Source organism: Acartia tonsa, chromosome 5 (assembly GCF_053477335.1).
Source record: "Acartia tonsa isolate MP-2025a chromosome 5, ASM5347733v1, whole genome shotgun sequence".
NCBI lineage: Eukaryota > Metazoa > Arthropoda > Copepoda > Calanoida > Acartiidae > Acartia > Acartia tonsa.
This window is the reverse complement of record NC_137264.1, coordinates 53,430,484-53,490,559: the sequence shown is the minus strand read 5'-3', so window position 1 is coordinate 53,490,559 and position 60,076 is coordinate 53,430,484. Positions and strand designations below refer to the sequence as shown.

At 34.6% G+C, this 60,076-nt stretch overlaps 2 protein-coding genes and 3 long non-coding RNA genes across 5 annotated transcripts; all 5 read left to right on the top strand.

Moving 5' to 3' along the window:
• Positions 1-11,463: 11,463 nt before the first annotated feature.
• LOC145320387 (uncharacterized) lies at positions 11,464-15,682 on the top strand. Its single transcript, XR_013880181.1, has 3 exons — positions 11,464-11,721; positions 13,809-13,960; positions 14,304-15,682. It is a non-coding gene; the product is annotated as an uncharacterized LOC145320387 (long non-coding RNA).
• A 6,661-nt stretch (positions 15,683-22,343) lies between these two features.
• Ras64B (ras-like protein 2) lies at positions 22,344-29,787 on the top strand. The gene is made up of 8 exons (XM_080162229.1): positions 22,344-22,493; positions 24,150-24,237; positions 24,441-24,500; positions 25,071-25,144; positions 26,655-26,729; positions 27,574-27,647; positions 28,022-28,069; positions 29,529-29,787. The coding sequence occupies exons 1-8, from the start codon at positions 22,407-22,409 to the stop codon at positions 29,614-29,616; spliced, it is 594 nt and encodes a 197-aa protein (XP_080018355.1). The 5' UTR covers positions 22,344-22,406; the 3' UTR covers positions 29,617-29,787.
• A 400-nt stretch (positions 29,788-30,187) lies between these two features.
• LOC145319843 (uncharacterized) lies at positions 30,188-30,985 on the top strand. Its single transcript, XR_013880046.1, has 3 exons — positions 30,188-30,328; positions 30,456-30,486; positions 30,844-30,985. It is a non-coding gene; the product is annotated as an uncharacterized LOC145319843 (long non-coding RNA).
• Positions 30,986-31,734: 749 nt separating this feature from the next.
• LOC145320204 (uncharacterized) lies at positions 31,735-43,555 on the top strand. The gene is made up of 11 exons (XM_080162643.1): positions 31,735-31,828; positions 32,718-32,786; positions 33,732-33,797; positions 34,029-34,295; positions 35,369-35,511; positions 36,697-36,812; positions 37,787-37,879; positions 41,416-41,497; positions 42,423-42,531; positions 43,214-43,326; positions 43,536-43,555. Exons 1-11 carry the CDS (start codon positions 31,818-31,820, stop codon positions 43,553-43,555), a joined length of 1,089 nt encoding a protein of 362 aa, XP_080018769.1. The 5' UTR covers positions 31,735-31,817.
• A 361-nt stretch (positions 43,556-43,916) lies between these two features.
• On the top strand, positions 43,917-59,204 carry LOC145319841 (uncharacterized). The gene is made up of 2 exons (XR_013880045.1): positions 43,917-44,039; positions 59,060-59,204. It is a non-coding gene; the product is annotated as an uncharacterized LOC145319841 (long non-coding RNA).
• Positions 59,205-60,076: the final 872 nt, after the last annotated feature.

Below are 60,076 nucleotides of genomic sequence, written 5' to 3'. Positions count from 1 at the left end.
AGCACATTTACTATATCTCATATGTATGTTTAAATAAATGCTAGTATGGATTAATTTACAATCTATATAACACGAGTATTCGCATATGTATCATATAATATCTATTTTATTAAAAGAATTAGCTTCATAAAAGTTTTCAAAATCAATTAAAATACCTAAAAAAATATGGTGAAACATAAATTTTCTCGTCAATACATTAATGATATATGGTGACCTATTATATTCTGAAAGAAAATACTTAGGATCAATGCTGGAAGGTACTTAGTATCATGTGCTCTCGTTCGTGGATAGTCCCCTTTTGCATGAGTAATCCTTGGTAGGTCTATTTTCCCTAAATTGAAAAAAAGTTGAAAAGTAACGGCTAACGGCTCAGCCGTTTAGCCGTTTTTTGGCTATTTATAGGGCAAATCTGTCATAAATTACGTAGAAATCAACTTTTTGAAACATATTTTTGCTTTAAATCATGTAAAATGATACAAAAAAAAACATTTTTTAGATTTCTAGTACCAGCAACTACCGGCTAGAACCGTTTGAAAACGTTTTGGATTGGAAAAGAGCATTATGCGGAGAGAGGTTTCGTGATGGATTTCGCTTGAAAATACCCAACAAATGGCTAAACGGATGAGCCGCCAGCCGTTAGCCGCTACTTTTCCAACTTTTTGTTTGATTTAGGGAAAATAGACCTACCAAGGATTACTCATGCAAAATTTCAGATCAAAATTCGAATTCTAAGTGCCATTTATACATTGATTACGAGATGGTTTCATTAAAAAATCCCCCCTTAAATAAATAAAACTTGCATTAGGTATCACAAATTAAATTAAACTGTTTCAATATCTTAAAAGCTTATATATGATATCAAATATTTTGTAAATGAATGACTGGTTATTTTCGAGTAAATGACTAATCTTTTTATTGGGATATTATCAGCGGGGGAAGAGTCAATGAAAAAAAATCTACAACCTTTTCTGTTCTTAGAAAAAATACATCAGGACAATTTAGTCCATAAGAAACGTAGCAATAACAAGCTAATAAAAAAGCAAGGTATTTTTTTATTCAAAATGACCAAAAAATGGACCAATATAAGGATTTTTCTAGGGGCGATTAATATTGTGAGGGTGGTGGTACTTGTAGCCTCCCACAAAATAGTTATAAACCTTCCTGGGACATATGAGAAGCTACCATGTAAAGGAGAACCATATGGGTTCAGCAGTTTGCGAGATCCATCAGTATAGTACAGACAGAAAAACATACACACATCCTGTTACTTTATTATATTTATAAGGATAGTATGTACATTAGCCTGTCCCGGATTTGAAAAATTTTGTTAAAATTTTTGCCCCCAGCCATAATATAGTTGATTTATGCAAAATATTGACCCATACAAAATATTTTTTCTGTAATGCAAAAATTGCGATGGTACAAGCACTGCAAAGTTTTTAAAATTTGCAAAAAAGACCTGTTTTTAAAGCTCTTGTACCATCTCAATTTTAAAGATTTTTACAAAATTTCAATTCTAGTGTGTCTATATAAACCTGAAATTTACCAAAAAAAATGGGGGCAGTCTCAATTCTAACATATAATGGAAAAAGGTGTAGCAAGTAATTTTCCAAAGTAAAAATTGCCAGATTTCATACATAAATAATGGGGTTGGGCTGGAATCGATAGATACAGATATCCGGCTGATTCATAATTCTGGATATCAAGTATTTAGGGTTATATTGACACACTAGAATTGAAATTTCGTAAAAATCTTTAAAATTGAGATGGTACAAACTTTTTAAAATCTGCAAAAAGACCGTTTTTAAAGCTTTTGTTTCATCTCAATTTTAAAGATTTTTATGAAATTTCAATTCTAGTGTGTCAATATAAACCTAAATACTTGATATCCAGAATTATAGATCAGCCGGATATCTGTATCCATCCAATCCGGCCTAACCCTATTATTTGTGTATGAAATCTGGCAATTTTTACTTTGAAAGATTACTTGCTACACCTTTGTCCTTCATATGTTAGAATTGAGACTGCCCCCATTTTTTTTGGTAAATTTCAGGTTTATTTTGACACACTAGAATTGAAATTTTTTAAAAATCTTTAAAATTGAGATGGTACAAGAGCTTTAAAGACAGGTCTTTCTGCAAATTTTAAAAATTTTGCAGTGCTTGTACCATCGCAATTTTTGCATTACAGAAAAAATATTTTGCATGGGTCATTATTTTGCATAAATCAACCATATTATGGCTGGGGGCAAAAATTTTAACAAAAATTTTCTAAAACGGGACAGGGTAATGTACATATCATATACCTAACTTAAAAAGTATCCGCACTCCTTCATAACATAATTTTTTATTTAATACTTATATTATCTAAATGGCTTAAAAAGGTCAGACTCCTTTTTGTAAATGAAATAAAGTCAATAAATAGGTATATTTTTTTAAGTTTAAGAGATAAGTCAATTGGACTAGTTGTAGGTCAAGACATTCATCCCAAAAAAATATATTATTCTCACGGATTTGACATTGTAGTAATGAAAACTTTTTTAATGTCTTGTTATACCACGGGTGGTAGTCCATGGTACTTATATTCATGTGCAGACTTTGAATATACAACAGGGATAAGACAATGAAAGATAAATTATTCTTCCCTCAATTTTTTGTGTTAAATTATCCTTTTGGTAGTATATAAATATTTGGAGGATAGAGGTGTGGATTATTTAAACCCTATTGTCACCTCCCTCCCTCCCTGATGCATGCATAGTCCAACTATAAACAACAAGTACAAGGTCAATTATTGAAAATTTATATCAGACATGTATGGTGTAGACTAATTCAAAAACTAGATATACACAGATATAACATTAAGGCTAAAAAAATCAAAAGCTCTTATAAACCTTCAACAACATCAACTCTGTAAGAAATTATCTGAAAAATTTGAGTTAGTTTATGGTATCTATATTTACGCTCTGCTTTAAAAAAAAAAAATTTATTAATACTTTAAACGCAATTTAAAATATTACTTAATAGCCGACTTTAAACTGGTATATTATAATAAACATATACCTTGATAATTTTAGTTTACTACAAGGCATTGCAGACTCAACCGCGCGGCTTTAGGGAAGCAGCTGCAGCTGAAAAAGGTTTTGCTCAGCCGCAGCTCAATAAATGCATGGCTGCCGAACCCTTTGGTCGATACGGAACTAGCTTATTGATGTAATAATGATTTTATACTTTCTAATATTCTGGTCTGGTTATATAATATACACAGATATGAATAAGTATACAACAAAGACAATAATGTCAATAATTAGCGCAGCAATCTTTGGCAACAATAAGTACTTATTCCTAAAAACGAATACAAGAACGGGTTAACAAAAAGATTTAATTTGTAAGTTTTGGTAAATCCATAAAAGCAAACCTAAAATCAAAATGTGAATTAGAGCCTAACAAACATTAAAAATTACAAGCTTTAAATACAGTAGCTAGCAATCTTTAGAAAATCAACTTGTTGAAATAAACACACCCTCATAAAAGATGTCTTTTCCCTAAATTCTGCCTTATCTTGAAAGTAATCATCATACGCTACATTTTCTAAATTATTTTAATAAAATAACTCCCGGAAATGGTATTGTGATTATATAATATCATCGTCATTATGTTATTAAATAATTCACTTAATATTTAACTGCATTAACATCGGCATAGCTAGCGTTAAAGATTCAATCATTCCATTACATAAAGTAAGTATTACCTAATGTTTTTCTGTTGCCTAAGGTTGCGAAATTACTGAACCGATTGAATTCTTCATATATGTCCCAATGTGGTTTTAGGCTATTTTATTTTTAGATTTAAAATTGGTTTTATGCCATTTTTCTGTTCTGTCGCTAGTAAAAAATAATAAGATGGGTCTTTAAAGATGAATGGGCAGTTTGTTATAATATGAAGTTGCTATTGTGTCTCTTTATATAAAACACTATGATGATATGATATTATGCGCAATTGATGGCACACTATGAGTGAATTATGAAGGCAATATATTATTGAGTAAGACTTTAAAAACTAAATTTTTATTGTTTTCCAAATTCTTCATTATATAATTGCGCGACAATACACAAACACACACTCAAAAAAAACCTATGATAGCAACATGATGTCTGTCTGTCAGTAGTAAAGAATCGTTCTAATCCCTGATCATACATGGCTCTCCTTTACAGTGAAGCTTCTCGGGAAGGTTTATAAAAATTGGGGAGGGTACCACCATCATCACAAAAATCGCGACTAGAAAAAAAATATCCTCCCTCAGAAATTTTTACCTTTCATTTTTTTACTAAAATTGAAAATTTTTCTCTGATTGCCCTCAAATAAAAGTTTATAAAGCCATTGATATTTTCTTTAAAAAATAGTTTTTTTATATTAAGCGATTTCGTTGCATACTGTTACAAAAAAGAAGTATATCGTATCTGAAGAAAATTTAATATTAACAAAGTTACCATCAATTTAATTGAAATTGCGGCTATCTTCAATCTCAAAAAGCAGCCAAAATCACATTTTCCTTCATAGCAAAACTGACTGACTGACAGGGGGTTATCTCATAAATGCTCATTGGGAATTAACCAATAAAAAGATTGTTTAATAATAATGGTAGCGAAGAAATCAACTTTTAGGCAAATAATATTAGGGACGAACGGACAGACAAAGTCAGTTATAATTTCTTTAGTTTTGCATTACTTTAATCTCTGAGCAAAATCAGACACATAATTGCAATTAAGAATTGCATAACACGAAAACATTCTACCTAGCTATCAACTAATATAACAAGGAATTATGTTCATAAGTAGCAGGGCAACAATATGATGAGCGAAAAAAAAAGAAATGAAATATAGTTTATTTATATACAACTAGCGGCTACCCCCCCCCCCCCCTAGAAGCCTCTAGGGGCACTAAGGGTAGGAGGGGGAAATGTCGACCTAATCCAATTTTAAATTTGAGTTTCAAGAGTAAAAAAAATATTTCTTTTTTTTGGGGGGGGGGGATAATAGGATAGGATAAGCACAATTATGTTCTTTGGAAGAGTAGCAAACATAATTGAGGTAAAAAAGAGAATTAAAATGTTAAAAATCAAAACGTATCTAGAAAATAAAAAGTTTTTACTTAGGCTTTTTATGAATGATGTCATCCTTGTTATCTCTATTTGAAGGTTTAAGTTGAATGGACTAATAACTTAGTTATATTTATTATAGCGGTAATAAGTATATAATATCTTATTTATTCTGACTAGAACATCAGCTACTATAAAACTAGCTTTCTCTGTCTGTTGGGTTGAAAAGAAGAATTACTCAGCTGCTATAAGAGATAAAAGGCTTAATTTTATTGTTCACTTGGTCCGTTAACTTTAAATATAGATGTCTGGTTATCTAACGTTGTTATTTCCTCAAATGGACGTAAAATATTGTTCAGAGGTGGATTCTTAAAAAAAATTTGCCCCACTAATCACTCAGTTATTTTCCTCGTATTCATTCGAATCCGGTTCTCATCCACACGAAAAAACTATGTCTAGCATCGTAATATATCCAGCTTTGTACGAAAATAGAAATGTACAATTATAAGATAAAAACCAGTTTTTTTATACCCGTGCCTTCGGCACCTCGGGGCTAAAAAAACTGGTTTTAATATAATAATTGTACTTTCTATATCCGCGGAAAGCGGTTTATAATACGATGGAAGAAATAACTATTACAGACTACCTCTCTTAATCTTTCTGTGTTAAAATTGTCTATAAAGTTTATTCACCTATCTAGATATTTATTGTGTTATAAGCTAGCACAGGAAGGGAGAGGACAATGAACAAATAATAAAATACTCCCATTCAACAATAATAAAATTGATTATTACTTTGGTATTTTGAATCATTGATGGTTTTTAAATACAAATAGAAGACATATTTATCTTCTTTTCAATATTTTTACCAAAGACTAATCATATTTGATTTAATTGATGTGAAGATTATCCTTTTTGTTTGTTCATTATCCAATCCTTGTATCCCTGGCCTGGGTTAGCAGCAAAATTTGTATGCACAGACACAGACTAGACAGATCAGAGATGGGGGAAATTAATATTCGTAAACAAGGACAATTAGGTCCATAAATAGTGCAGCAATAAAAGCAACACTTCCCTTTAAAATTAAAAAGGAACAAGCCTTGCTCAATCATACATTTTTAACATATATTTTGTATTAAAACTAATTTTTTGTCAATCATTAACTGTATCACATATACTGTCTTTTTTATCAAGATTTTGCTCATTATGTCATGCTATTATAGAAATAACTTTTCCTTGATATTAAAAACAAAGGTAGATCAATCAAAGGGTTGCTTATCTATGTCTGATACGTAAAAACTTAATTGGTATATACTGCCTAGGGCTTTGAAATAACCTAATCCGACTTCTCTTGAAGACGATTATCTTTGTATTGTGTATCAGAATACTTCTCTTGTCCCCAAACACAAGGAAACTGAAAAGTAAAAGGTTCAGACCTTGTTGTTGAAAGAGACGACGTGGGGAGGGAGAGAAACAAAGATATTTAATGGCAATTCAAATCTGGATTTTGAGACAGGGCGTTTCTTGTATTTCTTATTTCAACCAATATAAATGTTTAAATTTGGAAAATTTATATACTACCTAGTAGGTTTGATAGACTATAGGGGATTTTCATTAAAAAGAATCTTAGCTAAAAATAATTTTTAGGGCCCTCCCCCCTTTTCGTAAACAGCCTAAACCAGGACTAAAACTAAGGTCCACTGATTTTATTAAAAAGCATATCATGTCATTAAATGTAGAACAATTGACCATATTTAATCATAATTACTAGATAGAAATCAACGTAAAAGAAGATTATATTATTATATTGAATTACAATACGTAGGTACTTTATAATTCACTTTTATTTTAACAGTTATAAATCTATCTCAAACTAGGGTTGGGCCGGATATTTTTTTGGCCGGATACCGGATATCCGGCTGATTTCAAATGCCGGATATCCGGAAAATATCCGGTTATCCGGCTAAATTACCGGATATCCGGCCGGATAACCAGCCAAATTACTACATATTAAAGTATAAAAAAAGGATATAGTCCCTTTCGTGGCAACGCACATTAAGGGGCGATTCGTTGTATTTTTAGAATTGCTTTTAATAGGTTATTTAGGTTAGGTTAGGTTATATTTGGTTAGGTGATTGCCCCGCAGGGTTAGGCAATTGGCCTCGCAAGGTTAGAGTCCCCCGCGAGGGGCTAGAAATATGAGGAAAGCTACTGTGAAAATACAAATAATCGCTCCTTAAAGGGCGTTGCCACGAAAGGGACTATACCCGCAAAAAAGTTTATTCATAAACTGGTGTTTTATATTATACTAGCGGCTGCGTCCCTAGTATCTTAAACCTTCCCTTGACATATAAGAAGCTTCACTCTAAAGGAGAAAAATATCGGTTCAGCGGTAAGCGAGATCCTTCGCTACAGACAAAAAAAAGCTTACTTAATAGGATAAAATTAAGGTTAAACTTAAAAATTAGGTTACTATTAAATAATCTTTCTTCTTAGCAAATAAATCTAATTAACTACTACCCTGTAATATCAACCCCTAATGGTTGGAGGATGGGCGGGGAGGTGGCGTTGAATGCCTGCCCCCCTCCCTCTGTTTTTTCTATCCCATTTTCTGTGTATAAAAGGTAGAGGGATATAACTGAGTGACTTTCGAAATATGGGTATGACACATATTTGAGAGTTGAAATTTTTTAATATCTCCTTCCTGGCGGGCACAGGATGCCAGCAAATCTGGTAAGGTCATTCAGGTAAAAAGTAAAAATATTTTTTTACTTAAACATAGCATTTCATGTTATCTAATACTAAAATATCCTATGGTCGTACATCCTCATATGTAATATGGGTGTTCAAGTCGATTTCAGGTTCCAGGTATAATCCTACAAGTCCTGAACCTCCAAGTCTCCAGAAATCTTTAAACGGTTCCTGTGACCGCAAATGTTTACTTGAAGATTTCAAATTTTAAACTTTTTTTATATATCTTCATGACATATTACAATTTCATAAAATCCGTTGCTGTTTACCTGCCAACCGTCGGTTTGTGGCTGGCAGCTGCCAAGTACTGCTGCCACGTCCAAAATTTATGTTTTGATATTTCTAATATAAAATTTACATAAAGATAAACATATTCGGAAAAAATTGTTCTTCTAGCTTCAATAATAAGAAAATTACAGCCATTTAAGATAAAAAAACAGAGATTTTTGTTGAAAAATATAAAAGATTATATTGCCGGATATCCGGCCGGATAGTTTTAATATCCGGTATCCGGCCGGATATTGAAAATGGCCGGATATCCGGCCCAACCCTATCTCAAACATAAATATTCTAGTATAATTCAAAAACGCATTACCAACGTTTTTCTATTTCTCATTAATAATCTAATAAACATCAAAATATAATAGTTAATAATATGGGTAGCTTTGTTTCTTAAAATACTTTTTTTTAGTGTACTGTGATTGACCTACTGACCCTAGTTACAAAGTAGATTACGCTACTTATATTAAGTTTAAATATTATTTACATAAGCATCTTATAAAAGTATGTATTACCTATGCAATGTAAACACAGAAAACGAATATTTTAATCTTAAAGTTAAATTAACTTAATAAAGATTGACTAGGTAGGTTTTGCAAAGATTGAAAATAATTTTCCCGACATTTCAGGCAACACTGAAATTTTGTTAAAATAAATGAATTGAAGATTAAATTGTCTTATGTATTCATATAATACATATATCCTATTTTAATCTTGGAAATTTTTAAAAATAATATATTTAAAAATAAGCTTAAAGGACTAGATCTAAGTATTAGAGGAAATATTAAATATCATAAGTTTATTTTTAAATATTAAAACTAAGTTAAACGTTGGCAATTATCTACTTAATAATTTACCATCAATGTTCGTTATGCTTACTAGAGGCTTCGCCGCTAGTATCCAATCGCTCTGCATTTGAAAATGAATGCAAAGGGCAGAAGACACCAAAACCACCCCTAGCTGGGTAACAGTAAAAAGTTAAAGAGCTTAAAACCATCGACAGAAATAACTGAAGATTTATAAGAACAGAGAACTCAATCGGTTCCTGCGATTGGCGAGATCTTAACTGAAAGAAAAATGCTTGTTAAGATGTTGAACGCGAACACTAAATTTTTTTAGGTAAATCTTTAATAGATAAAAAAAACAAATAGGTATTCTTTTTAGGGACGATTTCTCTTGGGAGAGTAGTGGTACCCTTCCCCAAATTAGTTAAGAAACTGTAAATGAATCTTCACCATAAAGGAGAGCCATAGAAGATCCAAGTGGTTAGTAAGATTTTTCGCTAACGATAGACATCCTTTTATGTTTTAATATATTTGGACTAATGTTCCTTCCCTTGCTACCTAGGTATTTATAATAGAATCATTCATTGAAAATACATCTACATGTTACCTAATTATCCTATTATATAAAGTAGAAAGTTTTTTTGGTCTGCAGCTTAACATTTCAATAACTTCAGAACCAATTTTATTCTCCATTTAAGCGAGGCTTCAGGATGGTTTTAGGCTATTTATTTTTTTTACTTTCTTTGTGGGATGGTTTAAGACTATTTTTCACACATTTCCTTATTTGCTAGTATGAAATATAACCTAATAAATAATTCAAGATGATATATCTAAATATATATATTAACTTTAATAATAAAGGTCAACTACCCAACTATGCCATACAAAGAAATTTTCTACAACTTTAATAATAAAATACCTAAATAACAAAATTATAATAAGTAGATATCAAAATTAATTTAAGCTTGCTATAGTTAACTTTTAATCACAATATTATCGAAATGCTAACAAAAATAACACTTTTTTGATAATAATTTAAGGATTTTTGTTAACAGATGATGTACTAAGATGTTCCAAAGTACAACTAAAGTAATGAAATTCATGTCAATAAGATGTTTAGCCGCAACCTCGTAACCTCCCCCGCACAGCACAGCCCCGCAGAGCCTCCGAGACCTAAACAATTTTTCGGACACATGTATTATACACAAAAATATTTCTATATGACCTCATTTTAACATATCTTTTTTTAACAAAAAAATATAAAAAACATAATATAGATGATATCATATTACAAAAATATGTTAATATAACTTATATATAATAAATTTAAATAATAAATATAAATCACTTCCATCTCACGGACTTTTCAATTCATCACTTTTGTTGTAAACACGGTGGCCAACTGAAACTAAATTTCACAGTGGCCGAATTTGTACTTTTTTACCTTGAAAATTAACGGTGAGGCTGAGATAAATTTAATTTTTTCTAAAACTTAAATAGACTTTATTTTTTGAATTCAGCTTTTTAAAAATAATATTAACATTTTTCCAGTCATTTTTTTTTCTCGAAAATTTCTAATTAAAATTGTCATTTCACAAATAGAATTTTCCGATTTCTGGAGCTTTTATGAATAAAAAATATGTGGCACCAAAATTTTTTTTATTTTTAAATCATCTTCTCATTATAAAATTCAAATTTTTTTTATACCATAAATTCATTTGGCAACCGTATCCAATACAACTTTCCAACTTGGGTGGCCAAAACAAAAAATATAAAAATCCCCATTTTTCAATGGTAACATTTTTTTTATATAAATGATATTATTTTGAAAGATAATCTATTCAATATATTATATATGAAGGCTTCAAATGGGTCTTTCACGAACCCAATGAACCGGTTAAATTCTAAATTTCAGGGAAGTTTCCTTTTGGTTCCATTTCGAACATTTTTTTTTAAATAGGGTGTTTAAACGGTCTAAAGCTATTTTACCAACCTAGATGCTCGGATCAGCCACCAGTTTTTTTTTGAAATAACACAAATAGACAAACATTTCAAAGCCTATTTATTATTTTATGAATTCAAAATGATTTGGGGAAATATTTGAGAATAGACGGCGACCATGTGATCAGCTGTTTGATTTGGGTTTGATAGGTAATATGTGGCCAAGTTAATATTAATGTAAACTTAATTTCAAAAAATAAACATTCTTTAAGCATAAATATTGTTTCAGTCCTTTTAAAAAGCTATATGTAAAATATATAAAGAAATTGCCATTAAATTTCGTATTTAAATTTATTATTTTAAAACAATTGTTTGATTTTTGGCCACATGTTTTACTATAATGTAAACATTAGCTCAAGTTTCAAGAAAAGAAAGGAAGGAAATAATGCCTAAACTATTTGCCTTTTAAGGCTATTAGGCCAAAACAAGGCAATTAAAGCAGTTTAGGCTTTTATTTATTTAATGATTAATTTGTTTGTGTTTGTTAGTTTAAATTGATTTAAATAGATCGATATATAAGTTCGTTAAAAATTAACAGTTGTTTCATTTTTTGGCTGGTTTGGATAAGACCTAAAGTCGTTTCAATCCGAAGGGGGAATACCTGGATTTTACTAGTGATCATCTAACTAATATGTAAATATAGAGTATTGCAATTCTAGGCAAACTATTGATATATATCTATCCATTTCAGACTTTTATTTCTTATTTTATATAAGGAATTTTGAAAGATCGAGTTTTAAGATGTCGGACGAAGGCGACGGCGGTTTTAACTGGCAGATGAACTACGAAAGAAGAGATGACAGCGGTGAAATGTAAGTATTAATAGGACCTTTTAAGACATATATTAAGAATCAGTGGCTTGCCACAAAACTTTTCGGCTGTTAGCCGCCAACATGAACTTAATATTTGTCAACTCATGTCAGATAGGATCAACATATAAATATAGTCGGGGATGTGGATAAAGACATTACGGGATAAAGGAAATACCCCTTTTAAGAGGCCGAGATTAAATTAACTTAAAATTAAAAGCACTGTTTACATTTGAGACTATTCTTAACTGTTAAGAACAATCTGGGTTGAGAAATACTGAGTCAGATCATGGTCTTTGAAATATTGAAACAATGGTCTTGAACAATTTGGTTGTAGTATTTGTTTATATGACATGAGTTGACAGACTTCATACATAGCTTTTAACTGAGGATACCCTGAGGGTGCAGTTATACTTGAACTACATATGTATGAAGTAATGTTATTGGTTCTATAGACCGTAACTATGGATGTCTTTAAGGACACAGTTATATATGGGACTGTAAACCAGTATGAACATCCACTTTGGATTTTATAGCTGTAACCGAAATTATCCTTTGGGATTAGGTTATATTTAGGCTATAAATCTGGATGAACATCCACTTTGGATTTATAGCTGTAACCTAAATTATCCTTTGGGGTTAGGTTATCTTTAGGCTATAAATCTGGATGAACATCCACTTTGGATTTTATAGCTGTAACCGAAATTATCCTTTGGGATTAGGTTATATTTAGGCTATAAATCTGGATGAACATCCACTTTGGATTTATAGCTGTAACCGAAATTATCCTTTGGGATTAGGTTATATTTAGGCTATAAATCTGGATGAACATCCACTTTGGATTTTATAGCTGTAACCGAAATTATCCTTTGGGATTAGGTTATATTTAGGCTATAAATCTGGATGAACATCCACTTTGGATTTATAGCTGTAACCGAAATTATCCTTAGGGATTAGGTTATATTTAGGCTATAAATCTGGATGAACATCCACTTTGGATTTATAGCTGTAACCGAAATTATCCTTAGGGATTAGGTTATATTTAGGCTATAAATCTGGATGAACATCCACTTTGGATTTATAGCTGTAACCGAAATTATCCTTTGGGATTAGGTTATATTAACGCTATAAATCTGGATGAATACCTATTATTGATATAATAGTTTTAACTGATGACATCCTTAGCGATACAGTTATATATTGAACTATCAATAAGTATGAACATCCTCTTTGGATTTTATAGCTCTAACCGAAATATCCTTAGGGATTAGATTATATTAATGCTATAAATCTGGATGAATACCTAATATTGATGGTAATTGTTTTAACTGATGATATCCTAAGGGACACAGTTATATATTGAACTATCAATCAGTATGAACATCCACTTTTGATTTTTTAGCTATAACTAAAATTATCCTTAGTAATTAAGTTATATTTTGGCTATAAATCTGGATGAATACCTAATATTGACGGTAATAGTTAAACTGATGATATCCTTGGGGATACAGTTATATATTGAACCATCAATCAGTATAAACATCCACTTTGGATTTTATAGCTCTAACTGAAATTATTTCTCTTATAGTTCCATTGCATAGAAATTTTAACTTGTAACTTCTCAAATTTACCTCAGTATTCTTTGCCTCAAATTCGTCCGACATCTAATTTCTTCTCACCCTGCACACAGTCTGATTTTAAATTTTTAAAGAAAAAAAAAATTTTTTCCTTACTTTCTAGCCCTTTCATCACTAGAGAAAATTTCCGCTATAATCATCAATAATTTTAACAGTTTAACTATTGCATCGTATTATATACAACTTATATCACGGGAAGTAGAAATAAAGGAAGGGGCTAGGGGCCAACCATGGAGAACCATTTCAAAATACAATAAGATAAAGGTAGATGTTGTGTTCTATTAATATAATTGTCTATAATATAATGTTCTATAAGTTTTGGACCTTCTTCAGTATGAATGGTGACTGGATTTAATCCAGCGGATATAAATCAGTTTTGAACCCATACTAAGAAAGTAATAAAATACTTGTCAAATTGTATTCTTTCCATTAACAATGGTATTTTTGTTTCAGTTTCGACAAGATCTGGAGGCTGGCAGACAGCGACTATTCCAAGTATGAAGCTCCTTTTCATCATCCAAATGACTGATTTCTAATCATGAAGATCAATACCACCAACACGGATGGGATGTTTGACATCATCAGAACAAGTGGTACTCAGAAAGGTTCAATTTAGAACAGTAGTCTACTATACTCAAAATTAATAGATTATATTATATTACTAGTGGATGCGCCCCTAGTATCTAGGGGCTATATATTCGAAGGGATATGGAATGGCAGAAAATAACCTGAAACTATACCCAGATTTTTTTTTATAAAAATAAAATAGCCTAAAACCATCTCAGGACCTATATAAAGCTTCTCTGTGAAAGAGAACCATATCGGTTCAGCGGTTAGCGAGATCCTTCGCTGCAGACAAAATAAAAAGCTTGCTTCTTTATATAATAGGATTATATTAAGCTAATTTATTTACATTATTCATAACTAATGTAAATTTTTCTCGTTCAGATTTGACAAGATCTGGAGGATGGCCAAAGGAGACTATTCCAAGTATTAAGGTCCGTTCAATCAACCTACTGACTGGATTTTGATTATGAAGACCAATACCACTAATGTGGACGGTATGATTGACTTGGTCGTTTGTTGGAAAGGAACCAAAAGAATCATTGTTTGATCCTGCACTAATATTCAGACAGTACATGATTAGATTTCATGACTGTGTCTCTTACACTTCAACAACAATCACAAAACAGGGAAGGTGGGGGATATGAAGCATATTAAAATGAAAGGGGAGGGAGTATCATAAGTTTTATTTGCTTGTAAATGGGGATTGGATTTTAGCCGTTTTAAACTGTACTCGGGGCAAGGAGGGGGTTTCATTGATTGTTAAGATTAGGAAATTTATTTATGTCAGATAGTGTTAAATATAAACATAAGGTACTAAGACAAATATTAAACTAATTGCCTTTCAAGACTATCTTATACAAATTGTAGTCAAAAGGTTCTATATAAAGGGGTAGTTGCACGAAGTGCCTTATAACTCTTTATTACCCAGTGAACTGCATAATTTTTCAGTTCAATAGTTTTAACTACATCTATAGGACATATATTAGAAAGAATTTCCTTTTAGTTTTAAAAATACCAAAACTTGAAAATCATATTTTTGGATGTATGTAACTTAAATGGCTATTTTTATTTTTATTTTTTTTACAATAACAGCATGAGGACTATCTTGGGTTTGCCAAATTGATTATTATTTATTGTGATACAAAATTACATATATAAGATGGTAAATTTTATAACTTATGCTTAGTATCAAACTTGTTAAATGCACCTTGTGCAGCTATCCCTTTAATCAAAATATATATTAGAGGGGTTTCCTCACAAAACTGATAATGTTGTAACCTTCAGACACTCATAACTAAGATTTGCTATCTTCTATAAAACATGATGCTGAAATTGTGTACTAACAAAGTAAAAATAGGCATCAAAATGAAATTGCTTGAACACGCGCTTTATCAAGAGGTAAATGAATATAATGAAAAGAAACATGCAAAGATCTACTCCAAAAGACAACTAAAAACTCCCTATTTTTTTTTATTGTTTCTTTCATACAGTCAGACACTCACACCCATCCAATTAAAGAGAAACTGCAATTGTAGACATTAAAGGCCATTTATTTATATTTATATTTACACCTCATAGTTTTATCATTGAATCTCTAACATTAAGAGCTATTTACGACATAAAAGTTGAAAATAGGTATAGATTTAAATCCTCCTTAAAAGAAAATTAACCAAATAAACTTACAATCTTATGATTGAAGAGAAATCAAAAGATTCTCCATTTTTGCCCTTTAATTTAGTAAAATAACCAAACTTAAGAAATTTCCCCCCCCCCCCCTCTTTTCATTTTTATTTATGTTTTATTTTGATTTTTCTTTCGTTATGAAGTATCTGATTCTGCATCATCCTAGGAGTTTTACACCAGTTGGTGAACTATCTGATCTCAATCATCAAACAAAATATACTTATAGTGCTTGTTAAATGTTCAACAAAATTGCTAGTTGATTGCCTTAATTTATAATTATTATACAAATTAGGTACCTAATATTTAAGAAGTAGCTTCATACTCTTCTACTCTTGAGATCAGATCCTAATATTTACCATAAAATGCATGGGAAAATTGGAACTTATTTTCTTTTCCTTTTTCTAATAAGATTTCTAATTTGATAATTGGAAGCAATTATAAGAACCTTACGTTATAGGCGAAGAAATATTGATACTATGACTAAGCATCCTATTATAAACTCTTACTAAAGATTTATACAAATATATGTTTCGGAGATACATTATTTTGTTAATTTTGGATAATGGCAAGTCAATGAACTTATATCTATTGTTTAGCAAGGTTGGTAACAATTTAGGACTGAATTAGGTTCCCTTACATGTTTCCAGCAAGAATGAAACATAAAAAAGGATAACAATGCCGATAAGTAGTGTAACAAAAACATATCAAAATATTTTTAGAAAACAAGTAATATATAGCGTGCATGCTAATAAATCAGAGGACTTGTCTGAAATAATCATTGCAAATTTCCTACCTTTTGTAGGTACTAAGAAACAACTATTAGAATTACTAGTAACTACGTCCTATTGTTAATAGTTAAAAAATCTATGGACTGATTGTCTTTTCATCCAGGAGAACAAAAATCCTTAGGATGATAACATTTATTATTTGATTGTATTACCCACAAATAGGACAATAACAAAGATATGTGAAGCAAGATATGAAGGCTATCTATATTTTAACTAAAATATTCTCCATGAAAATTAGAATGTCAACAAGAATTTTAATCTTTAATAAGAATAGAATGGAACTACTTTCAGGATAATTTTGGGTTTCTGTTAGTAATCTTAGGCTTTAGACATCTAAAAAGATTTTCTTAATCCCTCAACAGATTTATTGTACAGATGTATATACAGATAATAACAACACCCCCCCCCCCCTTTTTTTTTTTTAATTATGTTTTTCGTCTGATAGCAATTATTTTCTACTACTGGGCTGTTATATTCCCATTACCATTGACTGAATTTCAAAGACCAAATGGAAAGTCAGCCCAAGGTCATTGTGACAGGGAAATACGGTTATTTAACCCTTACTCCTTGTAGTGTTTTACGCTAATAACCTTGATACAAAAACACTTTAATGTAAATTTTTTATTTATGTTTTTTTTTCTTCTAATTTATTGTTGATTAGAAAACATTGAAATACCTTATTGAAGGTACTTAGGTTCTTATTTTTAAAAACCCACATAGTTTTCAATTTTTGACACATTTAGTTAATTGAATAAAACCCCACTAGGGGGCACAGGTGCAAAGAATAACAGTACTGTTAATCATATTATGTCTGTACTGAACCAAAAATTGGCAACCCGTGAAAGTATACTTTTATCCTGACCTTGCCCCACTGTGCTTAGTAAGAAATACTACTGATTTTGTAATTGTATCAAAGTCACAATATCGAATTATTATAGTAGTTTATATGACTACTAAAAATACTTAGTGCCTAGTCACTCCTGATATATTCTGTATATTGGATAAATAAAAACATAAAAAATTCCAAACGCAAGTCAAATTAGGACAATATTGGCAAATGTTCAATATTAGGAATTAAATTTTGTACAAAGATGAATATAGTAGATTCATTCCAACATGGCCAATTTGTTCTCTTCCTTTTCATTACCAATACCATTACATAGGAGGAAAATTTCTTGAGCTGGTCATGGAATTTAATCAAGTCTATTTACCAAAATATGTACTTACTCTAATTCAATTATTTTGAACCCTGATGTTTAGACCAAAACATAGACGTTCAAGGGTGGGAGTAACAATTCGTTTACCCCAACCAAACTTTGAAACCCCTCATTTTACCCCTTTCAATATTTTTTTTTTTTAACACATTAGATTATACCCTCAAACCTTTCAAACCACTTATTTTACCCCTCTAAATATAAAAAGCTTGGACGTCCCTTGACCAAGTATACATATTGTTCACCTTTGCCTATTTATTGACTAAAACATTAACACTGCTTTGATGTCCTACATCACCCACAACTGATTAAAATACATCGTGGTTAGGATTTGATTCGAGTTCAGACTCAATCTCATAATTTAATTTGTATCAGAAGGAGGTCATTTCTATCATACTTATTTCGCTAATATATCAATACTAGAAAATAGTTGCTCCAGAAATTGGCAAATAGTTTAATTTTCTTATGATCAGGAAACTTGTCACTTTGCTGAAACATCAGCCTAAATTCAAAAGGAATTCTAAAGCCTGTAAATTGCATTACATTTTATATTTACACTATGAAATAGATATTAAACATCTCTGTTTTAGACAATTTTCCTTAAATCTAGGAAGCTACTAAAGAAAAAAAAAAACTTCATTGTTACATCCCTTTAAAATAATTAGACATTTAGGTGATGTAACCTTCACTTTATTAATTTTAACTCATTTCGAGTTCAGTATCGTGAATTGTCACTCTTGAATAAAATAAATATTGCATGGCATTAAAGATTTACTTCTAAATTAATCCATTCTAAAATGGTAGAACCTTTTATTATGACACAGGTAATATATAAGTTCATAATGCGACTAATATATTGGCTTGAAAAGCATATATTCATGATATCGAGAACAAGATTAAACATTACAGCCTAAATAATGTAGTACTAAATTAATATGAAAGCACATGTCTATAAAAGGATTTTGATACCAACTACGAGAAACAGTTAGGACTGTTACTTTACTTCCTGAAAAGTATAACCTAATTTTTGAGGTGGTGTCAAGTTCTTAAATTTCAGATGAACCAAAACGATTCTATTGATTCTATTCGTAATAATTGATTATCTGGCTAATTCTATATTACAGACTGCAAAACATACAAGAATTGTAGGTAGGTATCTAGATAAGTTTCATTAAAATCTATTTTTAAATATATCGATAGATTAACTTTTCATCATAATATAGATAAACTATGTACTGATATATACCTCTGAGAAATACAATAATTTTTGAATCTTGGTTTTAATCCTGTTTTAATCAATTGTTTGTATTGAAAGAAGAATGTGCAGAATTATAAAAACATTAAGAACAGTGTAAGAAATTAGGATAGAAAACTTTGACATGAATATTTGTTTTCATATACTCTAAAAACAAGACATGGAAAAATCTCGTTTCTCAGTGTTTTTTTTTTTTTAGGATACAGAAAATCCATGATAATAAAACTACTAAAATCACGAAATTTTAATCTTCCATATCAACAATAAGTCAAGTCGAATTGCGTAATATGCAAGATGCTTATGACAGAAGCAAATATCTAAAGAATAGCATAATAACAGATACTGTAGAAAATTATTATTTTATTCCTTTTCTAAACAACCATTCAATACTATAGATTTAGTATTACTTAGATTTTACACCAGATCATCATGTTAAACATAGTAAAAAGAAACTGGTATCTGACTAAAAAGTTACACCCATCCACCCACTTTACTGAGCCCCTCCCCTTCTACTGGATGAACAAACTGACCAATGATTGATGTCTATACATAACATATGGAACCCCAGTCTCCAATTTAAAATAAATTTCGTGTTTACAATAAGAATTTTCACACATGGAGAAACAAACACCTCAATTATTAAACTAAATCTTAATTTCCACTGAACCTGTCATTAAAGTAAAAATGCAGAAGTGCCTTATATTGAGTATTGTTCTTGTTGTGAAAATTAATCTGCTTGGATCTCCTAATAAAATAGCATTTAAACCATCCCGGGAATATGGGATACTCCCCTAGATTTGAAAACTTAATAATTCAAATATATATTATTGTAAATTGTTTATACTTTGAAACAAGGATGATAACTTCCACAAAAGTGAAGCTTTATAATTAGATGTTATGACAAACAAACATAACACACAAAAAAAAATATTATATTATATTATTTCGCTGGTGGGCTATACCTTATTCCTGTAATAATCAAGTATAGATAATAAATTGTATGTATGAAAAATGATCAAAAATTACCCAAATAGAGGTCACTTTTATAGAATATACTTACATTTATAAGACTTATTGAGATGCTTCGATATAAAGTTGTACCCTTTTCTAGGAATCATATTCCAATAATCAGTTGAATAGGATAAATATATTTTAAATAAGACTATTTTTGTCATAAAGTACAAACAAGCTGGTGGTTTTAAATTGGCGTACAGACTTGCGGTAATAATTATAGAGTAGCTACGCTTTCTAAACTATACTTAACTGTTACAGAACTCATCATGCAAAGTCTGAACTCTATAGAACGTGTTTAGTTTAATGTTTAACCTTCAGGTACGACTGATGTACAGACTTTCCCTAATTACAGAAAGCCTCACTTTAGTTTATTGTTTACATACGGGTTGCTGAAACGATCTCAGATCTGGAAATATACTTCCTAATTCTTTACTTCTAACTCTCTGTACCAGAGAAAACTCTGGGTATTATCTCAGATATAGCAGGATTAAAGCAGAGCTAAAAACTATAATTTAAGATTTGAGTAGGAGCAGCTGTGCACATTACATCTACTATAAAAATCTTAAAAGATAGCTCTAAATACTTAGATCCAAGATTTATTTTATTAAATAAACAAATGATTCTTACAATAGCTCTTAATTGTAACAAATCAACTAATTTTGAAGTGATTTTCGGATTCTTTGTTTTTTTGTATGCTCACTTATAAATTCTTTAGTTAGAATTAAAGTTGGGCTTGACACATTGTGGCTGGATACCAGATATTCAGCTTATCTCTAATACCATATATCCAGCCGGATTATTAGATATTGATGACATAAAATGCATTTTTTATTTTTTTTTTATACATATATATATATAAAGAATAAGAACTTAAAAATTAAGAAACTATTAAGTTGAGCCTAAGTGTTACTTATTGCTATATAGTACCAATATTTTAAGAAAAAATGCCTTGCCTGTTTGTTAACAGGGATTTCTGTTGTATAATATAAAAACTTATATTGCTGGATATTAAGCCAAAAAGTTCCAATATCTGGTATCTGGCAGGAATATAATATTATACCTAGGGGAGCTTGTTTTTGGTTATCTCCTTTTTCCTAACATATATAGGGTACACCAAACCTAACATATATCTCCACGGGCCTTTATTTTTGGTAGTGGGGATAAAATCAATTATAGAAGGGAGGACTTAAGGGAATTTTATTAAATTCCATTTTAGTCTTAATTGCCCAGCCGTATAGCTAATGAAGGAGCGGTCAACTTAGCCTGACCGTGATAAGAGCTATAAGTACGGCGGTCATGAGTTTCTGACCGGTCACAAACGGTCAAGATTACTCCTCCCTTCTAGAATTAATTTAGGTTAGGATTATTAGGATATTTGGAGATCCCAAAACAAGCAAATCTTTATTTTAGATCTATAGGCAAGAAGAACAGTGACATCCAGGTACGTGCCCCTGGCTGGTTTGGATAAGACCTAAAGTCGTTTCAATCCGAAGGGGGAATACCTGGATTTTACTAGTGATCATCTAACTAATATGTAAATATAGAGTATTGCAATTCTAGGCAAACTATTGATATATATCTATCCATTTCAGACTTTTATTTCTTATTTTATATAAGGAATTTTGAAAGATCGCCCATATCCCACCCGCCCTGTAGTGGGGATAAAATCAATTATAGAAGGGAGGACTTAAGGGAATTTTATTAAATTCCATTTTAGTCTTAATTGCCCAGCCGTATAGCTAATGAAGGAGCGGTCAACTTAGCCTGACCGTGATAAGAGCTATAAGTACGGCGGTCATGAGTTTCTGACCGGTCACAAACGGTCAAGATTACTCCTCCCTTCTAGAATTAATTTAGGTTAGGATTATTAGGATATTTGGAGATCCCAAAACAAGCAAATCTTTATTTTAGATCTATAGGCAAGAAGAACAGTGACATCCAGGTACGTGCCCCGAGAGTATGTAAAATTATAAATTTAAGATAAATCTAACAGGTGTCATTACAATTCAAATAAAATTTTTATTTAAGGTTTTTTTAATTTTTAGGAAATTTTCTTGCCTTAACTGTAATGAACTATTTTAACTCCGATATCACCAAAATAAAAATGCATGTCTTATTAGTTTCTTAAGTTCTAACACCAGTTTTTTTTGGAAATAAACTTCAAAAAGTATACCTTCCTTATTATTATATTAACGTTAAGATCATTGACTAGATCCCTAATGGCTACAAACATTTTAATTAAGGGAGGAGTCAACCTCGATAAAAGTTTAAAATCAACTAAGGACAAGGTGCCTCCTGCAATTAACTAATAATAAAACAACTCATTTTTATTATGCCATCATTTCTTTGGTTTGATGAGATATATCTTCCTCTAAATAGTCAAAAACATTGTTTGAAAATGTAATGAGCCTCTCTCTATGTAAGCCTTTATTATAAGTGAGGTGATGTAAAAAGAAAATTATAATCAACTTCAGTACGTACATACAGACAGACATTATACCTCTTGTATATATATTCTAGATTATCCACAATGTCTGCGGTATCAAGTGTGTACAAGCTGGTCGTGGTTGGACCTGGTGGCGTCGGTAAATCTGCCATCACTATCCAGTTTATCCAGGTAAATCAGGGATTGGACAATAGATCAAAGATATCATTTAGTACAGGTTTGGCATAAAAAACCCAAGAGTAAAAAACCCAAGTTGGGTTTTATTGGGTTTTTTAACTCAAAAAAACCCAAAAAAAACCGGGTATTTAAAAAATGTACCTTTTGACGATAATGTTAACTCTATTTTGACTCATAAGGAGTACTATTTTCAAACAAATGATTAATATTATAAAAACATTTTATTTTAATTATTGTATAACTGCATTTTAACTGCTTATTTTTAGATATAAGTAAAGGAATGTCTGTCCCTATGTACTAAAACAACTCCCTAACCACTGAACCGATATGGTTCTCAATTACAATTAGCTTCTCATGAGTCCGTTGAAGATTTTTTAACTACTTGGGGGGGGGGGGGGGGGGGGCAGATTTCCCATAGGAGATTTGTGGTGCCCTCCTCCAAAATTGGAATAAATCTTCCCTGGACCTATGAAAAGCTACCCTGTACAGGAGATTCATACCGATTCAGCAGTTAGCGAGATCCTATGGTACAGACAAACATCCTGTTACTTTATAAAAATGATTTAACCTTATATCTTAAAATTCCTAGGTAATAATCTTTAGAAAACAATAAAACCCCAAAAAACCGGATTTTTTTAATAAAACCCAATGGGTTGGGTTATTTTTAAAAAACCCGGGTTTTTACCAACCCTGATTTAGTATAATGTTATTAGTACAATTATAAACATTCTGTCTGCCAGTTTTTTTTAGCCACGAGGTGCCGAAGGCACCAGCTGAAAAAACTGGTTTTAATCTTATGATTGTACATTTTTATATTCGTAGAAAGCTGGATATAATACGATGCTAGACATAGTTTTTTTTCGTATGGATGAGAATCAGTTCCTATCCACCGGATTCGAATGAATACGAGAATCAATTTTCAGTATTTTATGATTAATTCTATCTATCATACCTACTATATTGAATTTCATTTATATTTCAAGCTTTTATGAAGGATACAATCAGGTTTGTACAATGTTACTGTTTTGCTTTGATATTTCTAGTATTCAATTTTGGACGTATAAGTGATTTATCTGTAAATCACCTTCAAAATTAGATCTAGAATATTGGAAGATTTTTCCATTTCTAGGTTGAACTTTAAAGTTTCTTTCTAGCTGTAAATTAAAGGGAATATAATCTTTAACTAATTTAGAATCAATTTAAATATTATATCGCCTATTTTTCGTTTGGAAAAATTGTTAATTAAACATATACTTAAGCGTTGATTACTTAAAAATATTAGGGAAAACCTTTCATCTTTTAGCAACTTGGGATAAAACCAAGAGTGTCACAGAATTTTAAATACAATTGAGACATCTAGCGGTTCAAATTAAAACTACATAATTAACAAAATTCACAGCCTTTAACAATAGTTTAGGAATAGTTTGTTTTCTACACCCAAAGAACGTTTTAGTTAATGTAACCACCTAACATACATACAACTCTATGATATAATTATACACAATACACAAACTTGGAGCATATTTAAGGGCCCCATCACGCCCACTTTACCTTTATCACTAGAAGAGAGCAGTAATGACTCTTTTTAACGGCTTAGAAATATAAATAATTATAATGCTGATTACAAAATTGTATTATTATATTATTTAGAGCTACTTTGTGACCGATTATGACCCAACCATAGAGGATTCCTACACCAAGCAGTGTCTCATAGATGATAGAGTTGCAAAGTTGGACAGTAAGTGTAAAATATTAGATTTGTTAAGCTAGTTTACCACCAGAACTTTCTGGTTACTTAAATTTTTTTAATTTAACCGTCGCGTGTTTATGGAAGGCATAAGAGGGCTTAAATCCCTCCAGGGGCTAATAATAATTTTATATTGAATATGTTGTTGAAAAATAAGTCCCTAATGCTTAATCAATGTTTTGTTTTGTTTTTAGTTTTGGATACTGCTGGACAGGAAGAGTTTAGTGCCATGAGGGAACAGTACATGCGCTCAGGTATAGTTTATAAACAGGAGGTGTACAGATCGAAATCATCTCGTATTTTTAGAAACATCCTAGGAAGCTCATAATTCATATAAAAAATAGCTTCCTTAAAATGGTCCTACGACAAACAAAGGAGTGACAAACTACGGAGGGGACACTTAACCTAACCTGTTTTAAAGCATCTTATAGGATTTTTAAATGACTAACCCCTGCGGCAGGCTTATTTTTTGTATTTATATCTTAACCTAACCTGTATAGAAATACTTAATTACCTTAATATTTTAGACACTCATGCGTTTGTCCATTCCGACATTTGTCACTGCTGCATTTTTCCTGGAACCCTTAAAATACGTATTACCAAGGCCATTTAAAAAAATATCTTTACATTTATTCAATTTTTCTTCAACTTTGGCTTACTTGGATGTTTTACATAGTACTACAGAATAGTACTATTTATTGAATACTACATTTCTGAAACAATTTACATATTGTACATAAACAATTAAAATTAAATTATATATGTAGAACAAAACCAAATCAAAATGTTTAATGTTAAGTTAAGTTTATATAATATTATTTTAGGTGAAGGTTTTCTGTTGGTGTTTAGTTTAAATGACAGAGGAAGCTTTGAGGAAATATACAAGTTCCACAAATCGGTAAATATATTTGAAAATTTATTAAAATTGTCAATTTATCTGTAAATCCATGAGGAATTATAATTGAATTCTTAAAAAATTTGTTGAAAATTAAAATTCGCAGGGATAAGGGATAGGAAACCTGGCCATAAATTAGGTCCCTGCCTGGCTTCGAAACGGATAATGCAACATTTAACATTTCCTAATTAAATGACGTCATTGGCGGATGGCTCCTATTGGCTTAAACTCTAAACCAATAGTGTTTGGTAATTTGGGCTTGTTTTGTACCAACCAATAGCCAATTGGCGGATGATAATATAATTAAAACGGGGCAAAGTGCGCATCACATAAAATTTCAAAACACAAACAAATTTCTGCTTCTCAAATAATAATATTAAAACATAAACAAGTGATGTTTGATCACAACATCTTATTTTCAAATCTGCTTAGAGTTACACAATCAGAAAAGGCACCTTTAGAAAAAAAACAAAAATGGAGGAATTATTTTTTTTTGAATGTAAGTAGCTAAGATTTTTTATTTGTTAGTTTATAAAGAAACTGTTGTATTTGGTCCATTCAAATTTTAAAAATTTTATGCAGAAATGATAACCCCCCTTAAATAAATACAAACAAAAAACTAGTTCTATATCTAGATAATAAAAGTGTACTAAATTTTTTTATATTATCTTTATTAATTTTGCTATAATTTAATGCACAGTTATTTGAGTATTTCTGTTTATTTTAAACGTAAAATTAAGTTTTTAAAGAAAAAATTTAATTATGTCTAATTTGACATGGAACAGTTAATTGGTAGAATGTTACAGAGGTACTCATTCACTTGATTTATTATTTCGACTTTGAATTTTAGTAAGCAATGATAACCTAATATTTTTAAATTCAATTTTACTCATAAATAAAATGCAAACAAAACACCCTAAAATCTGTTTCAGGCCAATCCAACATTAAGCCGTCTGAAAAATTCAAATTAGTAAAGTAAACAATTTGAATTTTTTGAGGAGAGATAAACATAATTGAAATAAAAGGCATTGGCCATATTGGTCTATGTTTACTTTAGACTAGCTACCTGAATTTTATTCTATACTTCATCTACACACACACACACAGCTATTTCATTACCGTTTATAATGAACTACTGCGTCATCCCATAACTGGTTTTTTATGCCTATGCTTGAAATAGGCCTGAAATAATATTTTCATACGTTTCCCATCCCTTGACCCTGAAAATTCGTGTTTCAATTGTACTTAATGTTTTTTACATCTTTGCTAAAGGAGTTTTGTTTTTACCTATTCCAAAAATACTTTGTTTCCAATCCAATATATATGCACAAGGACGTCTTAGCTTTTTTTTGAGAGAAATAAAATGTGGACAATCAAAGTTTGAGTGGGATAAACTCCCCCCTTGGACGTCTATGGATATATAGTTTTCCGAATATCAGTTGTAGTACTGCAGTTTTATATTTATGTAAATATATTTTTTTTATAAAAGCTAATCTTGTTATTTATGAATCAGGTTCTTCGAGTGAAAGACAGAGATGTTTTCCCAATTCTCATTGTTGGCAACAAATCTGACCTTCCTAATCGACAGGTGGAGTATTTAATTTTAGTATATCGACAAAAAAGTTCCTTTTTTGTGTTAGTCGTCAACACAACAACTTCATGATAATGTTGAATGTAATCTTTGGTTGAGAAGATACACTAAGGGTTTTTTTTTTAATGCAACCATCTCGTAATAAGTGAGCAAATGGCACTTAAAATTCGAATTTTGATCTAAAATTTTGCATGAGTAATCCTTGGTAGGTCTATTTTCCCTAAATCGAACAAAAAATTGAAAAAGTAACGGTTAACGGCTGCCGGCTCAGCCGTTTAGCCGTTTTAAGGTTTTTCTAGGGCAAAATTATCGAAAATAACACCAATAAACTTTTTAAAATTTTCTAGTACCAGCTGTTTAACTGCTAGAATCGACTAAAAAAGGCTGGTAGAAGATATAAAATGCCAAGAGTATCATTTTTAGACCGAATAATGTAAAACTATAATTCAAAAAGTTGATTCCTCCGTATTTAATGATGGATTTGCCCTGAAAATAGCCAAAAACCGGCTTACCGGCTGAGCCGCCAGTCGTTGCTTTTTCCAACTTTTTATTCGATTTAGGGAAAAAAAACCTACCAAGGATTACTCATGCAAAATTTCAGATCGAAATTCGAATTCTAAGTGCCATTTATACATTGATTACGAGATGGTTGCATTTACCCCCCCCCCCCCCTTTTTTTTGTTTTTCGGCTTGTTTTCACAGCTTATCTGTGATTTAGCATTTATGTTTATATCTGTGTTAGGTATTTTTAGTTGTTATAATGGTCAAGGAAAAGTCTATTCATTTGGTGTCTTATTTACTTTGAGGGCGCTATAGGCGTATTAATATGATATATTTAAAGGTATCTCAAGCTGATATAGAGAATATGGCCAAGCAGTTGAAAACTCCCTACATTGAATGTTCTGCTAAGCATAGGTACATTTCAGTTAATTAAACTGCAAAATTAAACGGGTACCTAATGGAATCGCACAAATAACCCCCCTGTCCCACTCCTCCAATAATCTTTTTAAAAGATTTAAATTTCTAATTGGGAGGGTAAGAGGAAAGAAAAGGGGAGAGTTTTTTTCTTTACTTCCTTTAAAGTTTTGCCGAAGTGTTGACTACATTGCCAAGATGGTAAACAGAAGTAAAGACTATTAATTTAGTATTATATTCAAGCAATATCCCCCTTTTTTGTTGTTGTTAAAATAGGAACTTTTTAAACAATCAATTGGACACTGTCGTTGTACTAAAGAATTATTTTAATATTACATATTATATTTAAGATTTACATAAATGATTTGTTTTAGAATCAATATTGACGAGGCATTCTTTGAGCTAGTCCGACTGGTTAGAAGGTAAAAATTTTAATTATTCACAAACACATTAACGTCACAAAAGATGAAATGAAGTTAAGTTAAAACAATTTTCAAGTTTAATTTCTTTTGTAATAAATCTCTAAGGAGGACAGGGTTATTAAAGGGGGGGGGGGGGGTAATGCAACCATCTCGTGATCAATGATTAAATGGCACTTAGAATTCGAATTTCGATCGGAAATTTTTCATGAGTAAGCCTTGGTAGGTCTATTTTCCCTAAATCAAACAAAAAGTTTAAAAAGTAACGGCTGGCGTCTCAGCCGTTTTTGCCTATTTTCAGGGCAAATTCATCATTAATAACATAGGAATCAACTTTTAAAACATAATTTTGGTTTAATTCATGTTAAATGATAGCAATAACCATTTTTTAAATTTCTAGTACCAACAGCTACCGGCTAAAACCGTTTGATAAGGTTTTTGAGCGACAAAAAGTATTATATGGAGATAGGTTTCGTGACTAATATGCTCTTAAGATTGGCAAAACGGCTGAGCCGCCAGCCGTTAGCCGTTACTTTTCCAACTTTTTGTTCGATTTAGGGAAAATAGACCTACCAAGGATTATTCAAGCAAAATTTCAGATGGAAATTCGTGTTCTAAGTGCCATTTAATCAATGATTACGAGATGGTTGCATTACCCCCCCCCCCCCTTATGAGCAAGCTTCGAAGAGATTTAGGTCTAATATCTCTTGCTCAGTATAAGTATCCACTATTATTGTTATTATTAATATTGTTCTCATGAAAGGGCCTCTCTTTACTTTATATAACCTTATCTAAAGTTTATTTATCCTTAACTAGTAAATAATGTAGTTGCACACAATAACAGATGGCTTTTATGTTCAATTTAAGTCTTCTATGTCATTGTTTATAATATTAATTATTTTTTTTTATAAAATTAGTTTAAAATTGCCGTTTTTAGAATATTAGGTATTCAATATTCATTAAGATATATAAGTTTTCCGGAATTTTAAAGTTAGGGGGAGATTTGATATCTGCATCAAATTTTGAGGAATTTTTATAAAATTCGTTTATTCTATAATTCTTTATCTAAAAGCGGAAATGCAATTTAAGTTAATTAATTTTGGCATCTGTGATTGGTGGATTTAAAAAATCTGCGCTCTGATTGGATGGCGTACATAATTCAACCAATTAGAGCGCAGGTAGTTTAAAATCCACCTATCCTATTGGTCAAAATTAATTAACTTAAAATGCATTTCCGCTCTTAGATAAAGAATTATACAAAAAACGAATTTTATAAAAAAAATCCTTAAAATTTGATGCAGATTTCAAATCTCCCCCTAACATTAAAATTCCGGAAAACTTATATATCTTAATATTCATGTCTCTGGATTAAAGTTCTAAGACGCTGTGACATAAGTCTAGAATTGCTTTAAAATATTGATATTGAAGTAGCTGCCTTTTCTAAACAATAATCAATTTTCAGATTCCAAGCTATTGAGCGAAGTGCTGCAGAGAAAGCCGAGGCAGAGGAGGACAAAAAGAAAAAGAAATCCAAATGTGTCCTTCTCTAGATTTTACACAAATTCTCCACGGATTATTCACAAAGATGGACAATTTATTAATATTAACATGGGATAACCTTGCAACAAATGCTTAAAGTCAAATTAGAGAAAACTACCTAATATTTTTACAAAAGGAATAGTTGCATGAAGTGCATTAAAAAAGTTTAATTGGAAGCATAAGTAACAAGAACACCATCTAACATATATGATTTTGTATTACAATAAATACCAATTAATTAGGCACCACCAAAATAGTCATTAAGATGTTTTTGTGAAAACAGGACAGCCATTTATGTTGCATATATCCAAAAAAATATGATTTTCAAGTCTAGATATTTTAAAAACTATCTGGTAGAAAATTTAAATTTTTTAAAAAAATGTTCAATAGATGTAGTTTTCACTATTGAACAGAAAAAAAATATGCAGTTCACTAAATAATAGTTTAAATGCACTTCGTGCAACTTCCCCTTTAAATTTGAAAGGCGATTTTAAAACAGTATTAACACAAAAGCCTTACAAAATAACTAATACCTATATGAATCTATTTTGTAGATTCAATTAATATGTTACTATTTGATGTTAAAGATCTGAAGAATGCCATAAAAATGTAATCTCTTATTTACATCTTAAAGTGCCTTATTTTAAAGACAAATCAAACCATGCTTTTGACAATTTGTACTTTTATAACTATTGATAAAGGAACAATTAATGAAAATTATTAGTAAGATTAAAATATTTATTAAGTGAATGAAGAGTTTTTAAAAAAAATATATTTTTGTTTGAAGTCCCAAAATAATTTCATTTTGCTAAATTAATAAATACTTTCTTCTAATATTTTTCATGATTAGTTTCTTTGAATTCACGGTGCTAAACGAACTAGTGTGCATTCACTTCTGCAGTTTATAATGTTATCAAAATTGCAATCTATTAATTATCCTTTACTTAGAAAGGGAGAGAACATTCGAAATAAATTTATCTTAATTGGTTGTTTCAAATTTGCATGGTCCAATTTTTTTCCGGCCAATATTTTTGATCTATAGAAGGAGTAATTTTGGTTAACAAAATTGGGGGTGTACATCAATTTATCACCCATTGTCCTATCTCGTTAAATCCCTGCCTTTACTTTATTATAATCATTAACAGTAACACTCTCTTCTACATATATTCTATTTGTAATAGTATCATTATGTTGATATAAAAAACTTGCGGAAATGAATGCCTACCATTAAAACTTAGACAAATGACAATTAACTATTTTGAACAATTTACATATGATAACTATTTTAATTTTGAACTACTTTACATTTAACTATTTTACCTGATATTATGTTTATTATATATAATTCTATTGTGAATATGTAATCTTCATAAAAGGTGCTACAACTTTGTATTTTAAAATATACTTCAATTGCAAGTTATTAACTATTAAATAAAACCTAAAGTTAGAATACTAAAAAATCAAGTATATAAAACTCTAGTCAAAATTTTAAAATTAACAACTTATAAATTAAGCTTTAAATTGCCATTTTTTTAATCCAGAAAATATGGGAAAAATAGGTGCTTAAATTATAAATTTATATGTACTTAATAATTTTACAAAAAAATGCTTAAATAGGGAAACATTTTTTAGTATGCTAAAAATGTCAACCCACCTTTATACTCATATAATCTTACTTATCCAAACCAGTGTTTTTAAAATGTACTTGTTAATAATATCAAATGACAATCAGAGTTCGGTTCTTATAAAACACATTAAACACTTAAATTCTTTTTTTACCTATATTCCAAAATTGTGCAAAAATCTTCTAAAATTGTATGAAAATCTTCTAAAATTGTATGAAAATCTTCTAAAATTGTATGATATTTACATTAATGATATTTTAACTACCTACTTTCAGAAATTTTAGAAAATAATTGCATTTTATCAATTTTGGTTTTTTATAACTGGTTAATCAATACCACTTTTGTAAGAACCTAACTTTTAACCTTTAACTTGTTTATTGTTAATTGTTTTTTAACTGTTTTAAATAATAATTTAATATTAATAATGTGTTTTTTTTATAACTTTTTGTTACTTATATATGCAATGATATTCAATTTGCAGATTTTTAACCTATTTAATATTTTCAGATAATATAATGATATAACTTTCAAGATATTTCATTAATTTATTTAAATATTTATTTTCACAAGATTAGAATAGTATCACAATGGGAAGCAGGTAGTTCCAGCTCATTTTTCTAAACGTTTTTTACAATTCTCACTGTCCTAGAAGGGAGGGAGGGACATTCGACTTTTCAAAACACTAGGACCCAAAGTTTTAAAACCACGTTATCTTATTCGTTGACTTACTAAGTTTAGTTACTTTCAATGAATTTTAATTATTTAATTCTAAACTAAAAGTGTACAAACTTTTAAACCAATAATCTACATAGGGGTAATTTTGTTTCTCATCATTGGTTATGAAAATTAATTTATTGTCCATTGTCTTCTCCCTTAAGATCCTGGATTGGATGTTGTTAGGAAGCCCTAACATGCAAATAAAAATTTAAGACAATGTAACCCCCCCCCCCCCCCCCCCAATAACTATTTGACTTTTATTTAAAAAACACTTATTCTTGATCATCAGTGGCGCAACTTTACTTTAATTAAACTATGTTTTGTGACAACTATCGTTAAGAAAAGTACCCAATCTGTTTTGGGTACGTGCACTTTAATCTTCGAATTTTTGCAGGGTTGTATATTCTGCACAAGATAAATTTTTTTTTCCTGCTGCAAAATTTTAATTTTTTCCTCTCCTGGTTTTTTTTCCAGCAAGGAAGGGGGGAAAATGGAAAAAAAATTCAGAACTCTCTATTTTATTTATATTTTCCCCCCTCCCACACATTATTTTAGTTTTTTTCACCAAGGAGGGGAGAAAAATGGAAAAAAATGTTTTCCATTTTTCCCCCCCTACAACATATTTTTTATTATTTTACCTCCCCCCCTCCCTTAGCCGGGTCAATTTTACAGACTACACAACCCTGAATTTTTATGGACATAATTGCAACTTTGTGTTTATGAATAAATTCGAACCCAAGTGATTTCATTAAAATGAAAAATGATTTCAGCTATACAAGCAGAGGAGGATATGTGAATGATTATGACAAACGGTATGAAACTTCACGAGCAGACCATAGGTAACTAAGTATTATATTTTGACTCGAGTATTAGCAAGTTTCATCATATTGGATCTGAACCGCAAACGAACTTCTTGAGATACTTATTTTTTATGTAAGGTTAGTTAAGATTAAGGTTACAGTTCCTAGCTGTTTAATTTTTTATTACAAATCACATTTGGGCCAGGGTTGGGTTTAATGAGTAAGATTATATTAGGTTATCCTTTGAATTAAGATTGGAACTTTATACGCAAAACTTTCCTTTCTATCATACTAGCGGCTTCGCCCCTAGCCTCTAGGGGCTTTGCCCCAAGAGTTGATCAAAAAAAAGTTAAGGTGAAATTCGTTAAAAAAAAGGACCAAGGAAATGGAGGGGATTTTTTGTTTTTAGGGGTTGGGGGTGTAGCCTAAAACCACCACAGGACCATTAGGTATATTCCCTGAAGAGTATAATTCGATCGGTTCAGTGGTTATCGAGATCTTAAGCTTCAGACGGACAGACATCAAGCTACTTTGTATTATATATAGATGACTTTGTATCTCATCCGCATACATGAGAACACTACAGCCATCAAAATAATATCTTGTCATTGCTGCGTTACTTATGGACGTACAATTTATTTGATCTTTATAATTAACTAGCGGCTTCGCCCCTAGATAGGTTGTATTTTAGATTTAAAAAGAAAAAGGGGAAAATTTTTTTTATTGGGGGGGGGAATTTTTTTTTTGGGGGGGGGGGTAGTCGACTCCCTTTTTAATTTTAGTTTTACAAAGAATTTTTTTTTTTGGGGGGGGGCTGTCGGGAGTGTTCCACTCCCAAATAAAATAGCTTAAAACCATCACAGGACCGGTAGGTAAATTCTCTTAAGAGTAGGCCCAATCGGTTCAGTGGTTACTGAGATCTTAAGCTTCAGGCAGACAGACAGATAGACATCGTTCTACTTTGTATTATAGATTAATTTGTAGGGAGTTAGATGTGGAGCGAGAGAAGCCGTCAAGCCGAAGATACGAAGATTCTTATTCTAGTCAAAGGCATAGACAGAGATAAAGTTTTGAAAGTTTAGACGATTCTTAGGATAACAGGGCAATTTTTGTATAAAATATTCTGGATTAAGGAAGTAAAAGATAAAATAACGTCAATTTATTAAGAATTCTTTTCATACATTATTTTATAGTTTAAAGATCTGCCTTTTTAAAGTTTCATTTGATGGATGGTGTCATTTCTGTTTAAAATTAACTTGATCCCTGTTCTGTTGTTTGTAGATCCAAGTCAAGACGGTATACAAGATCCAAATCCCCTGGAGGCCAAAGAAATTCCCGCTCACCTGACACTGATGATGATAAGCGACGAAGGTCACGGTCACGTGGTGAATCACGAGGACACAGACGTCGTACCAGATCAAGATCACGCTCAAGAGGTCACTCAAGGTCACGTGACTATGAACGAGGGGGATCAAGGTCATATAGAAGGACACGGTCAAGATCTCGAGAGGACTCTAGGGGGAGATGGACCAAAAGACGTAGAACAAGGTAGCATATCTTGTTGATTGATTGATTAGAATAGCCATAGTTTCTTAGAGTTTGGACCTAAGACTCCTGAAGTATGACGAGACATTTTTGTTTAGCCACCAGGGCCAACTCAAGCTCCTTGTTCAAGTACATGATGACTTGACACGCTGTCTCATGAGAGCTCATCGTTATTACCCCACCCTCGCCGATTTTGAGTATGGCTAGCATATCTTGTATTTTGTAGTGCAGCTACTTTTTATCTAGAGCTTGTTTGTTCCATGGTCCCCCCTGATTAAATATGATTAAGGAATTAAATGAGGAAACAGTTAACTTAATAAAAAATCGTACGTTTCCACTACAACTTAAAAAATTCAATCATAGTTTTCCACTACCTAAAGGGGGTTTAGATGGGAGGGTTAATTTACAAGAAATCGCAGCGTGAAGTAACATTAATTTTGTTTTGGGTGCTTTACCATTAGTTTTGGAGATAATTGAGTCAAACCTTTTTAAAAGCGAAGCTTTTCTATAATTAGGGTCGGTCCGTCCGTATGTCCGTCTGTCCTTCCGTAACGGATAGCTTTTTTTTGTTAATTTAGACATGTTAGAATTGTCCTATCGATTTCAAATTTTGCATGGTGATTCCTTTAATAGTTAGGTACGATTTAGAAAGCGTAGCAACTCTATAATCTTCACCAAAATGTCCGTACGTCCATTTTAAACATGTTGATTTTTTTAACTTTTTTAACAACAAATTTTTATGTGATCTAATCATCCGATTGATCTGATTTTTGGTATATTGATTCCTGGGACAACAAAGTATAATGTAGTAAGCGAAGCAACTCTATAATCAAGTCCTAAAAATGTAAGTATGTCCATAAACATTATCCTGAATCGAGCAGTTTTTCAACAAATTTACTTACAATTTTGCTTTGACTCTTATACATTTATATTATGATTATTCAGTTCTGACACTATACAAGTGTTAATGTCTGATTGTCCTACCGTTCCAGTGCTTTGCTTTTATGGATGTTGTCATCCTTGTTTTATGTGTCTTTTATAACCCTAACTAGACGATTGTTTCATATTTTATTTAGGTCAAAATCCCCTGCAGCAGCTGGCAGTAGTGTTAAAAACGAACTTAAAACAGAGGCTGATAATTATTATAATAATTATGATGACGACTGGGTAGAAGAGGATGTAGATTTGGGTTATGGAGTCACCAGTCGTGATCTTGTAGGTCAGTACTTTGTCACTTTTTTTTCATTAAAGAATGGGAGGGGATTTTTGGGTGCTTTCCCTCACAGTGTCTAACACGAACCTATCCCCCGTTTCTTTTTTGAAATAAATTTTAAAAAAGGATCGAGGAAGGGTAGGTTTTCCTTCTAAATGCTTGACCAAATCAGAGGGCCCTAACCCTGTTTTGAGGCACTTTGAGGGAAATCTGGGACTTAGGGAATAACTTTATTAGGGTACATAACTTATATAGTAGGGTGGGTCGATTTTGAACATTTTTTTTCTGAGACCAAAGCGGGGATCTGCAAGCGATTTTTATGAGTATAATATTCCTCTGGATGATTTAAAATGTATCCTAAGTCTTAAAACCGCTGACGACCAGACGTTCAATTGTATAGCTATTTGTAATTGGTGTCGAAAATTTATTGAATCAGAACTATGGCTTCATGGTGCTCACAGGAAAGGCCTTGAGGAGTAGAATCAGGAACTTTTGACCGTTTCAAAATATCTCGTTCCTAGCCTGAGAAAATCTCAAAAAACCTCTACAAATTGGACAATTCTCAATAAACCTTTAAAAATGGTGGTTTATTAGTCATTTCAAAGGCTAGGAATTAGATACTTTGAAACAGACAAAAGTTCCTGATTCTACTCTTCAAGGCCTTTCCTGGGAGCACCATGAAGCCATCATTCTCATTCAATAATTTTTTTACTATCATTGACAAATAGCTATACAATTTTATGTCTGGTCGTTGGTAAAAGGTTGGTAAATAAAGGGTAAGGAAGCGAAATATGACTTTGACTGACTTATAGTCGGAAATTTATTATATAACTGGGGAAATGCACAAAAGTATTTAGCCCTCTAGCACTAATAGAAACTGAGATAATAAGTAGAGATTACTTGAATGTCGTCTTTGCATATTTTTTATTAATGAAATACATTTTTAAGTGGTCGCATTCTAAATATCATTTTTTTTTAAATTCTTTATCGGTCAGAAATTTTATTTAAGTTAGTTTTATCTGTTGCACATCCCCTCTTTGTATAATTCCGATATGAACCCAATCTATTATATAGGGATTATTTTTCAATGCTAATAACCCTGTTTTGTAAAACGTTTGTTTAAAAACACAAACGCATGCATATATTCAGCAGCTGTATTATTATAAGCTCAAATAAATATGCTTTCATCAGGCCTATCAAGAGAAGAGAAAATAGCTGTGAGGGACAAATATTGTGACCTGTGCCAAGTAACTCTAGGTGATCCTGCTTCCATGGTGGGACATGTCAGGGGAATGAAACATATTCAGGTATAAATACAATGGTCTGTTCCAAGTAATTCTGTGGGATCTGTTTAGTAATTAGATACAATGATAATCACTGAATCAGGTACAATGAAATATAATTGTGACCTGTGCCAAGTAACTCTGGGTGATCCTGCTTCCATGGTGGGGCATGTCAGGGGAATGAAACATATTCAGGTATAAATACAATGGTCTGTTCCAGGTAATTCTGTGGGATCAGGTATATTAATGAGATACAACCATAACAGTACAGATATTGTGACTTGTGCTAAGTAACCCAGGCTGATCCTGCTTACCTTCAGGTATAAATACAATGGTCTGTTTCAAGTAACTTTGTTGGATCTTGTATAGAAATGAGATTCAACCATTCAGTTACAAAGATTGTGCCAATTACTTATCCAAGTTTAAACATTCATGGGAATGTCAGATAGACAATAGACAAAATATATCTGGGTAGGTACATATCCAACAGGGGTGTATATTCTGCACAAGATTTATTTTTTTCCCCAGCTACAACATTTTTCATTTTTTCCCCCTTAGTTTTTTCTCACAAAGTAGGGGGGGAAAGGGGAAAATATTTAAAGAACTCTATATTTTATTTATTTTATCCCTCCTCCCACACATTTTTTTAGTTTTTTTGTACCAAGGAGGGGGGGGGGGGGGGGGGAAATGGAAAAAATGTTTTCAGTTTGCTTAATTTTTAAATTTTTTTCCCCTCTAACCACTTATTTTTTTTTTTTCCCCCTCCTGAGTAGGGAATCACATGTAGAATATACAGTACATCCCTGCTAACCAATTAAATGTTTGTTTTTAGCTTATTCTAGTACATTAGGAAACATTCTAGAAATATTAAAATTCATAGAGCTTCATGAATGTTCAATGATTATTGATTAAAACATAGTAAATTTTGGATAAAAAAAAAATATTTCTAATATGCAATAGATCGTGCATTTTTAATCCTTCTCTAACTATTTGTTTAGGCCAAGAAAGACCGAGGACTGCCTGTACCTGGACTTGTAGACACCACTGATGAACCTGTTGACACCAAGTTCTGGATAAAACAAGAAAACAAGGTTAGTGTTGCCGATAGGACAATCAGGGATGGAGGGGACATTACACTGGTATCAAAAGTTTTATAACTACGTTATCTTATTTTTTGAGATTTTTTTTCTTTTTCTTAAAATGTACCTACAAACTTTTTTTATCAATGAATTCAATAAATAGAATGGGTAATTTATATTGACATCATTGGGATGTACATCATTTTATTGTCCATTGTCTTTCATTATCCCCAACCTTAAGTAGATTTAAACTATTTAAGGAAAAAAGTTAGTTGCATAAAGTGCATTTCAGAAAAAATATTTCAAGAACAAGTTACAATTATATCATCAAACATATATAAACGGGGGGGGGGGGGGGGGTGATGCAACCATCTCGTAATCAGTGAGCAAATGGCACTTAGAATTCGAATTTTGATCTGAAATTTTGCATGAGTAATCCTTGGTAGGTCTATTTTCCCTAAATTAAACAAAAAGTTGGAATAGTAACGGCTGGCGGCTCAGCCGTTTAGCCATTTTGAAACTATTTTCAAAGCAAATTATCACGAAACCTATCTCCACATAATACTCTAAGCTGCTCCAAAACGTTTTCAAACGGTTCTAGCCGCTAGTTGCTTGCTGGTACTAGAAATCTAAAAAAAAAATTTTTGTATCATTAACCATGATTTAAAGCAAAAATATGTTTCAAAAAGTTGATTTCTATGTAATTTATGGCAGATTTGCCCTAAAAATAGCCAAAAAACGGCTAAACAATCAAGTTTAAGGGGGGGGGGGGGGGGAAAAGTTTGTACACTTATAGGAAATGAAATTCAGTACCAAAGTTTGGGAGGGTCGTATGGGCTTGTTTTTAAAGTTATCAACCTTATTCTTTTTGTAGGCTCTCTTATATGACTTGATATACACGGAAAACTTTGAAAATTGAATTTCGGTACTTTCCTTCTAGGGGCTTGTGGAGCAAAAGACCCCCCAAAACACTAAAAATATGAGTTCTGACCTTATTTTTAAAGATATCGACCTGATTTTTTCTTTATTTTACTTTTTTAATATACCCGAATCAACGAACCATTACAGATTTCATTTTGGGACTTTCCTTCTAGGGGCTTGTGGAGCAAAAGACCCCCAAAACACAAAAATATGAGTACTGGGCTTATTTTTGAAGATATCGACCTGATTTTTTTTATAATACTTTTTACTTAACCGAATTAACGAACCATTACAGATTTCATTTTGGGACTTTCCTCTTAGGGGCTTTTGGAGCAAGAGACCCCCAAAACACAAAAATATGAGTACTGGGCTTATTTTTGAAGATATCAACCTGCTTTTTTTATATAAAAATAATATTTATACATAACCGAATCTACGAACCATTACAGATTTCATTTTGGGACTTTCCTTCTAGGGGCTTGTGGAGCAAGAGACCCCCAAAAATCATAAAAATATGAGTTGTGGGCTTCTCTTTTAAGATATCAACCTTATTTTTTTATATAATAAAAAAATACTATTTTTACATAACCGAATCTACGAACCATTACAGATTTCATTTTGGGACTTTCCTTCTACGGGCTTGTGGAGCAAAAGACCCCAAAAACACTAAAAATATGAGATCTGAGCTTATTTTTAAAGATATCAACCTGATTTTTTATATAAAAATACTATTTTAACATAACCGAATCTACGAACCATTACAGATTTCATTTTGGGACTTTCCTTCTAGGGGCTTGTGGAGCAAGAGACCCCCAAAAATCATAAAAATATGAGTTGTGGGCTTTTTTAAGATATCAACCTGATTTTTTATATAAAAATACTATTTTAACATAACCGAATCTACGAACCATTACAGATTTCATTTTGGGACTTTCCTTCTACGGGCTTGTGGAGCAAAAGACCCCAAAAACACTAAAAATATGAGTTCTGAGCTTATATTTTAAGATATCAACCTGATTTTTAAAAAATAATACTGTTTTAACATAACCAAATTAAGAAAACATTACAGATTTTATTTTGGGACTTTCCTTCTAGGGGCTAGTGGAGCAAAGATTCCAAAACCACTAAAAATATGAGTTCTGAGCTTATTTTTAAAGATATCAACCTGATCTTTTTAAAATAATACTTTTTAACATAACCGAACTAAGAAACCATTAAGGATTTCATTTTGGGACTTTCCTTCTAGGGGCTTGTGGAGCAAAAGACACTAAAAATATGAGTTATGAGCTTATTTTTTAAGATAACCTGAGAACTCAATTTATTTTGTTTTTGAGGTGTTTACCCTACTTTCCCCTAAAAGGAAAGTGCCAAAATGAAATTATTAGTGGCTACCTAGTTCAAACATGTGAAAAAAGTTTTCATGAAAAAAATCAGCTCAATATCTCTAAAAATATTTTTTGGGGGTCTTTTGCCCCACTAGCTTCTAGAAGGAAAGTCCCAAAATGAAATCTGTAATGTTTTCTTAGTTCGGTTATGTTATTAAAAGTGTTCCTAAAAAAATCAGGTTGATATATTTAAAAATAAGGTCAGAACTCATATTTTTAGTGCTTTTGGGGTCTTTTGCTCCACAAGCCCCTAGAAGGAAAGTCCCAAAATGAAATCTGTAATGGTTCGTAGATTTGGTTATGTTAAAATAGTATTTTTATATAAAAAATCAGGTTGATATCTTTAAAAATAAGCTCAGAACTCATATTTTTAGTGTTTTTGGGGTCTTTTGCTCCACAAGCCCGTAGAAGGAATGTCCCAAAATGAAATCTGTAATGGTTCGTAGATTCGGTTATGTTAAAATAGTATTTTTTTTTATTTATAAAAAATAAGGTTGATATCTTAAAAGAGAAGCCCACAACTCATATTTTTATGGTTTTTGGGGGTCTCTTGCTCCACAAGCCCCTAGAAGGAAAGTCCCTAAATGAAATCTGTAATGGTTCGTAGATTCGGTTATGTTTAAATATTATTTTTATATAAAAAAAAGCAGGTTGATATCTTCAAAATAAGCCCAGTACTCATATTTTTGTGTTTTGGGGGTCTCTTGCTCCAAAAGCCCCTAAGAGGAAAGTCCCAAAATGAAATCTGTAATGGTTCGTTAATTCGGTTAAGTTAAAAAAGTATTATAAAAAAAAATCAGGTCGATATCTTCAAAAATAAGCCCAGTACTCATATTTTTGTGTTTTGGGGGTATCTTGCTCCACAAGCCCCTAGAAGGAAAGTCCCAAAATGAAATCTGTAATGGTTCGTTGATTCGGGTATGTTAAAAAAGTATTATAAAGAAAAAATCAGGTCGATATCTTTAAAAATAAGGTCAGAACTCATATTTTTAGTGTTTTGGGGGGTCTTTTGCTCTACAAGCCCCTAGAAGGAAAGTACCGAAATTCAATTTTTAAAGTTTTCCGTGTATATCAAGTCATATAAGAGAGCCTACAAAAAGAATTAGGTTGATAACTTTAAAAACAAGCCCATACGACCCTCTCAAACTTTGGTACTGAAATTCATTTCCTATAAGTGTACAAACTTCCCCCCCCCCCCCTTAATATTAAAAATTACCTAAACTAAACGATTTTTATATTTAGAAAAGGGTAGAAGAGGCGAGTAAGAACACAGCTTACGATGTTTCTAAAGTAAACCAACAAAAAGCAAAATTCAATAAAAGGAATGCCAAAACTTTCAATCTATATTCTAGTAGCTGAGCCTTGATCGAGTGATTGAAATTATTTTTACAACCAAGGATGTTTCAAACTAACAAGGATTTCAACATCTATAAAAGCGAGACTCAAAAAATCATATGATCAGAGAAATGAACATCAACAAATATAGAGTAGCAATGTATTAAATATTCAACATTTCTTAAATAAAAGATGCTTAACATGAACATACTTACATATTTAGACTTAATTTAGGAGATGTAATCATCCAATAAATCAATGTATGATCATCCTTATACTAAAGTAACAGGATGTTTGTCTGTGTATCTGTGTGTCTGTACCGAAGGATCTCGCTAACCGCTGAACCGATCGGGTTCTTCTTAAAAAGGTAGCTTCTTATAAGTCCCGGGAAGGTTTATAATAAACTATTTTCTTGGGGGGTGGGACACCCCCAACCCCCCCAAAAAATGAAAAATATCCTCCCTTCCCCCCCCAAAAAAATTTTTTACGATTTTTACCTAAAATTAAAAATGATGGGGGCACCCCCCCTCCCGCCCCAAAAAAAAAAGTTTCCAATCCCCAAAATATTTTTTTTTAATTTATCTTTTAAAATCTAAAATAAGAAAATATGTTATCAAATTCGACTCACCCCCCCCCCCCCCCTAAGTGCCCCTAGAAGCCTCTCGGGGCATAGACGCTAGTTTATTATATAATAGAATGTAAAAAAGCAAATAAAAAAAATAATTATTTTTAACATAGACATCCTAGGTAGGTACTGACTTCCTGGTTAAGAATATAAGAGTTGCTTTTTCAGCTGTCGTTGGGGAGGGGGGAGGGGTATCACTTTTACCTGCCCCCAAATATTATTTTATATTTATTCCACTGGTTGTTGTCTATACCTTATTCCCACATTATTTGGCACTTGTAACAAAGGAGTTGTGATAACGGCCAGTTCAGAAACATGTACTGTGATATTTGTGGGGTGACGGTGCATTCAAGAGATACATATGAAAATCATATTCAGGGCGCGGAACATAAAAGGAGGTAAGAACAGACAAACGAACGTACTGATAATGTGAGTCATAAATGTTAGCTTTAATTGTTTAGAAAGGGGGTCATTTTTTTGCGTATTTTCCTTATTTTCCATCCTAAATTTTAGAGTTCTAACCTACTCCTGTTTTAAGGTCTTAAAACATCCAACTTTATGGAAAATAAAGAATGACCTCATTTCTAAACTAGAAATTTCAGATTCCTATTCTATATAGAAAAGTAAATACTAACTCCCCCATTGAAATCAACTTTTCCCTGGAACGCTTTAAACAGACAGACAGAGAAACTAGTGGATAGAATATGCGTTATAGTGTAGGTAGAAGCGTATTGGCCAAAGATTTCAGAATATGATGTGTAATGGACGGTTTTTTTTTATAAAGGATGTGCATTTGAATGGTTTGAGCCGGAACGGGGGGGGGGGGGGGCGGGGTATCCGAGGTAATATGCTTTGAGCTAGAGTTAGCAAAGTTACCTTAGAAAATGTGACAGCCGTTTTTCGCCGCCGCCAAAATTAAAAAACAACAACGCCATAAGGTCTCAAATGATTCCAAATCGCCTTCTTCGGCGAGAAATGTGAAAAATTCTAGCTCTTAGGATTCTCGAGTACCCCCCCCCCCCTCCCCTCTTAGCCTAAACAATTCTAGTGCACATCCTCGTTTAGCTTTATTTAATTTAGAGCTGAGAAACCAATTACGTACAAGTGCGACCTTTGTCATGTTTATGTGCCATGTCAGAACTCTCTCAATTCTCACTTTCAGGGAAGCTTTGTAACAATATTAACATTATTAGGTTATCTCTTACTCTTATTTTGTACTACCAAATGCAGAAATTAATACTTAGAAAAACTTTATTACACGAGAAAAGTTTTTAGTAAAACCCTACCAGGGCGTCTCTTTTTTCAATATGGATTAAAATCATGTAAAGCATTGCATCGTATTACAAACAATTTTCAACGAATATTAAACTATAAATCATAAGATTAATACTACTTTGTTTAGCCCGGGGCAAACACACCTAGTTTTGATTGTGAGTATATTAACTTAATGATTTCTACTGTTCCGTCCTCAATAACTTACGAAAATTATGGATTTCAGAAAATTAGTAGTCAAATATTTGCAGCATCAAAATATTCCAATCATGTGATAAATCTATGTAAAAAGTAACAGGATGTGTAATTGTTGTGAAGGATCTTGTTAACCACTGGACTGAAATGGTTCTCCTTTACAGTAAAGCTTTTTCATAGGTTATTAGATATTTTGGGGAAGAGTACATTCGCCGTCACTTAAGAAAACGCCCCTGGGTAAACATACCTTTCTCTCAAAATTTAAAAAAAATTGTTTTAGTTTTAACAACTAGAGCATACATATATGGGTATAGCCCCGCTAGTACATACTAAAGAATGATTGTTACTAAGCCAACAACCTGATCAGGGCAAGGACCATATCAAGAGATTGAATGAGAGGAGTGTAAGAAAAGGCCTCGGCTATGATGATAATGCTCAGGTTAATATTCAGAGCACAGCTACTTAACAATTTATGTATCCCCGTATGCCCATAGAAGGTAAAAGTAGGGTTGGGCCATATATCCGGTTTGGCCGGATATCCGCCCTTATATCCAACCATTTTCAATTTCCGGACGGATCCTGGATATTAAATTTATCCGGATATCTGGCTGATTTCTAATACCAGATATCCGGCCGATATCGGATATGCGACATTAGAAATCAGCCATATATCCGGTATCCGGCAAAAAAAGTATCTTGCCCAACCCTAGTCCATAGTTGGTGAAAAGTAACTAGTGGTTTTTGAGGCATAAAGCTGAAATTTCAAATTTTACTTTTAATTTCCTGAGATGATTGTCATTTTTCTTCATAATAGTGCATCTAATTTATTAGAATATGACGTTACATTTGAGTAAAACACTAGAGGGAGAAAGGGTTAAATAGCTGTATCTCCCCAACCACCTTGTGCAACCTGTGCGGGAAGGATGCTGTATCCCCCTTGAGGCTTAAGACTTACAGACAGGGTAGTTATAGAGCAGCTTTAGCAAATATTTTCTACCTGTGACTGCAATGCAGGGAAGGATCAAATTACCACAAGAATCCAGAGGTATCCAGAGGATGCGCGGGGCCAGACGGGAGGGACTGTTGGGATCTCCAGGTGGGCCTTGGTGCATTTATGGATGGTCTGTAATGTTGTGGAAGTGTTGATGTTTAGGCCTAAACAAATAGAGTTATATTTTGGGAAATTTGGTGGAAACCTAAACTTCACCCGGCCTAAGCTATTGTCCTATCCTCCCCCCAATTACATTATTTGTTAATAGGGAAAGGTGGAAAGGTTAATAATTTGAAGAACTAAGCTGTACCTGGATGTTAATTCTGGACAGCTTAGTTTTCCAAAGAGCCGGCAGACATTATAATTAAGCGGTCTGAAAAATGAAAATCCTTATTTGCTATTTGCAACCGCGAAATTATGATGTCTGCCGCAGTGAGCCGCAGGCAGCCTCTGTTCTTCTCCAAATTTGGTGGCCTGAAAGTGTACATACATTAGCGTACATGACACTCCCGGCAAGAAAAAGAAGAACATAGGGCTGCGGGCTGATCACTGCAATGTACAATATACAGTGGAGAAAAAAGAATACATGACAATACACCCCCGAAGCCGTCACCGCTGGACCTTTAAAAAATGGAAGTGGCATTCGGAGTGGCTGGTCATCACATTTTTTTTTTTTGGAATTATTATGTCTTTTCTGAAAGACATATTGGTTTTGGATTTAAATAAAAAATGGAAGAAAGGGAAAAAGAAACACATTGGAAAAAATGATTTTACAATTTTAATTTTTGGAATTGGAGACAAAGGTCCATAGTCTCCAGTTCTTTTTTGGCGGCTGAGAGTCCCGCGTTGGCCTCACGGGCTTGCTTCCGGGCACGCTGGGAGGCTTTTTTAAATTTTCTAACTTTGGTTAGCGAAATTTGGCGCCAGGGGGTTGTAGTTTTGGGGGGGCTCCAGACGGGGAAGAGGGCAAAATGCTGGGCTTCAACGGCCGGGCCCATTTTTGACGCAAGAAGAAGCACTTCATAGCGAAGGATGCTGACTTCGCGCCTGGCCAATTCTGGGGGCATACTAAATGCCCACATCCTCCACGAATCAATCTCTTCCTCGAGATACTCTATTTGCTTGGCAAAACCGTCCAGGTAACGGCGGTTTACCACATCCTTCGGGAACAGCCGGGTGTGGTCATGAATACCACGCCGGATGGACTCAATCATACCTTTGATGTCTCTGACTTCGTACAGGATGTATTTATGATGGTCATAGGGCTTGCCAATTTTAGCCAGCAAGTCGAATGGCACACTCATTGCGATTTGGGTTTTATCTGAAATTAGATAAGAATTTGATAAAATTGATAAAAACGAAACTTGTAGCGGCACAAACAGGATGAAAAAATAATAATTTTATTTATCGACACATTTTTTCTTTAATAGAAAATTTTAATAGAGACTTAATAGAGATGGTCTGTTACAGGTATATAGCCGTAACCGTCCTGGCGTGAGGGGTCGTAGGTGTTATCATGATGACTCTCACTTTGGAAGTGACGGACGTATCTACCCTGTGGTGTGTTGACATGATTGTGCGCATATCTATCATCATAGTCTGCTGGTCGGCGGTAGTCTTGACGTACAGCAGGTGATGGTGACCGTCGTCGTGTAGGTGAACGTTGTCTCGGGGGAGAACGCCTTCTAGAATAAGAACGGCGTTTTGGGGAATAGTGTCGTGTAGAATAACGGCGCCTAGATGGCGAGCGCCGTTTTGGAGACGAGCGGGAGCGTGAGCGCTGTCTTGAGGTGGAGGGTTCCTGCTGTTTGACCTGGGAAACTTTTTGTTTTTTCCTTCTTGAACCAGAATTCTGGAGACCGTGGGTTTTCAAAGAAGGTTTGGTGGTATGCCTACAGTCAGGGCAAGCTTGATTTCTGCAGTAGAGCATTTTACTATTATGCTTTGGAATCTGGCTGATGGAATTTTGCATGTTGTCAGAAGTCTTTTTTCTGTATTCATAGAACTTCTGTTCACGGTGGAACTCTAAACGGGCGAGTGTGGTTTCCATCGCTGCTTCCTTGCCTCTGAGGTATTCCGCCTGTACGTAAAGGGAGTACATTTTTTGGAATCTGGGGGCGGATACATCATCCTTTCCAAGCAGCTCATGTATCAGATCAAGTTGGTGCCATCTGTCGAAAAAGGTGGGCATTGGGCTAGCATGGAATGTTTGATAGAGATTATCAATACTCTTTGTCAATTCACTGTCCATGTTACACGGGGGGGGTTTGGGCTCCTCGGGAAATTTTTGTTTGTATAATATCTCGAGGCGGGCTCGCTTCTGAGCCTCTTCCCTGACCTGGCGGGTACTTGAACAGTGGGTGCCTTTTAGAGTCCAAGCCGGGATTTGAACGTATTCTTCTTCGCTAGGTAGGAAGTTTCCGCCCTGGTTGTCGGTGACGTCTATCTTGTGCAGTTCCTGGTTAATTTTTTCTTCAAGAGTTTTGATATTTTCTTGAGCGCACAAGATAGCTTCCAGTAATGTATTTTCAGCTTCAAGCATCTCCCGTATATCCGGGTTGTTGACATTCTGGAACAGAGCGGGTTCAATTCGGGTAACGGAGCCTGGGTGTAGTCTATTTAGCAGCTCCTTTCTCTTCTCCTTTAGATCTTTTTCAACAACAGCTAGCGGTTTGGTTAGAGGGGCGCTGGGAACGGGGCCGTTGTTGGAGATGGCGGAAATGTTGGAATCCATCCTGGAATAAAAAAAGATTTTGTTTATAAAAGAGAAAAAGAAGGCTTTTATGGGGTGTATTGTTTACAATGGTTTATAATATTCGTAAAGCTAAAGGAAGATTGGCAAATAATGATTATTATATAAGAACGTTTAAATTTAATATTTGATAACACTAATCCAGGTTTTCTTCGGCTGGAATCAATTTATCGGTTATTGATGTAGAACCATCATCCTCGTAGGTGGGTTAAACTTCTAGAGGCAATTCATCATTTAATAATAAAATTATTAAGGGCATTAATCATCATTTACTTGTTATAATTTAACATTTAATAATATGATTATTAACGTTATTAACAGGTGTGTGAACCTGTAAGTAGGATTTTTCTTTTGTTGTAATTTAATATTTAATAATAACATTATTAATATTAATTGTTGGTTTGTAAGGCAATTACAGCCGTATTCAGGGAGGTGGGCCAATTCAGCCTTTATTTAATAGGTAGGTTTTTTATGTCTTCGGCACTTACAGCCTTTATTTATTTGAATGAGAAATTTATCACAAATGCATATCATGGAAATGCGTGTCTGTGAGGTTAAAATTATTATCTTCGGCAACTACAGCCTTTATTAGTAGGTTTAAAATTGAAGCATGCAGATCATGGAAATGTGTGTCAATGAGGGTAAAATTACTATCTTCGGCAACTACAGCCTTTATTAGTAGGTTTAAAATTAGAAATGCAAATCTTGGAAATGCGTATCAAATGAAGTTAAAATTATTATCTTCGGCAATTTCAGCCAACGTTTAGCGGGTGTAACTCATGTGCAATGCATTGTGTTATCCTGTTACAGGAATGGTTTTAATGGGAGGTTTTTAGTTTGCGTTGCTCCGAAGTGTAAGACTCGTCACACTTGGAGGCCGCGGATCTGATCTGGTCAATTAGCGCGAGCTCGTCCTCGGAGAACAGGATGGCAATGTGCCGGACACTTCTTCTGGTTTCATGAAACTCTTCCTTCCAGTGTTTCCGCCAACGGATAATTACCTGACGGACGATACCATCATCAGAAGTGATGAGGTGTAGGACCTGGCCAAGGCGCCAGAGTTGATCGCCAATCAACTCATCTGGGGACCGGAGGAAAACAACGATATCCATTTCTTTTGGTTGTGGACCTGTTTTGCCAAATTTCTTTGGTCTTGGAATGTAATCTGGAAGGCGTTCATACAGCCAGATCTGCCACCATGATTGATAGAGGCGTTCCATCTGTTCCAATAGGCGGGATGGTTGCTCTACCCTCATTGGTCCAGTGGGTGCACGCCTGTTATTCCTGCCGTGTATCAGACGGTTAGGCGTGATAAGGTCTGCGTGACCTATATCCTCCGTTCTGGATACCGTGCAGATTGGCATGTTGTTTATTTCATTGGCAATGTATGAAAAGGCGGTCTCAAAGGACATGACGTCCAGCTTGAGACCGTTGAATGTTGCATGGAACAAAGTTTTGATCTCTTTGATTGAGCGTTCCACGCAACCTTGATAATTGTGGGCAGCAGTGGGACCGATCTCGTACTCTATGCTGCAGCTTTTTCCATTGAGCGTTTTAGTGATGTCAGCCATGGAAAACTCTGATTTTGCTACGCCCTTGATGAGCTGTGCACCTGGGTCGATGAAGACCTTTTTAGGGTAGCAATAACGATGAACGAATCGTTGGAAAGCTTGAAGAAAAGCGTCTGTGTTATACTTCGTCATAGCATAACAAGCCGTTGCGGATGAGGCTGGGTCTCTACAGACTAGACCCCAAACCTTGACTGTGGATCTGTGGTTATGTTCACAGTGAGCTAAGAACGGACCCATTAGGTCAAGTTGGCAGTAGTAGAACGGGGGAGCAATGGTCAATCTGTTTTGATGGATTGGTCCCATTTCAGCTTCTAGAAGCTTGGCCTTGAACCTACGACAATGTGGGCAAGCCGCTCTGATCTCTTTGGAGAGATCTCTGCCATTAAGAATGTAGGCAATGTGCCTGGATTCTAAGAGTGTTGCGTTTACATTTCTGTGTAGTGCAAGCTCTTGATGGGCGTATAGCATAACGGAGTATGCTATTAAGCTATACCGATCGACTATCAGTCTAACGAAGTGGAGGGGAGACAAATCAGGCATGATATTGTCAACGTCTTCTATGTTAGTGCCCTCGACAATACGACCATTGTATTTGATAATGCCATCGTCAGTGACGACATTGTTGCCGTGGGCCTTTGAGTTGGAGAACTTAAGCACTTCTTTAGTAGCGAGTCTAAAGTAGTAATTCTCCGCCTTGTGGATTTCTTCGTCCGAAAGTTGGACGACCTGAGGATTTGGATGAGGGGGGGCCTTCAAATTACAGTACGATTTGAAGTCGAAAAAGCAGAATTTTCGAACAATGGCCATGACACGGAGAGACTTGGGCCATGACCGTTTGCACGGGTCGTAGAGATAATTCGAGAACTTGGTTATCTCTGCCGTTCTTTCCTGAGGTGATTTCGTGTCACCGTGGAGGATTCTGACCTCTTGGGCAGCGGCCTGCTTCGCTTCCATTGATAGTTTAAGATCTTGGAAGGATTGGGCTGGCATGTCCTGGTAATCAAGATACATCCAGGGTTTGCCGTTTTGCCATTCAGAATTAGCATCGTAAAAAGTAAAAAAAATGGAGGGGGGGGAACAATTTTTTTTTTTTGGGGGGGGGGCGGGGTTGGTTGTTCTCCTCCCATTATTATTTTTAGTTTAAAAAATTTTATAAAAAGTTTTTGGGGGAGTGTAATTTTTTCTAGGGGCGATTTCTCTTAGGAGGGTGGTGGTACCCTCCCCCAAAATAGTTATAAACCTTCCAAGAACCTATGAGAAGCTACCCTGTTAAGGAGAACCTGATCGGTTCAGCGGTTAGTGAGATCCTTCGGTACAAACACATAGACACACAACCAAACAGACACACATCCTGTTACTTTAGTTTAAGGACTAGTGGATACGCCCCTAGAGGCCTCTAGGAGCAATTGAGGATGGGGGAGTCGAATTTGATTACCCTATTTCTTATTATAGGTTTTAAAAGAAAAATTTTAAAAAATATTTTGGGGGGTGGAAAAATTTTTTTTGGGGGGGGGGTGCCCTCCTATCATTTTTAATTTTAGTTTTAAAATTAAAAAAAAAAATTTGGAGGGGGGGGAATTTTTAATTTTTGGGGGGGTTGGGGGTGTCCCACCCCCCAAGAAAATAATTATAAACCTTCCCGGGAACTACGAGAAGCTACCCTGTTAAGGAGAACCCGATCGGTTCAGTGGTTAGCGAGATCCTTAGGGACACACAGACAAACATCCTGTTACTTTAGTATAAGGATATCACTCATAAAATAGGCCCCCCCCCTCTTTTTTAACCCCCTTCCCTTTTTCTCTCCCCCTAAAAGGGGGGTGCCTAAAACTGCCCAAAAGGACCTTATATTGGGCGGCCCAAAACCGCCCGCCTAAAACTGCCCGCCCAAAAGCGCCCGCCCAAAATGACAACCCTGAGTCAACAGCTGCCCTGAGCTCTGCTCGAGGAATTGTGCTACCAGTTACAATCTTTGATTTGGCAGCAGCTAGTCGGACAGTGACCTCGCCTGTGAGAGACATTGACCTAACATGCACGCATACGATTGCCATGTTTTGACTAGCATCAACAGATACTAACAGATCAACTTTGGGCTCAGAATTTGCCGGAATTACGGACCGTGGGCACGAAACTGACGCAAGTTGTTGCATCGTTTCAATGTTAGTCACCCATGTGGGAAGCAACTTGGTTGGGAGACCGTCGTCCCAACCAGTGGCGTAAGAAAGGAGGTCGTGATAGTCTGCTTTGAATTTAGCAGTCACGGGGGTGCAGAGTCCGAGAAGGTCGAAGTTAGAGGCAACTTGCGACAAGATTGTTCTTTTTGTGAAATTGTGTAGGAGAGCCTCTTCAAGACTTCCTTCTACTGGTGGAGGTCTTTTACCTCGTTTTGTTTTACCGAACGAGAGAGGTTTGACGTCCAGACTGAGAGTGTCAGCAAGTGGAGCCCATCGATAGCCGAGGTAGCTAACATGTGTGCCATCATTCGACACAGTGTCTTCAGGTACAGCTGAAGATTTGACAAAGCTTTTGACGCTCATGCCTGCTAAGTCAAGAGTGAATTTGACTCCCGCAATGATTTTGTCTAGTTCAATTGCGGAGTCTGTTGAATCAGAAGTATCATCAACATAAGTTTTGGTTTTGAGAACCTGGGCACCTGCAGTATGTTCAGGATGGTTGTCCATGACATACTGAGCTACCTGTTCAAGACCTTCTGCCGTTTGGTTGCCAGAAGGTTTAACCCCATAAATGATGGTGCGCATGATGCGCGTTCTGATGGTGCCACCAGGGGCAAGGCTATCAACCCACAAGTACTTGTGCCAGCGGAAATCAGATGGATCCAACTTAATCTGATTGTATGCCATCCGTATGTCGCATGCGAAAGCATGTGGACCTGCTCTGAAATTGATGTCCAGAGCTAAGATTTTTTCGAGTCTGTTTGTGCCCTTTGCTAGGACGTCGTTCAGACTTTTACCTGACGAGGTTGTCGCAGAAGCATCAAATACAACCCTGACTGGAGTGGAAAGAGAGTTTTCTTTAGTGACGAATCGCCAAGGGAGGTAGTATTCTCCTGGCAGATTGTCTACAAGGGCGCGTTCCTCAGGGGATAGGTCATCAATGTCACATGAATAGCCATTCAATGCTAGTTTGTCATGTGACGCCATAACTTGTAGTTTGGCCTCTGGATCCTTCTGCAATTTTCGCAGCTGGGACTCCAGAACTTTGAGGGCCCTGTTTTTGTTTGGTTGTAACTCCTTAACCGGATCAGCAATGAAGGGAAGAGATGCTACGATCCGGCGTTCGTCAGGTAAGAACTTGACGGACTTTTTTATTAGGAGTTGTTCGGCCTCTTCTTTCAGAGAAGTTGCCTCCAGAATGTCTCCGTTTTTGCAGTCGTTGCAGCCACGGCATGCTATGCAACGGTAAGGTGCTTGAGTGCCTATGTCTTCACTCTCAAGATACTTGCGTTCATGTCGTTTGACGTGTTGAATATTGGTGCTGTATGTATGAACATCCAGCGAAGCGTCCTCGTCTGTTGTTTCCTCAACAGTGATTGGACGGAGATACGGAAAGGTGTCGGTTTTGGAGTCATCCGCGCACCAATTCCTGCCACTGTTCAGAAGTGTTTCAGTGGTATAGCGGTAGGCAGACAGCTTGTTGGTGAAGAAGAGAGCAGCACCAACAAAGTTTACAGTCTCGGCTGCTTTAGCCCAAGCCTTGTGGGGGCCACCAAGTACACCTGTGTGGCCGTCGATACCCTTAAGTGGGCTTCTGTATAAAGATAAACCACAGGGCAATGAGCAGATGCGCATTGGGAACAAGTAATTGTACTTGATTCCCAGGATTATGTCGACTTGGCCTCCGCCAATGACATCTGGTACGGTAGGGAGGAGCTCGTGGCCTTTGTAATGATTTGCAAGGTCACCATAAGGCTCCTTGAGGTCCCAACGAGGAAATGGAGCCGTCAGCGTGTCCATTTTCGCAGCAATTATAGTTGCGGACATGGCACTGTCGACTAATGGCAGTGTGAACTTGTCACTGCCATAGGGAAGATGGACGACTTTACCACCTGCTACGTTCATGAGGGTGGGTCCAGGGCGGTGTTCTGTGGCATTTAGTCGAGCCGCTGCAGAGGCTGAAACTGCGGCTGTGCCACAACCGCTGTCGTAAAAGACAAACAGCGGATTGCCGGAAAGATCAGGGACGTTTTGGCACATGAAAATGCCAGGAGCAGCAACATCAGGGAAGGTGTTGGGGTCGGAAACGTCAGGTGTGGTGTCAGAGGTTTGGAGATTCATGGTGATATTATCCATGAACAGAAGGTTGCCAGATGTTATAGGAACATCCTTTGGCAATGACTTGCGGAAGTCGCCTAACCTCTTTTTATTCTGCTCGACATGAATAGAGCAGGCGAGGATATGCTTTTGCACGCGATGAGCGGACGCGTACTGGCAATTGTCAGCTTGACAGTAAAAGGTGGTGCGACAGTCGTTTTTGTGGTTATTCCACCATTCGTCAATATTGTCGAAATTGACGCTGGCGTCCATTCTGAGGCACCTGTGGCAGGCTTTTGTCTTGCCATGGAGTTGGCGTTTCTCCTTATGTGGTGTATTGATGTACACCTGGCATTGGAACAAATATGTGTGTTTGTTCTGACAAAGCGCGCAATCAGTTGGTACAGGCTTAGAAGCAGCGCCTGTATATGCTAAGAGTGGAGTGGGCGTCTTAGCGGACTTATCAGAGGCCTTGCCTTTAGGGCGTTGTTTTGGGTCCTCCGAGGCCGAGAAAGTGGAGGCCGTGTAAGTTTGAGAAGCTGGTTTACTCCGGTTCGAGTTTATATGACCCGGGTTGTTACCAGCATGATTGGACTGTTTGTTACTGGAACTGCCGCTGTTTGTGTTGGCATTGTTGCCGATAGAAGTTGCGGTGCCAGTGTGGAGGGATGCCCCTTCATGTTGATTGAGCTGATACTGTAGCTGGCGGAGCTCAGAGTCAAGAAAGAGGAGAAGTTGTTCATAGCAATACTGGCCGTCTTCTTCCCCGTGCTCATCTGCACTCAACATGAATTTTCTAGACATCTCCTTAAAGTAGTCGCCTTTAAGAAGATTCAGCACGGAGTTGGCAATATCTGTTTTGCCGTGATACAAGGTTTGCTCCGCGTCATTTTCTTTTGCAAATTCTTGGGTGTCAGCAAGCAGTGAACGGAGTTTTACCATCCATGTGATCTGCTGTTCCCAGTTGTATTTAGGGCATGGTCCAAGTTCCATGATTTTGGCCTTGCGTTTAGCTATGATGCTGGTTTTGCTGCCGTAGTGGAACGACAGCTGCTTCATACAGGCCTTAATGGATTTTTCGGCAGAGCACAACATCTGTGCATTGCCTTGGAGACATTTCTCTTTCAGTATCTCCAATGCTTCGACTTCTGCTATGGAAGGCATTGAGTCGATGTAAATCTGGAACTTCTTTTGGAATGTAAAGAGGTCAAGTTTATCTGTTTTGGCCCCAGAAAAGTGAGGGATAGGAATGTTGGATGAACGCTGATTGAAAGAGTGTCCTGAGATAGGCACTCCGAAACGGTCCCTCAAGCGTTCAACGTATGATTCCACGCTGGATATTTCAGTTTCGAGCGTGGTGGACTGGGCATCCAATGCTGTCGCATCTTCCTCCATGTCCGTAAGCATCGCGTCCTCACAAAGCGTTTTGGCTTTATGTAAGGAACGCTGTGCCTTTTCAAGTAGCTCTTTGAATTGAGCATTAAGTTTATTGAACTGACCTAACTGCTTAACTTCGGTCGTTTTAAGGTCGCCGAACTTTTCGCAGAGATCGTCGAGCTCAACAAGCAAGGGGTCCCTTTTTTGTTTTACCCTTGCTTGTTTTACCGCGTATGTCGTAGGATTTATGCGGTTGGGGATGGGAGCTGTTTGCTGGAGCATAGTTGCAGCAGGAACAGCTGTGGCCTGAGTCGTAACTGCTGGAGGCACAATTACTTGGCCATCACATGGTAAGGTACCTGCCTCGGATCCGACTGCTGAAGTGGTAGTCGAGTCGTCAGAGCAAGTAGAGAGAGGTACTGCTGGAGCAGCAGTCGTCGTAATCGGTTGAGCTTTCAAACGTGATGTACGATGTTCATGAATGAACTCGATTTTTGAGCGCATGGCTATACGTAGCTGTAACGCTTTGTTCATGTCAGCTTCGGTGACCCTTGGGTCTGGGCTGTTGCGAAAGAAAGCTATGATGTGGCGAATTGACGAGGCTTTTTCTTCCAATAATGATAGACTATTGTCTAGCTTTTCAATGCTAAACCTGTCAGGGTTATTTATGATGCTCTGACAGTCTTCGTCTATCATCATGCACTCATCGCATTCGATGATGAGTTTGGTTGCCTCATCAGTCATGGTTGGGGTTTGTGCTGTAACAAGCGCAGATAGATCGACACTAATATTGTGTGTCGATGTGGAAGCGTTATAAGCGGAGCCTGGGAGGTGGTCGTGTAATGGGAACTGTTCAGGGTTATAAAAAACCTCGTCCTGAACCTCTTTCTGTAAATCTTCAGAATAGAGTTGTTCCAAAGCTTCTTCAAGAATTGAAGCTGATTTTTGGAAGGATGGTATGGGGGAATAATTATCCCAATCTAGTTGCTGTGGGGCTAGCTCAAACTCTTCAGTATCTGTAGGGGTTGTGGGGGTTTGTGGTGAAAGGCCGTTATACGGATGTATAACGGGAAAAGTTACCAGTGGATCAACAGGTGAGGAGGGTAAGTGGGGGGCTGCAAGTAGTTGGGGAGCTGCAGGGGGTGTAGGGAATCCTCGGATAGGTGACGGGGATGGGCTACGGTGGTGGCTGTTTTGGCCTGGGGGGGTGCGACTAACGCTGGGCCTGCGTGAGGAAACGACGGGCCTAGAGTTGCGGTCAACCGGTTTTTGCCGTTGAAGTAGCGCTTTTTTTGTTTTAAGGAGTTTTTTGGCGCGTAATTCAAACGGGGTGTTGAGTTTATGTTTTTTGGCTAAAACTCTGACGGTTTTAGGCCGACGACTCGCAACAGTCGCAGAGTCGGATTGTGAACGTTTGGTGTGAGAAGGGGTGGGGTGTGAGTTAGATGGATGATAGAGGGTGTTATGCCTTGAGCGTGTAATTGCTCCGGGCGGTTTAGTGAGGAAAATCTCCTTCATTGACCACTGAATGCTATTGTTAATTTATTTATTTAAATTATAACCTCTCTTTAGCTTATATTTTTTTCTTTTTGGTGTTTTTATATTTTTGTGTTTTTACAACAAATAAATGATGAGGGGGGAACCTTCACCGAATTTTTGTTGTCTTTAATATGGTGCAGTATGGCAGGGACCGCAAGCTATCAGGGAGATGAAAAGGGGTAGGGGGAAAACAGGTTCGGATTATTTAACAGCTATATTGTTAAATAAGAGGACAAGGAGTTGTCCTATGGGTAGGGAGAAAAACAGGTTCGGATTACTTAACAGTTATTGTTAAATAAGAGGACAAGGAGTTGTCCTATGGGTGGGTGGCACTTAGTTGTAAAGCACCTCAGCAGCTGTACAGAATTAACAGTCTGTAAACATCAATGTGCGGGAAGGATGCTGTATCCCCCTTGAGGCTTAAGACTTACAGACAGGGTAGTTATAGAGCAGCTTTAGCAAATATTTTCTACCTGTGACTGCAATGCAGGGAAGGATCAAATTACCACAAGAATCCAGAGGTATCCAGAGGATGCGCGGGGCCAGACGGGAGGGACTGTTGGGATCTCCAGGTGGGCCTTGGTGCATTTATGGATGGTCTGTAATGTTGTGGAAGTGTTGATGTTTAGGCCTAAACAAATAGAGTTATATTTTGGGAAATTTGGTGGAAACCTAAACTTCACCCGGCCTAAGCTATTGTCCTATCCTCCCCCCAATTACATTATTTGTTAATAGGGAAAGGTGGAAAGGTTAATAATTTGAAGAACTAAGCTGTACCTGGATGTTAATTCTGGACAGCTTAGTTTTCCAAAGAGCCGGCAGACATTATAATTAAGCGGTCTGAAAAATGAAAATCCTTATTTGCTATTTGCAACCGCGAAATTATGATGTCTGCCGCAGTGAGCCGCAGGCAGCCTCTGTTCTTCTCCAAATTTGGTGGCCTGAAAGTGTACATACATTAGCGTACATGACACAACCTTTCTATTGGGTCATTGAAAATCAACCAATGGTGTCGCTTATATTAACACAGCCAAGTAACAGAAAATAATTTAGAAGCATATGAAAGATGTTTTTGAAAAAGGAAGGGAGGTAGTTTCTGTATATACATCTATACTATAGATCTGTTGACGTCACAAAGTATTAAAGTATCTATGTCTACAAAGTGATTAGTAATTTAAATTTGATATAATCAATACATACATAAATACAGTTAAGATAGGAAGTGTCTAGGATCAGGGAGGGAGGGGACATTGGGCTGTTTATTTTACCAGTTCCCAAAGTTTTACAATTGTTCGTTGGCTAAAGAACGTTAGGGACTTTTATTGAATTTTACTTGGTTGGTTTATTAAGTTCAGAGTCTAAACGTTTTAACCACTAATTGTTATCTATATCATTATTATGGATGAACATCAATTTATCAGCCATTGTCCTACCCCTTTAGATCGCCGGTGTAAGATGCACAGTATATTAAAATTTTATTTCTGTTATTTTTTGTTTTGTTATACTCACACCTTTTTAGTAGTGAAGCTACTCTATAATTCACAATGTCCGTCCGTCTGTCCGTAATTAATGAAATGGGGGAAACGTGATTTTCTCGGCTCCTAAAGGTAGAAAGCTGAAACTTTTTGACAACATTCTCATCATTAAGGAGCACAATTAACTATAAGATATCGATGGCGGTCGGACTGCTTTTTAGCAGGTTTTAGGCTATTTTTATATTTTCCAAATTGTCCCCATATCTTTGGTGTTTATGATCCGATTTTCAAACTTTTTTCAGTTAAAGATATCAAAATTAAATTTCCCGTCGTTTGAAGAAAACAACGATGATGGTCAGACTGCTTTTTGCAGGTTTTTGCATTAACAGTTTCAAAATATTTTTTCCCATTGTTATGTGCATCTAGTATGTAATTTACTTTAACCGTCTTCATCATACAAAATAAAACAAGGTTTCGTGTTTATTTTCTCCAATAAATCTATTCTTGATTTAATAAATACACTTTAAATTTACTTGTACGTATTCCCATCCACAATTTTTTGTGCTTCGCTACTTATGGATATTGTCATCCTTGTTTTTACACCTTTCTAAAACTTTATTAAGCATCACCCTTCAATTAGAGTTTTGGGTGCCCTTTATAAAAAGTGTTTAAGTGCCAGCACCTGTATTTCTCATGAAATCAGAGGGAGTGCCTTGGCTCGTAAACAGGTGCAACTTATTTTTATGCACAATTAGGACTTCCAGACAAATGTTGTGCAATCAAAAGGTTGGTTGTCTGTTAAATGTTCTTAAATTTGGCGCTAAAAAACCGCATATTATTACAAGAACACAAACTGCCCAGGGTTCAAAAGGGATAAGACAATGGGAGATAAATTAATTACATACCTAATAATGTTACTTAAAATCAACCCTAAATAGATTACAATTAATGGTTGAAACGCTTGGTCACCCAACTTACTTAGTGAACCAACCAATCAAAATTCATTAAGAGTCCCCAAGGTTGTTAAGCCAACAAATCAGAAATTGTTATTATAACGTAGTTATATAACTTTGGGGAATAGTGTTATGAACAGCCCAATGTCCCCTCCCTCCCTGCTAACTGCCCCTTCACCTTTCCATCCCCCTCATCTTCATATAATGTATTTGGTATAATTTAGTATTTTTACAAATATGAAACACTTTGCTGAAAAAACAGATCTAAAGTATAGATATATATACAATGACAGATAACTACCTCCCCCCCCCCTTCTTCTTCAATGACCCTTTTCGTCTGCTAGCAAATTCTTTTCTGCTACTTGGCTGTGTTAATATTCCCGTTACCAGTTATGTTCAAAGATCCAATTGAGAGTCGGCACAAGGTCACTGCGATAGGCAAATACAGTTATTTAACCCTTTCTCCCTCTAGTGTTTTACTCTAATGCTAAAAAAGATAAAATACGGAAGTTTATGAACACCATTTTACTTAGGCACCCAACAGTCTTTCACGAGATGAGGAGAAGGAGTACAGAGATCTTAAGACTCAAGTGAACAACCTGCAACGCCAAGTGAAAGACCTGAACGCCAAGAACATTGAGTGTAGGAAAAAGCACAAGACTACTAAAGAGTTGCAGGTTCGAATTATTTTATTATTTCTTAAACTTTTTTAAGGCTCCTATTAATTTTTAAGTCAATTAAGATTTAACTCATGTCACCAATATATTTCGTTAATTAGCATAAACTTTATAAGAGTCTAAAAAAATATATTTTTTTTTACAAAATATACCTATTAGATAGGTTTATATACACAAGAACATAACAAATCAAAGTAAAATGGTCAAATCTAAAACAACAAGGTTAATTATATCCATATATAGCGCAACAATATGTAAATATGAAATATTTGATAACAAATTCTATAAAATAGAAAAATCTTACATGGTTACAATTTTAGACATTAGCGGCTACGCCCCTAGCATCTAGTGGATCCGTATTTTATAGGGAAGAAGAGCAGAATAATAGCCTAGAACCATCATTACGTCCACTTAAAGATTCCCTAAAATCGAGAACCCCTTCGGTTCACTAGTTATTGAAATCTTAATCTACAGACAATACTTTACATTAATAAGATTTTATGCTAAAGCATAATGACTAAAGAAAACAAACGATAGTTTTTTTCCAGAATAGTTTAAATATCTCAGCGAGGGTTACAGATGTATGTATTGAGAGAGAGAGAGAGAGAGAGAGGGGACAATAGGCTGTTTATTACACTAGTCCCCAAAGTTTTATAATAACGGTGTCATATTCGTTAGCTTAACAACTTTGGGGACTTTTAATAAATTTTAATTGGTTGATTTATTCAGTTGAATGTCCAAAGGTTTCAACCATTAGTTGTATCTATAGAAGGGGTAAATTTGTGTATTAATATTGGGAATGTACGTACAATGTACATCAATTTATCGATAATTGTCATATCCCTTTAGATCCCTGCATTTACCATATGATTT

What these genes read in the sequence shown, in the direction of transcription:
- Ras64B (XM_080162229.1), top strand. Translation starts at nt 22,407, where the DNA reads ATGTCTGCGGTATCAAGTGTGTACAAGCTGGTCGTGGTTGGACCTGGT. An exon ending in GGAACAGTACATGCGCTCAG is followed by an intron (nt 24,501 to 25,070) that starts GTATAGTTTATA and finishes ATATTATTTTAG; the next exon opens with GTGAAGGTTTTCTGTTGGTG. An exon ending in CTAGTCCGACTGGTTAGAAG is followed by an intron (nt 28,070 to 29,528) that starts GTAAAAATTTTA and finishes ATCAATTTTCAG; the next exon opens with ATTCCAAGCTATTGAGCGAA.
- LOC145320204 (XM_080162643.1), top strand. An exon ending in GGGGAATGAAACATATTCAG is followed by an intron (nt 36,813 to 37,786) that starts GTATAAATACAA and finishes CTATTTGTTTAG; the next exon opens with GCCAAGAAAGACCGAGGACT. An exon ending in AGCAAAATTCAATAAAAGGA is followed by an intron (nt 41,498 to 42,422) that starts ATGCCAAAACTT and finishes TGTAACAAAGGA; the next exon opens with GTTGTGATAACGGCCAGTTC.